Source organism: Alosa alosa, chromosome 20, assembly GCF_017589495.1.
Source record: "Alosa alosa isolate M-15738 ecotype Scorff River chromosome 20, AALO_Geno_1.1, whole genome shotgun sequence".
Lineage (NCBI taxonomy): Eukaryota > Metazoa > Chordata > Actinopteri > Clupeiformes > Clupeidae > Alosa > Alosa alosa.
Window position 1 is genome coordinate 19,159,800 of NC_063208.1, and position 72,089 is coordinate 19,231,888.

At 41.8% G+C, this 72,089-nt stretch overlaps 1 protein-coding gene and 1 long non-coding RNA gene across 6 annotated transcripts; one reads left to right on the top strand and one right to left on the bottom strand.

Annotated features, from left to right (window-relative positions):
- Positions 1 to 3,190: 3,190 nt before the first annotated feature.
- Positions 3,191 to 18,502, bottom strand: LOC125285166. 2 transcript variants are annotated; one of them, XR_007191991.1, is made up of 7 exons: positions 18,129 to 18,502; positions 15,484 to 15,652; positions 14,830 to 14,886; positions 12,930 to 13,097; positions 8,716 to 8,842; positions 3,892 to 3,974; positions 3,191 to 3,784 (listed from the first exon to the last, which is right to left on the bottom strand). It is a non-coding gene; the product is annotated as an uncharacterized LOC125285166 (long non-coding RNA). The 2 variants fall into 2 exon arrangements; XR_007191992.1 differs by lacking the exons at positions 3,191 to 3,784; positions 3,892 to 3,974 and adding an exon at positions 8,559 to 8,574.
- tshz1 (teashirt zinc finger homeobox 1) lies at positions 17,921 to 52,318 on the top strand. Of its 4 annotated transcripts, none has more exons than XM_048229457.1 (3): positions 17,921 to 17,967; positions 19,729 to 20,296; positions 47,744 to 52,318. In XM_048229457.1, the coding sequence occupies exons 2-3, from the start codon at positions 20,257 to 20,259 to the stop codon at positions 51,190 to 51,192; spliced, it is 3,489 nt and encodes a 1,162-aa protein (XP_048085414.1). In that variant the 5' UTR covers positions 17,921 to 17,967; positions 19,729 to 20,256; the 3' UTR covers positions 51,193 to 52,318. The 4 variants fall into 4 exon arrangements, with proteins under 4 accessions (XP_048085414.1, XP_048085412.1, XP_048085413.1 ...); XM_048229455.1 differs by lacking the exon at positions 17,921 to 17,967 and adding an exon at positions 19,244 to 19,547; XM_048229456.1 differs by lacking the exon at positions 17,921 to 17,967 and adding an exon at positions 19,244 to 19,541.
- Positions 52,319 to 72,089: the final 19,771 nt, after the last annotated feature.

Sequence of the window (72,089 nt, forward strand, 5' to 3'; positions counted from 1 at the left end):
AGAGAGCTGCATCCTCCTCCTGCATCCCACAAATTGTTACATCAACTCACAGGCAAACATACACACACACACACACGCACGCACACATGCACACACACACAAAACACACACACACAGACACACAAGCCCACAGACACGCGTTCACACATACCAATCTTCTCTGCTTGGCTAATATGTAATGTAAACTAGCATCCTGCTCCAGGCACTAATTTGGATGCTAAATTGCAATTTGGAGAGGGTGTTATTTGGTAAGGATTACAGTACACTGTGAACAAAGGTGATGCTTTGTTTCTTGATTGCTTTGTACTCATTCCCACATCCATTACTTTCCAATGTAGCCTGAATGGCCATTCATGACATTAACCAGGCGACATCTTGGAAACAACTCTAATTACAACACCTGCTCAGCATTGTTATCATGAATAGGGTTGTGAGGCCTTATCCCTAAACAACATGTATGAATGTGTTTGATTTGAAATAAAGCAATGAACAGTGACTTTAACTGCTCTTACATCCTGGTGGTAATCCTTTAGTAGTCATGTCTTGCAGTAGATGAGCCATGCTAGCATGCAGGGTGCAGTAAGTGGTTGCACTTGACAACATGCTTTTTATTTAGATGAGGGGTGAGTTTTGCAATAATGCCTGCTTGTGTGTCGTCATGAAAGCGGTTGAGGAAAATGTTCATTAGAAATACAAGTGGAGAAAACTCCTTGCCATTAGCCATTAAAGAACCACTCTTGACTACATATAGACTCTCATTTAGCTGTCTATCTCTCCTCTTCTCCTTCTCTTTAGTGGTGGCCATAGCTGGTCTCTGGCCTCATCTGCAGAAGACAAAGGCCTGTCTTCCATTTGCCAGCCAGCCCCCCACCACCCCTTCCAGCCCTCTCCCTCGTCTCCTTCTCTTTTAGTGGCTGTCATACGCCTCTCATTAATTCGCATCTGTCACACAGTCTCTCCCCTGTATCTCCCACAAGGTGACAGCTTTCCAATGACTGACAAAGACTCTTTAGGTGATACAGAGGATCTTCCACCAGGCAAGTTTTGTAAAGTGCCCCTCAAACGTCACTCTTTCCCCTCCCCTTTCTCTCTCTCTCTCTCTCTCTCTCTCTCTCTCTCTCTCTCTCTCTCTCTCTCTTGCACACTCCCAACTGTAACAAAGGGCGTTGGCACACCTTCACCATAAACAGACCTTCTCCCATGGGGAACTGACTGTCTACTTATATTGGATTTGGGTTGTTTTATAGTTGGGACAAAAATTTGGTCACGGTACAATCATGAATCGTGATATGTGTAACGCCATCATAAACACTTGTGGCTTTGGCTATTCAAAGAACACTGTGTTCCCATATCTAAGTTATTAAGGGGAGGAGCGGCTATGACTAGATATCAGCAAATTAATTGAAGGCTCAGTCAGTAGCTGGCAAAAAACAGGTGGTTGTAGTTTCTCTACATTCTGGCTAATCCTGACTGGAATGGCAAACCAAATGCTATTAAAAGAATGAAATGTCTATTTCATGAGTAATGAATGAAAATGTGTTTTGACCATGCCATTATAATGTAGCAGATAGCTAGCTCTCATCCATACTTAAGCAACAGAGGACAGGAGACGTGTATTGAAAATGCACTCCTAAAGATATTTGTACAAAGTGGATACAATTTTAGGTCATCAACAAGAACTGTAGACAATACTTTCAATCTTAAATCTTCATATATGGATCAATAAAGTGATAACAGCACACTTCCAAAAACCAAGACCAAAACCAGCCAAAGTTTTTGATTCTTTGTTTTAATGTACAGTACTGCAACACTATTGCCACAAAGCAGCCGGATATATAAAGATGGAACTGCAGAAATTAATAATGAAATATATCTGTCAAACACCCCCAATAAATTCTCTCTTTTTTTACAGCAGTTCATTCTCGGCAGCTGGGACAAAAGCCTCACATCACAGACTAACAGAGTTGCATGTGTACGTTTATATAATTAACGTGTGACACACTGTGAGTCAAATGAAAGTCACGGCAGGAGATCAGTAGCGAGACGGACTACAAAGCTGGCTCACGCCGTACTCACAGTTGGAATCGAGACACAGTTTGTGAACAGATTTCCTCCCTTTGTTTATGTGAAATGGTTGTTTGACTGTGAGCCATGAATGCATGGATAGACAAAGTCTTAGCTAAGAAGAGAGATGATGATATTCATGTCAGTTCAATTTCAAATGTCACCATAGTCGGAACCATGTAAAAAATTTTCCTTTTCAAAGATCTCCAGATTAATTTGTTTGTGACAATCTGTGAGAAGAGCACTGAAAGATTTGAAATGAAAAATTTGGGGGATGTTTTCTCATTACATTTATTATAATTAAGGCGACATATTTTAGGAAGAAAGACACAGCTTGATATTGATTGAGTTACAATGACTGAACAGACATACACGGAATACAGTATGGTAACAGCAAAGTTAAAGGGCACTCAACACGACGTAAAAAAAAGCCTTGCAAGTTGTAATGTCCTGAAACATGTAGGTCACCTTTGGGTCATTACTGAAAGTTATACTTTTCTCAACTCTGCTTGTCAGTGGAAATTCTGCACTTTGTAATTCATTGAGATGTGAAGTTGTTGCTTTAACATACTCAGGCTTTACTCAGTGCTTTTGAAGTGGCACAGATCATTTATCTTTACATATCAATTCATTTATTTAACCACACTGCTGTCTGTCTCTCTACGCATTTTATGTATCAGAGCTTGTTAGACTAATTAAAACACCTGGGGTATGGAAGTGTAGTACTGTTGGAGAGACTGCAGAGTGAAGAAAGGGAAGTTGGGGGGGGGGGGGCGATAAAGATAAATGGCACATCAGAAACCAATTATCACAGGAAGTCTGATTAAAACATTTTCACATTTCTTCTCCCTCTCTTTTTTTCGATTACAGACAGGCACTTCTGTAATTATACTTTCAATCCCGACATTGTATGCCACAGCTCAAATAAGCAGAGCGATGCTGCTTCTTTGTTTATCTAATTTGGTGTTCAGTTGTGGCTTCCGCTAACCTACTGTAGTGCCGCAGAAAGAAAGAGTTCTCACTTAAGCACCTTAACACTGGATGTTTTGTGTTATTATGGATCGTCACATCAAAGCAAGACAACTAAACAGCAACTCTTAACTCTTAACTATTCTGTTAACATCCTTGGGAAAAGAATGCAGAGTACCTTATTTAGTTTTTGAAGAATCAGGGGTTTAGGTTGGCTCTTATTATGCTGCTCTGATGATGGTAGAATGTCTAGTTCCAGGTTTGGTCTCCGCTAAACCCAAAAAAAGAGTCCCAAGATAAACGACTGCTCTTTTGTTGGACTGTCCTACAGCCACTAGCTTTGATGTCCACTCCAGAATGCAACACGAGGCTTCACCTCTTTGCTTTTTTGTCACAGGCAGAGTTTGTGTTTTTAGATTGAACAGCTGTGAGTTTTGGAGAGTGTTCATTCACTCTCAGAAAGTGGGAAAGCGAACACAGTGGGAGAGTGGGGTGTTTTTCCTGTTGAAGAAGTCAAAGTTGAAGTGCCAATTCATTGTCATTGCTACCAAGATGAGGACATAAAAAAGGGTTACACTTTTCTCTACTCTGCAGTGAAAATGAATAAAAGCACAGGCCCTGTATGGTTTTGTCCAAACCTGTTTTTTTATATACTGATATTTTTCCTCCTTTGAGCGTCCACACGAATATGCACAAATATCCGTGGGTGGCTGTTGAGAACATGCCAGTCAAACAGACGGCGATCAGAGACCTGAAGAAAATTCAGACAAAGGACAGAATGTCACCTTTTCAGTCCAAAACTCTGTTTTCCCTGTCTATACTCAAACACGGAAGCCAGAGTTTTCAAAAATTCTTTACCTTGGTCGGAGTTTATTATGTGTGTGTGGTGGTGGACCTGGAGACCATAACCTTTCATCCATGTTTGATTCCTGTCTTATTTACTGTTTATGGAGAAGAGGAAAGGGATAGGCACAGGTAAGACACAGATACACACACACACACAGAGAATTGTGTTTTCAGAGATGCACACACACACAGATACACACACAGGGAATAAGACATAGATACACACACACTACACACACACACACATACACACACAATTGTGTTTTCACCAAAGAAGCTTGCCTCATGTCAACACAACTAAAGCTTTGCCAGAGAAATGTGGTCTAAAATGATTACTGCACTGAACCTGTCTAAAGCTTCAGGCTCACAGCAAAACACTCAGGGTGCTGCTCATGGACCCTATCAAACCATAGTAGGCCTCAGCTTCTCAGCCTATCATTAAAAAGCAGCACATAGAAACCAGTATTCACACTGAGAAGAGAAGTCAATAATGTATATCCAGAGATTCACCTAAACCGAATACTGGCGGCGTAAAAGACCACTAGGGTTGGACAGGCTAAAATATTTTACACCAGGTTCACAGCAAGCAGGGATTAATTATGTAGCATACTTCGAAATGAAAAGAACTTTAATATACATTGGAGAAATGAATGTGTGCTACCATTCTCGCTTTTATGGTATCATAAAATATATACTGATGTGCTTAATTTTCTTTAATAAAGTGACATGAACATTTATTAAGACTGGCATAAGTTAATGATACTACAGGCCGTTCAAAGTCCTAAATACTTCGTTACAGCCATATATGGGTGTCCATGAAGGACCAGAGGAAAGGTCACTGATATTTTCATAATACTCTTTAAATAGTCTTTCCTTTCCCAGGAGACTACCTTTACAATTTCATTCAGAGCAGGGGACTGAAATTAATGCAAAGGCAGAAGAGGGAGGAAAAATACTCAAAGAGTGAAATATGACCCAGATTTTCTGACGGTATGTATATGTATGACTTACAAAACTTTTTTGAGTGAGGGGACATTCAGGAGGATCTGCATAAAGTTAATAAATGAGCCTCCTGATAGAATACTTAAACCCTCCATTTCCCGACGTGGGATGAGAGAAAGGTGTTTTTGAACTATTTGGTTTGTTTATTTATTTGTTTCCTACTTCCCACTCTTCCCACTCGCATACCCCCTTCTTGGATGACGGACAAGCTGCATCTCAAGTCATGATTAGATCACACTCTGTTTCTGACAATATACCACTCTGTTAAGGTCAAGCACAACAGAACGTCAGGTATGGCGATGAAAATCTTTCTCTCTGTCTCTTCCACTCTCTATCTTTCTCTCTCTATCTCTCTCCCTCTCCCTTTTCCTCTTTGTCTTTCATCTTGTTTGTCACAAACTGGACAGGTCAGCTCATAGTCCACACTCTGTCCAAGGACTTTGTCTGTAACTAAATACTCCCATGCTTTTTGTGTCAGATATTTTGGACAGGCTTGTCTCTGATTTACACCAAGTGTGTTAATGGGATGAGATTCTCACCACTGTCACATAAATTAGGACATTACTGTTACTTGACGCATCTAATGGTGATACAGACTTCTGTTTCGATTTTATACGGCATTAATGAAAGTGGACTCGTAAAGCCAATTTGTACGCACACAGTCAATAGCAAGGGAGACACATCATTTTTATTCTCATGATAAAATCAAGTCATGGAACAATTCAAAGATAATCATCTCCCCGTTTCTATTCTGTATCATTCTGATCTTCCAGACAGATCTGTTAAACAAAATGCAAAATGATCCTTCAGATTATGTTGATTTTTTTTTTCCTTGGCTTTATGCTGCTTCCCCCCATGGCTTTTCCCTCCCATATGTGTTTGAGAATGTGTTGATATTCCACACCAGAGCCAGGCAACCGACTGGCAAGGAGAAAAATGATATTTCTGACAAAAAACGCCTGGAAAAGCTGTAGCATAAACACAACATTGCTTTTTGACTCTAATAGTCTTCGACTGCTGCCTTAGGGTGACAAGAGACACTGTGATTCTTTTGTGCCCCAAGCTAAAAGCTAAGGGCCCTTGCTAGCTCAGTAGAGGTGTCTACATCCAGCCACAGGCAAGGGGTATCCAGCTATGTTAAAGATAAAAGGCAGATATTATTTTGTTGGCTGCAACACTCTGACTGAAGTAGAACAATGTTGTGTCAAGAAAGACAGCATGGCAGTTTGGAAATGGATGAAAAGCATGTGTCTCAAGGCAGCTGTTTGACAAACTTGTTATATGAGGAAAGGACATTTAAGGACATGTAGTTTGATGCTGTACCTGCACCCTGTTCAAAACAATAAAACATGTTTTTTCTTTAGCGAAAACAGTTTTCCACTGATATACAGTGGGTAAAGGAAACAAAAACTCAACAAACATCTAAAGAATTTTACATTACAGATACGTTGACAATGACCAGCATCTTACAGCATCTCTTAGATGTCAGAGTATGGTCTGCCATTTCACTCCTCAAATGTTTCCAAAGACATTCAATGTAGTTGAGGTCTGATGACTGCACTTTTGCTGAGCCTGACAGAGCTCAGATGCATTTTTAGAATCAATGTCCTGATTGCCCTCTTTGAGAGTGAATCCTCTTCCCCAAGACACCCAGCCCCCAAGGCACGATGTCTCTGTGGAAGACTGTGCCTTTCCCACCTATCAGCAGAACTCAGCCCCATTAAATATCTGTGGAAACATTTACAAACATTTGAAAAGGTAAAAGGCAATATACTATATATTCTCACAACTGTGTCCATGATGTTATAAGAGAGTTCAAATTACATTTTGCCAAAATGTGACAGATTTGACCATTTGAGATGACAACTTATATGAAAAATATATAAAAAAATATATGAAATGCTTTCAGTTAAGGGTATATAAGGTATTTTAAGTAATGTGAACAATATACTCTACGATATAGCTCTGATCCCATGAGCATGAATGCTGCTTGTGTGAAGAATAAAATGGGTTGCATATGACTGTATGATGAGCAAACTCAGAATCCCTTATCTCCCTGGAGATACATGTCAGAATCATGTGCTTTTCAGTCCTGAAGCATGTCAAGTAGAACACATTAATCATGGGGACCTACATCAAAATGAGATAACTGCTTGGTATAGCAGTGCTTCAAAGGGACTGCGCTAACCGACTCCCAGTGTGAATAGGCCCACCTTGACACCTTGAGTACACACTGCATGCTGTACACGTGATTAACTTATTGAACCTTGGTTCTCTATTCACATGCGAGTGCTAAAACATTGAGACTTTCTGTATTATTGACACCATTACTAAAGATAATTTGTTCTTTGTAGATACACTACCGGTCAAAAGTTTGGGGTCACTTAGACATTTCCATTCTACTCCATTATAGACAGAATACCAGCTGAGATCAGTTTTCAGATTACATTATGTGCTTACATAATTACAAAAGGGTTCTCCGATGTTTTCTCAGTTAGCCTTAAAATGATATCAGATTAGCAAACAGAATGTGCCTTTGGAACATTGGATGGATGGTTGCTGATAATGGGCAATGTAGATATTGCATTAAAAATCAGCCATTTCTTTCTACACAACAGTCGAGAACCCCTTTGCAAATATGTAAGCACATAATGTAATCTGAAAACTGCTGCCCTGATTAAAAGAACAATGCAACTGATCTCAGCTGGTATTCCGTCTATAATGGAGTGGAATGGAAATTTCTAAGTGACCCCAAACTTTTGACCGGTAATTCATATTTACTCAAATCTGTCTCGAGAGCAAAAATAATTCAATACATTTCATTTTAGACATTCGTCAGAGTTTGAACATCAGACTATGAGCTAACATTTGAATTAAATAGTCAAATTACAGTGAAGATCTAGACTCCCTCATTTGAGTTTATTGTTTGATTTCTATTTAAGCACTATGAATAAGGCATGGTTACCATTCAAAGAACTGGTAATAATTCAGTGTTAGCATAAAATGGTGCCATTTATATTTTGTACCTCCTACTACCTTTAACTGAAATTTTCTTGGGAGAACCTTGGGAGATTGTTTTCATAGGTTCTCGAAAATGATTCTAATAACTATCACAATAACAACTGTCAAGCTTTTCTGTCTGTCATTTTTTTTAAAAACTAACATGCTATTTCTCACTGCCTCTCTTCTCATTTTTCTCTGAGCAAACATCTCACTTCTCTCCTTCTTTTCATAGTGGATGCAGGGAAGGCAAATCCATTTCACTCCACTAATTGGCCAGTGTCAGCGCTGACACGCAGATAAACAAACAGAATGCAAGGAAGCTGAAACAAATGTTATCTAATTAAACAAACATACTCTCTCTCTCTCTCTTCCTCACACACACACACACACACACACACACACAGCAAAAGAGAGAAAGAGAGAGATTAAATCTTTAGATGATAATAAAAAGAGGTTGGTAAATTTGAGGTAAAAAATTAGTTGGGGTTTGACTGTTATGTCCAGATATACAGTATATTGTTCTGTAATTTCTGAATGCTTTTCCATGCTCTCTCTCTCTCTCTCGTATGCCAAGCAGGATGTTTATGGTCTGCTGTTTTTGTTGCTGGTGATCATTGTCACCAGTGTTTCCATTACAGATATGACCTGATGGATGGCACCTTTCCCCAGACGCCAGCTGATATGTGTGTCCTTGGCCAAAGCAGGAGAGAGACATTAGGGAGGGACACACCACACTGTGAAAGAAAGACAGACAGACAGACAGACAGAGAGAAACAGAAAGAGAGGCAGACATACAATATTTATATCTAGGATTAGGAACTCTAGACTGACCCAAGGAAACAAGCCGATAAGCCTTGAAGTCACGAGATGAACCAAACTGGCTGCAGTCGGACGGACCCAAACCAGCTCTCGTCTCCGAGGAGATCCATTGAATGTTTCAATCTGGACACACTCGGATCTAGAAGGCAGACGTGAGGGTCAATGTCAGTCAATGACACTGCGTGTGCAAATTGGGCCGCTGGTGAGGGGACTGGGTGGAGTTGCCAGGTGACAGCTGAGCCTTAATTGGCCTCCATGGCTGCCGTGGCAACATACTCACTATGGTGAACAGATAGGAGAATCAGCTGGTGGATAGGCTAAAAAATGCATTCTTGCTAATATATGGAGCAGCACATTGTCAATTACACTTCTTTTAAAAATGTGTTTTAAATATCTTGATATCTAGAAGATGCAGATATGATAATTCTACTGTTGCAGTTGTGCAAGAAAGAAACAGCATTTGATTTGTGTAGTTTGTTAGGTGTTACAACAGGAGGGGGAGATTTTCTATGTTACATGTGTATCTTGCCAAAGCAACATCAGTCAGTCAATCAACACATTCAAGTAAATAACAAGAGTGACTGATTGTGAGCTCACAACGTATAATTCAGATTTGTGTGTGTGTGTGTGTGTGGGTGAATGTGCACGTGTGTGTGTGTGTGTGTGCGTGCGGGCGAGTAGTTTCTCATCTTCTCCACACAGGACAGAAGCCAATGATCAGTTCTTAGGCAGATCACACACATAATTGTATTTCATAACCGTCAGGCATGGTGGACTGGTCACAGGGATGCTATTTGTGTCAGCGCAGTGTCTGCCGCCCTAGTGCAGCTCAAACCACTGGGGAGATTGTTCTGTCTTCCACCAGGACCATTACGCTGAAAGGAAATTTATGGGTGACATTTTAGGACAATTAATCAGGCTGCTTCGTTAATACAGTTATGCTACTCCTGTGATAGGCCACTGGAACTGAGTGAATAGACACACGCACGCACACACACACACACACACACACACACACACACACACACACACAGCCACAGTGCAGTGCTGCTCAAACCAAGAAAGCTGAGGGGAGGGTTTACATTTAGCCTTGCTATGCAATTATAGGCTAAATGTAATTATTCAGTACATGCATTACAATTTATTACATTTATCTATCTATTTTTAAAAAGAAAAGAGGCATATGTATTTTTCAGATTTTGTAATGATTGTTTTTCCAAAAGAGCATAGAATACAGGTCAGTCTCTAGGCCATTATGCATTTTTACTATTTATAAAGGTACTGTATGTTTTTATATAACATTCAAATTCAATTTGAAAGTATGATCAGATGAAAGAGAGCTAAGCACCTGTGATATTTCTACTAGCTGATCAGGTTTTTCATTACATGGCTATGTGATCGGGTTGAAATCCCCACAAACATGTAAGAATAGGCTTTGCCAGATACATTACAGGCATCAGTACAGCTTTTATCAGTGCCAACAGTGCTACCGGTTGTTTGTAAGGCCAGCCTCATGGCTTTTAGCTTGGTAACATGCCAGTTGTCAACAAAAACTAAAAGCCTCTTTAAACTGGGTATGAAAATAGTTATAAAAAGGTGTAGCCTTTTTGCACAAAAAAAACACTGCAAACAGTGAATACTATTACTGTGAAATTATGAAAATATGTCTTTTTACTGAAATGTGCTCACTCCACATCCCAAAGGACATTGCAATGCCATATTAATGAACTTAATGTGTATAATAACCAGAAAGCCATTTAGGAAGCATACAGTATTTTTTTTTGTATCAGTTACATTATTGTCTTATCTTTTGCTGCACCATGGAATTAGGTGAACACATATGTAAGTGAGAAGAAGAGATGGGCAAAAGAGTGAATGTGTAAGCGACTAATGGAGGGAAAGATACAGAAACAAGAATGGCGATTCTAGAGAATGTCACCTACCCAACCTTGTCACCGTGATTAGGGGACTGTGATTAATTAGTTCAGTAATACTGAGCAATTAGGTCAGTGTGTGTGTGTGTGTGTGTGTGTGTGTGTGTGTGTGTGTGTGTGTGTGTGTGTGTGTGAGTGTGTGTGCATAGAAGAGTGTAAGTGAGTTCATGTGTGTGAGGGGGGGAGGCACTACCAAGAAATGGCTTCAGCATGTGACCTCACTGTGTGGCATTTGAGACGGAGAAAAAGAGGAAAAGTTAACCCACAAGTGGCCATCTGTGCGGTGGCGGTGTGAAGCCCCTGTGGATCTGAGCTGCACAGCATCACAGGTCTGTCTGTGCTGAGCTCCCCAGACCACCTCCAGGAGCAGAGAGGTGCAGCACCAACACAGAGCAGCCACCTCAGTGCTTAACCACAGCCTGCCTTTGAAAATACTCTGACTGGGTTTTCATCTAAAACTAAAACACTAGCATTATTTGCTAGCACCACATGTTTGTGCTAATAAATGAAATATGTGGGTTTCACAATCTTGAGCAGTTTGACAATGACAATTTGAAAATCATTTAATTAGTGACTGAAGACTGATTGAATTCTTGGTTTGTTGTAGAGTAGCCATTATAAATAATACTGACTAGTTTATAGAGATACAATTATAGGCTGTGATTTATCAAGCATAACGTTGTAAAAAAGGACATGTCTACTAAGTGAGAAAAGGATTGTTTATTTCTGTAAGAACAGCAAACCGGTCACGCAAATTACTGTTAAACCTCAAATGCTGGCCTTTATTTTCATTTGTTGCTGTGGTAGCATAACATCAAACATTAGCTCATACTGTGAAGCCATATAAACACAGATATAATTAAAAAATATATCAAATTATATTTTATTATATACATATATTTCATCTCTGACATATTATGCAAGACAACAACATTCAGGCAAATGTCAAATATTTTCCAAAATGTATTTTACATGTGTAATAAATTCTGGTAATTGTATTTATTCCTGCAGTGGTCCCAAAGTGAGTCTAAGGTTAAGCATCAGCATGTCTGGACAATTCGTCTTAAATACTGTACCTTTAGTCAGAAATTGTCAAAACAAACAAAGTTTGTTTTGCGCAGAGGATCAATACAACATGCTTACCTCGATGCAAATGAATAGCAATTTTCAAAAAAATTTTTTGAAAATGTTTACATATTTAAATATATAGATGCTTTTTGGCTTGTGTCGTTACCCAATATAAAAATGGCAAGCCTTTGTGTGTTGTTTGTAGCATCTCCAGAAGAGGCTCCATTAGCCCTTAGCTACAGCTCACATTCAGCCGAGTCCTCTGATGATTGTATGGGAAAGGGTGGCATTCTCTATGCCTCCACACTATAGTATGACTTGAGGCTACAGACATTAAGCATTTACCTTCTCTAAGACATGTTTTTTTTTCTCTAACTGGAATGTAAACACTAAGTATGTATATGGCTTCTTGACTGTCTCAGTAACAACTGGCTACCACACATGTTCCTTTCATTCTTACTGTAGAAATAGAAGAAATCCTTGATAACAAAATAAAATAATTACTGTGCTATCTAAATGAGTTGGGGATCCTATTATTGCATAATGGCCCATGTGATATTTATTATATTTGTGCCTCATCTGTACGTTCCTCTCACCACAGCCTTTAAACCCATGAATACCATCATACTGAAACATACACTCTCCTGTTTGAAAAATGTAGCCAACATGAGGTACAGTATATGTATCAAAGAATGAGTAGCTGTTAATCTCAGAAGGGCTTTATACTTAACATAATAGGGTACCATGTATTTTCTACATGAATTTGACATTCCACACACTTGTATGCTGCCTTAATAGCCCCCTTGCTTTTAATTTGACACCAAACCCTTAGTCTGTGTCTCAAACCATACAATATACTTCCAGCTCAACTTTACAATACACATAAAGTACTCTGTAAGAGCCTGAGTTATTCCATGACAGTCTAATGTTTTTGGGTTATTTTATGTTCTAAACATCCATAGGTGTTTACAACAAAATATAATATGTATGTGGTAAGCTAACTTGTACTGAAGACTTAAGATAGAACTGCAAGTGGGCAATTTCTCACCATGTCTCAGTATTATGGGCATCCTTGACAATGTACTGTACCTATGTATAGCATGCCCAGAGGGGTCATGCAGACAACCCAAAATGAGATAAAGTCGAAACCGTGTCAATGAGGACACTATCCTCATACATACAGGAAGCTGGCTAAGCTGGCTACATCCCCGGCTGCATACCAACCTGTATGCAGTCTGGAGAAGTTCATTCTTGTCCTTTTTCTTGTTGTCATTTAATTGCCTGTTAAAATGGCTGACATCAATAGACCTTTAATACCATCTATGGAAATAAACGGCTTCCTTCCATGTCATTCCTCTCTACCACAGATAACTTTCTTCATCAGTCTTTTTCCTAGAAATACAAAAAGTAATGAATTACTGTATGTAAAGATCGATTATGACTATCCACTGCCAAAGAGAGGTGACATTTTAATTATGTCTCCTTATCTGATGGATTTGCTGATAGTCCCTTTCTATGACACAGTAAAATCTACTTTCTTTATTGTTTTCATCATATATTCTTATATTCTAGCTACCAATAAATTGTGGAAATTCATCTGACCCGTCACTGATTGAGGATTTCATGCGCTATGAAAATAGTTTTATCTTAAGCCTCAAGACGCGTTGGTTAGAAAAATCTGTGATACGACTGACAGAATGTGAAAAAGTGTAAGAAAGAAAAAAATTAAGATAAGATATAGATTTGTGTGCAAAGGATAAATATCTCTCAAATGGTTCATGTCCTTGAACCGTAGTAAGTCAAAGACTTTGACGAATACAGACATCATTATAATGGTATATCATTACACACTTTCTGGCATACTGCTTAATATCTCTTTAGGCGATTAGTCATGCTATTTCTTTTTAAAATATCAAAGACCGTTGACTCAAGCAGAAAATATACTTAATATTTCATTTTATCATCCAAATAACAAAAACTTAGGTATATGTGAGATATGCCCAAATCATTAAGAAAAATGCACATTTTAGGATTCTTAGCCCTTTCACTTTTTTTGTATACAAAATGTCAGGCCACTCATTAATTCTTATTAATCTGTACTTAAGACAATAATTAATGGAGTTTCTTTGTTATTTTGGTCATGAAATATGATTTTGTCCATGTAAAGCAAATGCTACTTGATTTAAATGTGAAGGCCATTACTCTGATTCCTTCAGTGATGAATGTCTGAATGAACTGATGTGAATGTTAAGTAATTGCACACAGTATCATCATTATGCAAATATAACACCACATTTTACATACTGTTACACTCACATTAGTGGTCTCATAAACACTTTTTTGTCCAAAAAACAAGATGAATAGTCTTCTCTAAAAAGTCCCAATCAATGGAAAGAAATGAACAAAAATCTGAAAGATTTTTTTTCCACCAAGTATTCTGTAAATTGTGTGATTTCAAGTCATATAATTTATTAATAACATGTAGTCTTGCCTCTGACATGAATCTTTAATTAGAAGGAGAAATGTCTGTGCTTAAGATATACACCCAATTAAGTTGAGTATTCAGGGGTAACCAAGTGGCTGTAACACACTGACTCCCTGGCTTATGACACAGACACACCTACTTATGGGCATGCAATATGGTCATTTAATTAGTAACTGTTGTGGAGACAATGTGGGACTGTGTGACAGTCCAATAAGTAGCAAAATAAGATTTCTCTCCCCAGAAATATATGCAGTTGTTCTGCAAAGTGTACATCTTATCCCTTACATTGCATGCAGTATGTATTTATATAACACAGTTGTTGGGGGAATGCAAATGGTCCAAAGTGTTACACAGTTACTATTATCATATTCACCAAATCATGGCACAAAACATATCTAAAAGTAGCATACTAAACCAATATGCAAAGCATTTTTTTCAGATACATTCAAGGGTTTGGACCGACATAGAATTGCCAGGCAAAAAATAATCCAAAAAAAGACTGACCTGTAGAATGGCTTTTACCTGCCGCCACACTACCCTGTTGCTCTTCTCTCTGTGTGACCTATAGCTGATTTACAAAGTTTAAAGTTGTGACACTTTTATCCTAAGCGACTATGAATCAAGTTTAAAATTCCTTACCTGGGTGCCTTAAGGGTGACAAATCCAACTAATAGCAAGTGATCCCAGAGACGTGTTCTGTTAGAGCAACAGAGGAATGTGTTGTGCTTCTTTGTACTCCATGTGATTGACAGTATACACATACACATGAGCATATTTTGAATCATGCAATTGTCATTCATCATCTGCGATATATAATCTTGTCAAAAGCCATTTATAATTACCCAGCCACTAAATGATCCAATTTAGTTACTGATTTGTTTATTTATTTATATAGTATAAACAAACCACACAATTGCAACCATATTGTGACCACATTTATGTGATGATCGACGGGTGTCAGATCAAATGTAACAAACATGTAAATGTAACAACAACAAAGTAATCCTCAGGGTTTTGAGCATTCTGCTAATCAGATGTGTGTGTTTACATCTTGTCTAAGTTCAAACTTTAAAAACACAAGCTGTCACCTACTTCTTTGCTTGTTTCCAGGCTGCAGCCTTCACAATTGTGTCATAAAATCTACAGAACTGTTTTCCTCCTCACTCAGATCTTAAACTTCTCACTAAGTGGTACAAATGGTAATCTGGAAACATATCCCATTTCTTTCACGTGAAATAGTTGGAGCTTTCATGAATTTTTGTGGGTTCAACAGAAACAGCCAACAACACTGACCTTTGACCTCTGTGTTTGTCTTTACTTAAGGTGACCCACCATCTGCGGAGGTGGAAATCAGAGTGTTCAGGCTCTGCATAGCTGTCTCACCTCTCCCGTATCGGCCCAGTACGACAGATGGGTCATCCGACAAGGTCATCCACTATTGAAGCCAGTCACCCTGACCAACCTAAAGGAGAAAGTCATGTAGGTTGTCAGTGACCACTGCGTATATGGGAGTATATCTAGTGTTTTTGAAATTGTCCTTTGTTTAGCGACCACTCCTCATTCTCTGCTCATACGCATGTACAGTTTTGGTATGTATCAGCCACTGTTTATATCATAAAAACACAAATAAACCGAGCATTTTCATTGTAGTTGAGGCTGTTGAAAACTCAACTATGTTTTTACATATGTCTGGGGAGAGGTATTCCATGTTGTTCAGTAATGTTTAGATCTTGACATTCTGTTGGTGGACACGTGTGCAATCCTGTCGTGAATCGTATATTTTGCCAGCAATTTGGATCATAATGTGTTGATCTAATGCGACTGCCTGTACAGAAAAAAATAAGTCTGCTTCAAAGCGTCGTGCAGCACTTCCCCCTCAGTATTTCACATTCAATCTTGTCATTGTGCCTGCAGTTGCCTTGCATGCGTTGTGCTCGACTTCTATTCTTCTGGAAAATTCCACTTGAAGTGTTAAAGTTCTGACAAAATTGCACGTTTCCATCCTTCGACCAAACAAGTGAAGTGACATAGCTTTTGCAAACCACCAGCAAGCCTCGCCACAAATGCCAGAATCTTAACATCTGTAAAGAGCATTGTTTCTCTCAACGATTAACCTTGGATTTCATGGACGGCCTAAATGTTTGCAAGGACGATGAGAGTGGAGGCGAGGACCACCATTTTGTCCTTCTCCATTTTAGTCAGAGACAGATGGAGAAATGAAGATAGAGAGAATGCACTTTGTGTATTCTGAGACATATCTGATGTGTGGGCAACATCACAAAACAAAATATGACAATAGCATTGAAATCTCTATGGACAGATGGTATTTGTATATTAGCCTCTAAACATGCAGTAGAAATGCAGCTCAGGATACAGTTTTTAGAAAGAGGGTTGAATAGTTTACAATGTGTTCATGAAATGATGTCTACAGTAAAGAATTACAATATATCTGCGACTGAATGTACTTAAATTGGGTCACTTTTTGTGCCGTCTGATCATAAATTGGTGGCTCTATACAACTGCTATTAAAAAATCAATGCAAAGCAGATTCTCTATTCAATCCAATCACAAAACAATACACTGTCATTCTGGTGGTTATATATTATGGTTATACTGTCATCCTGGTGGTTATATATATCCTATTTATGATATGGATGGATAGACTCTGGCATTTTACAAAAACAAAAAAAGAGCATATCAGAAAGTTTAACATAGGGAATTACAGAACAATTGTATACAGGGGGTTGTTTATTAAACAATTTCCATTTTACCATTTTCATTTTTAAACTATGTTGTGCTGTTGTGAGATCTCTGTAGGCTATACAAGCCTTTGTGAGATATATGGCAAAGTTCCTTGTGCATTTTTAATGATAGCCCACAACCATGGATTTAAAATCACCTTCTTCATCAACATCACCATCTTAAATTAAATGTGACGACGCACACTTTTATCTTTGGAACTATCAATTAATTAAAAAACTTTGCATCAACCCACCTCCCAACAACGACCTAATTAAAGCCTAATTAACCGTGATGTCCGAAACAAAGGGAGAGGTTTGGTATTGATCATTTGGGGTCTAATCTCCATAAACTTATATTAACAACCTCACATGGCACGGCCTTCATTAAGGGTGGAGACACACTGAGTTGTTTAAAGATACTATTCTGTTATTAATGAACCTAATTAGGATAGTTAGAAAATATTGGGCTGTGCAAATATGGTCAACCAACACGTATGACTTCCGCGGAGTCACAGAGACCATAGCCTATTTCATACCATATTTCTATTTATATATTAGTAGTATAACATATATGGTCACTGTACAATCAACTCATAAAGCCTACTTGGTGAAGTAAGTGCACTCAATGATAGAACGCATAACAGTCACATTTTAGTTTTAACCAGGAAAAGTCGAGAATTTAAAGTGACAAATGGTTAAAATGACACCCAACACAAATTGTTTTCAAGCATGCTCTTTTCAAACAGGAGTTCGAACCTAAAGCACTTGAATGGCGGGGAGGTACTGCGGAGCAGGACCCCCTTGTTTGCGCCAGTCCCGCTTCCCCGTTGAGCGCCTAACGGAGGACGAGTGACGTAAGTAACATCAAGAGCGACAGGCAGATGGAGGGGAGATGCCGGGATGGATAGATAGACAGATGTTGGGGCGGAACTTGGAAATATTTCCCCATTATTAGCTTCATCCGACAACCAGTCAGCATTAATGATCAGTGTAATAGCGACTGGCAATTCCTCAAGGATGCTCTCGCCCAGAGGAGGTAAGGTTACTTTTAGGGACACAGAGCGGCTTTCTTTAAAGTTTCTGTTGCTAAATACTCCATCGTCCATTGTCCAATACTTAAACGCATAGTCAAGTTGTTTTAGTATCATTTGAAGCAATATCACTGTAAAGCGAAACAAGTTTATGATCAACACTCACCAAAGATTTGAAAGAAATGCATCCCATGAACATGTTGGACGGAATCGGTATTTGTTGGCGATTTGGGCTGAGTCAAGACAAACCCGGAGTGTTGGCTGCCGAAGCGAAAAAGAACCTCTTTTTAAAAATCCGTTAGGTGGGGTGTTGTGGGGTGGGGGCGGTGGACACAACGATGCTATTCTCGTCCGATGAGAGATTCTGCAATGCCTTTTCTCCATTAGATATTTAAACCCACACCCACTCACTTGTAAACCCAGAGAGCAAGATCTGGACAGCATGCCCACAGCGTACGTTATTCAGGGGTTAATGAAGTTTAGGTTCAACCCGAATGCTGTACGCATATAGATTCCCTAGCCTATTCACTGTCCATAAATACAATGTGCTCACATGCTTTTATTGAAATTGTGATGTTGTAGTCGTACAAGTCTACATTTGAAGGTTTGTCATAAGCAATGCGCGTGGATGGACAGGCTTGCTTTGGCCACAGTGGACTTGATTTAACCAGTCCCTCCTCTTCCCGTGTGAAGTGCATCAGCTACTTCCTACTAAGGTGAAACGAATCAATCTGAAACTTGTAAGAACCTTTTCGGGGTCAGAGTGTGCAAAATGTTACAAATGGTTAGCCTACGTTGGACATAATTGCGGCTCCATGGCGCGTTAAGTATTTAGCCTATGCAATCTCGTTGTGAGCATTTACGATATTGACAGTGGTTTATACACTCACAATAAAATATGGGTAAACGTGATATTACCAAGATGAACAATCAAGTAATATGTTTATTCCATACTAGTAATATCATGCACATCGAGATGGTTTTCTGATTTCCAGTTATGGCGAAATAGTCATACCTTTAGTATACGTAGCCTATTTGTTACAGTAGCACACAATTCACACAACAAATATGACATGAGATCATCACGTTTAATAAGAGTTTTCCTTTAAACATTTCAACCAACACCAATACGATCATTAATTGGGCACAGAATCCTATGGGATACCAAAGACATGAAGAACCAACTTCAAACGCTTGCTTTTCTGGGGGGCGTTCTGCCTACAGTAGGCTAGAACGCATTGAGTGAGGGAAGGAACAAGAATGCTGAACAAGATTGACAGGTGGGCTTCTACTGTCAGAGTGACGCTCCTGAAGGGGTGGAGTGAGAAAAAGTGAGGCAGGGAAGCAACTCGATGTGTCTATCTATCAGTTGAGACGGTCTGAAATGCCCTTACCATATCCAGAATAAGCGACATATATTCCAACGGAAAGAAGCGGTCTCGCGTTTCTCGCTGGAGTTTTCTGAAAAAGAGTGATAAGTTGATGTACATTCTTCCGGAGCGTTGCCGATTTGGGCTTTGTTTCCCCCCTCCATGCTACGGCAGCCAACGTTAAGCGCCCTCACCGAGTCTACATGGGAGTAAGGGTGAATAATTTTGATTTTTCGGACGGGCGAGCAAATGTGGGAACAAAGATTGTGTTTCGGTCGCTTAAGGAAATAGACATCTAAAATATTCTGACCGAAATGCTTTTCGAATTGCTTGGCTAAGTGCTTGAATGACACTAACCATCTAATATCTATCTTTTTCATTTTCACTATATTTCAGAGACCGGACCACAGAGGAGCTGTTGGCAAGGAAATACATTTCAGCGTGGTTTCTTTCACTGTGGAAGTTGATATTATTGCTATTTTCTCGGTGGTTTCACTCTTGAGGAAAATCTGTTCCAACCTGTTTCCGTCGAACCGGGATACTGCTGATGGACGCGGGAGAGAAACCGTTTGTGACTGACTGTGCCGTAGTCCACATCGTTAGAGCTATATTTAAACGGAGAGTACCGCTTATCATCATGCAGTGACATACCGAATCTGTACACATCAGATGAAAAACCTACTGTGGAGAATACGGTCGTTTTTTACCGTTTAAATGTTGCCAACACATAGGTTGAACTTTTTAGGTTACGTTTGATAAGATAAAAAAACAAGTTTGACCAAAAAAAAATCGAGAAGTTGAAGACAAGAAGAAAATACAACGTATGGTGTGTCTGAACGCAACTGCTACAGAGGTTTCATCTGTGTCTATCTCCATTAATTCGCTTCTGCATGAAAAGTCAAGCGGAAAGTCCTGACCAGAAGCATGCCACGGAGAAAACAGCAAGCGCCAAGGCGGTCTTCAGGTAGGCTAAACCAATCCTATACACTGTTGAAATAGTGTCAGTTAGGTTATCCACTAGTGATAACATCTACGTTGTTTTTTTTACCTGAAAACGAAATAAAGAGGTCATAGGATCTGAAAATGTAGTGCAAAAGTTTTTAAGGGACGCTTGACCGTAAATCCCTTGCATAGCTGCTCGTCAGTGAAGTGTTGCAGGTGCTTACAGGGAAAAAAGCCCTCTGGTGTGCAGTTGCTCAATAGTAGGCTAGACACTCAGTTTAGTCTTTAACTCAAATAACAGGATACAACACATAGTCTATGATGAACCATGTCCTAACATACAGACAGTTTTAAAAGAATTGTGACAATAATGGTGCAATTAACTTTTATTGACCAAGTCGATTTCAAATGATATAACCTTTGTCTCTTGGCCTTTTACTTGAATCTTGACTTATAGTTTGTTATATAATTTAGATCTATTAATTAATTCTTTATAAACATGACCAAATAACTCACCATGGAAACACGCATGCGCCTGAAAGCTTTTACCTCTCTAAAAGCACACTTGTCCCGGTCGAAAAGAGGGAGACCATGGAAAGGCCATTTCAAGTAGGGAAATACTTCCCCCTTCAGTCTCCAGGGGGAGGAGGGCGATCATGGCTGCTGGGGTGTGACGATATCACAGAAGTAACACCCAGTAGTTGGCTGACAGAAGATGTCCCCCGTCGCCAAACATGCATACACTCACTCACACCGCGTCTCTGCATCTTCCTAGGTCTATCTAAGCTTTCTAGTTAACAACATCTGTCACCATAGTGATGGACAGATAACAACACGTTGCATACGGAAGACCTATTAGCCTACATTTTTAATCCTTTACACAATCCACAATATTCTGGTGTATCGACTTTGTCCTAGCTGATTGTGTGGTAAGATCAAGTGAGATGATCCAGCGCCGTGATAATGAGTGCAGTAGGCTACTCAAGAGTTCCCTGTAATTTGATGCAGCAAAAACGGCCATGAAATACGCAATCCTGTAGGTAAAAAAAAATACAATACACACCATTATTACAATATCATTTATTTATAATAGAGAACACCGTTTAATGTGTAAGTGGCATGCTCTTTTGAGGTAGCCACATGGAAACGTGGTAAACTTTGGTATAGACATGATGAGGTAGGGGAGCTTGTTTGTCTGCCAGTGAAACAGGAAGCAAAGGGTAAGGGATGAACAAGAGGAGATACATCTTTTCCTTTAAATGGCTTTACAGACGAACATGCATTGGCGACATGCATTGGTTCTCATGTAAGGGTAGAATATTATTAGCTGTAATTGTCAATATTAAGTTGTTGGGTACAATTTTGTATTCTCAGTGTATTCTGTCAGAACATAAGACCAGGTATACTGGGTGCATCCTGTGTCCTAAGTGTTAAATGTCAAAAAAGATAAGCACTAAAATTTCATTGCATGGTAGAATTTCATTTTTTATATAGAAAAACACACACACACACACACACACACGTTATGGCCTTCATAGCAGAGGTTCCCTAGAAGCTATTCACAGTATTTTGTTGAAAGCATTTGAGTCACCGCTCAGATTTTCACACAAGGGCAAAACTTGAGACATTCAAAAAGAGGGGGAGGAAAAGGTGATGTCCAGAAGATGTTATTTTCTTATTCAGGCGTGATGGAGTCAATATTAGAGGGGTCGTTAAGACAAGAACAAGACCAGCTTTTTCTGAGAAGTGCAAGGCTTCTTAATTATCAGGAGGAAAAGGTAAGGTTGCTCACGGCAGCTTCATCAGATGGGGGTCCCTAATTATCTCTGGAGCTGATGGATTTGTGACAGCCCCTAACGATTAATGCTGACAAATTCTGCAAGGTGTCAAGTCCGCAGCTGCCTTGATGTAATCAACCCAGTATTATACAGTCCCTGTTGCCCGTAGTGCTGCATTAACTCAATTTTCCAGCCCAGGTGACAAATGGACTTTGCTACCTGACTAATCATGTCACTGGACTGCGCCTGCTTAATGACCTCAGTAATTCTGCCTCTTAACTGCACCAGCAAGCTTAGGAGGAAAACCGAGAAAGGGCAAAACATAAAGCGTGTGTCTTCTGGCATCCTTTCCTGGTTGGCAATATGGGCAGTAGTTCCTTTTTCTTTTAACAGCAATATACTGCATGTGCTCATTTCTAACCATGTGCTGTAGTGTTAGTCATAGTCAGTACCTTCCTGTGTAATCTAGGGCATATGTGTCTATAGCACAGGTCATATGGGTATATTTAATTCATAGAGACAATTTCAAACACAGAAGTACATGGTAGCCTGCCAGCAAGTAGGGGAGAATTTTTGCATTGTGGAAAGAGCGGAACACCCTCCCATTAGTGCATGCATGTTTTTAAAAATATTGCTTTAGCTTAAAAGGTTGTTACTGCTTTTATGATGAAGTTAAGGCAGCTTAGTGGAGGCTGTCCTAATGTGTCGTGTGTTTTCCCTTTAGAAGGGAAGTCGTGGTTTTGTATTGTGCTCACAGCCCCCTCTTACGATATTCGTAGTAGAGTCCTCCTCAGGGTGTCTGTTGACCCCAGTGAGATCTGTTCAGGAAATAAAGCAATATGCCCTCCAGTAGTTCCTATCAGATCATCATCAGATTTCACCTCCTTTATGTCCTCTTTCCCCTACAAAGTGACTGATCTATGACTTGTCTTACAGAGGTAAAGATCTAAAAGAAATTTATGTTAGGATTAGCGAATGTTAGGGTGTGATAGTGAGCTGCGTATAACAAACAGGCTTTAGTCAGTTCTCAGCACAGCTGGGAGTTCATAATTTATAAATACACCGCAAGTTTTCTGTCATGGCCAACTCCTGTTCAGAGAGATCAGAGTCTTCCCTCTAGGGGTAGGCAAATGAGCCTCTTTTAATGGCTGGGAATTCTTATGTAGAGCAGATAGATACAGTTGACTCTCTTTAACTGTCGATGCTAAATGTGTGTCATTAGAGTTCTTTGGTACGGCAGTTTGGCTAAGTTTATGGAATGTTGATTGTAATTACGCAGTGGAAGTGCACTGTCAGAAAGCCCTAAACGTGATTCCGTCAGCTCATAATTGTGTGCATTAAAAAAAAAAGCATCAGTTTTCCTCTGTAAACTTTGTAGTTGATGAAGATGGGACCCAGCAAATTGGGCCTACACATGGAAAGTTGGACTGAGGATATCATGTAGGTCTAACAGGAAATCACTATCAAAGGAGTCAGGTGTGTGCTGTTAGATCAAAGTTTCATGTCTCAGCTGTTTTTTTCCCAGAGTGAGTCAGGGAGGGAGAGAAAAAAAATTCCAGTGCAAGAGAAAGAAGAAAAGGCTGGAGTCATGACTTAGCCACGGGAGGTTGGAAGCATGAGGTACTTGAGGAGGTCAAACCAGACCCATGGGAACCATTGTCTGAACTCTCTCTCTCTCTCTCTCTCTCTGTTCTTAAACCCATCTCCCAATTCCAGCTTTTCTCCTACTCTCTAATGTAATTGTTGTGTGAGGGAAAAGTTCTTATTTCCTAGATGTTTTCTGATTTCATTCCATACTTTTGGTTGCACTCACCCACGCTAGTTACCACACACATTAAGTTTTGTACAACCCTAACTCGCCCTAGAGTTCATCTGTAACTGTAGACAGCTGGATTCTGGCGTGTGGGCGTTGGAAGGTCGACAGTTTGCTCTTGTCAAGAAAGGATGAAACGAATGGTGTCCGTTATAACCCTGTCAGCTTATTCACAGTGTTTTATTAACAATATATATTTTTTAGGGCACGTATACTCATGGTCTGTAAAAAGTCTTTGAATGACACACTGTTGACTCAACTTACCACACTAACTGTGTCATCTCGGGTCTTTAACCTTTCAGTTTACGGTTAATCTGTGTGGTTTTGCTGATCCTTTGATGTCATCAAGTGAACAAAAGGGAAAAGAAATGCACGGGCATGTGGGAGTAGTGTGTCCTGGGACTTTGTTTAACTCCTCCCCACAAACCCCTTGTGCCGCATGTGCTTCCTGTTGTCCAATGGCCTGCCCATATGTCTGACACGAATGTAAAATAAGATGGCATATGAAACGCCTGGCATGGTTTTTGCCGTATGATTATTGGATTTCTTTAAACTAAGCCCTCAGCACAATCTGAGCGTCTGAGAAAGAAAGAGACAGACAAAGAAAGGAAGAATGCAAAAGAGGGAGAGTGAGAGAGAGGGGGGAGAGGCAGTAAAGGGGAAAAAAGAAAAGCCCTGCTCAGGAAAGGTATTAGATCTGACAGATGAACAGGACTAGAGAGAAATTCTCCTGCAGCAGCTGCGACTGCACCCATTATCCTGACAGGTGTCAATTAAGAATTACTGCCTGCCCGAGTCATTTTTCCGGCCCAGCTGTCTGCGTGAGAAAGAAATAACACTTTACCCTTGTCACTTTGTTAGTTCTTAGCCATAGCCTCTGAAAATGAGGCGCTAGGCGGGCTAATCGATACCCAGTGTATTAGCAATTATTTTGTACATTGATTTATGAGCGAGAACAACTCCTACTGTGCTGTTATTAGGCGTTGATTAGATCTCCCTTACCCCACCCCCGTTGCCAGGTGGATATATGTTTCCTCTGAGGCCCGGGGTCCAGAACAATCTTCCAGCAGACTCTTAGCCGGGCCCTATTGGCCCCTTCATCACCAGGGTGCTCTTAAGGTGACAGGATCCTCTTAGGCTCCCTTGCCATTTCCCCCACGGCCCCCCAACAGGGCCATGAAATACAGCCCCATCGCTGGCAGACCCTGAATGGATGCTGATAGGGTTGTTGGTGTCAGAGCCTCGTAAAAAGAGGGGAAATATTAGTGAGGCTCCATGGCGCATGTCGATCGGATGTGGTCCCCTTTGGCCCCCTGCACGAGGCCTCCGGCACGGACGCGAGGGCCGTATCATCTAGGCCCCGGCACTTTCATAGCGCAGATATGTGCGTGATGGATCATTCCCAGAAATAGCCCCTGGGTTTGTTTCATTATGGATTATTAGCTTTCCCTTTTAGGTTTTGAAATATTTTTTCATGTCGACACCAGCGCCGAGAAAGAAAGACCTGTCTGTGCCATATCCCCGGACAATGGATGACATGATCTTCTGCAGAGTTATCTACAAGCCGGAATCAGTTTTTTGTCACGTTGTAATCACGACTTGTTAAATATCACCTCAAACCACAGGACACAAGTATAGGTGGATAAAGATAACACTGAGAGATTGGACACTCATAACACAAACAGCCTTGCCAGTCCCCCTACGAAAGACTTTATGAGGCATTTTGCAGCACATTTTAAAAGGCACGCTCAAAGACCTGCAATTCTTTTTTTTGTCTCCCAGTGACACTTTCAAGGCTCATTTTTCTCTCTCACCACGGATCGAGTCATTTGCCAGCAGTTTTGGTATAAATCCAAAAACACTTAAGCATTGCATTTGCAGTTCATCATTCTCTGAGCCAAATAAAATAGTGTTTTTTTTTAACCCTTATCTTGGAAATAAGAGGTCATTTTTATTATCTTGATTGATAAAAACCACCCTCTACAGAAAGAGGAGTGCAACCATAGAGCAGCCATACCTTTTATCCACCCAGAAAATGTGTCCGTTTAACTGATAACAGGGATTTGAAATGGAGTTCACATGTTATAGTTTACATGAAGAGGGATTTGGTAGTCGATGTCCACTCATTCTTGAGGTGGACATTGGACAACATGTTTTAAGGAGCTCTCAGCTTTTCTTATTCCTCCCTTATATCTTTCCATTATCAGCAGATCTAGGGTTGAATCAGTGTTTCTGTAATGGATGCTAAATTGCTCTTGAGTAATTTGTTTCCTATTTCCCACACAATTATAACTCCATATCACTTTTTATCAACCTGCATACAGATCACCTTAGTATAACCTTTACCTTGACTGAATTTGACCAAGTGTTTTCAGATTCGGTGAAAAACAATATTTGGCTAATTTGTGTCCTCATTGTGGCGTACTAACGCTGGTGCTCAGAAACCACTCTTCTCTCTCTCAGCCACACTGGATGCCAGTGTGTTGGATCCAGGCCAGAATAAGGACCTCTTCCCTTCAAGTACCTTTTTAAGACAAGCGCCAATAAACTTTACAATGCAACCTTAGCCATACTATACATGAGCAACATCTCAGGTGTCCTCAGGTGTTCAGTCGTTTCCATGGTTTATGTTATGTTTATGTTTACAGACTGCATTGGCCCTGCTATCCTCAAAGGCCAATGAGGCCTGCCTCCTGTTTGAGCCATCAGGGTGAGGAAGTTCAACAAGCTCTTTCAAATGGCAGAAACCTATTGTGTGGTGTCTCTGTTCTTCAATAGGGAGCGCTGCTGATGATGTCCAAAGTGCTCTCCCTTTAACGAATGTATTGCATTCTTGTTTAATTGCATTATGTAATAGTAGAAGTATGAAAAGGAAGCAGAGTTAATGCACGCTTTCCTCTAGTATAGGAATGGTGCTCAGCATTACATTTCATTTTGAGATTCTCATTAAAACCTGGGAATTGTCCAGGTCAATATGAGCCATGTAATAGCAAAGCAGGTTGCATATCTATAATTGTTATAGATACATATCAGACATAGACATAATGACTGCTGACATGTCTTAAGAAGAGACAAACATGATGAGTTGTCCAAAGAACTCTGTCATCAGTGTTTGTTGTCAATATATACTGTATAAAGCACATTACTGCTTTAATAGGAAGGGTATATTCAGAATATCAACACGCATGAAGCTTAAATTCTGGTCTGAGGAAGTATCTCTTCAGATACTGAAGCCCTTCCTAACATTGCCTTGATTTTCTTCCACTGACCTTTACAGTAAAACTGTACATTTTCATTTCTTGACCTTTACAGAAAGGCCCTTTCTCTATTGTGTTCAAATCAGAAAGTCATTGCGGTTGACTCCGACATCCCAAAATGGCCGGTACAGGTTTAGGCAAGGTGAACATATTGCGACCCATCCACCAGACTTAGCAGGAATTTGCAGGGATATGGCACAATCACATTCAAATGGCAAATGCCACATGTCTGTAGTGGTGCCAAAGCTCATCCTGAGACTGCCACCGCGCAGACAGTGTCCATCGTCCGGCTAAGCTTCAACTTCTTACTCTGTCTGAGATAACCATGGGGTGCCTGTCGACCCCATCCTGTGCTACTCACAACACACACACACACACACACAAAACAAACAGACCCCTGTATCCCCACATCCGTCTAGGCTTAGTCTGACAGGACTGACCGTGTCTGTGTGGTGAGGTGTTAGTATACTGAAACCTAACCAGGCATATTTACTTAGACACTGCCTGAGACAGCTGTTGATTCTCTCAGAGCACTCCCAAGTTCCCTGACAATCTGGTAAAGCAGAAAGGGGGATAACCTAACTCTGTGTAATAGTTCAATATTTACTTTTGGGTAAGATTCTCAATACTGTTAGACTTCATTTGGTCTTGCTGTACTGTCTGTCATGTTCTGTGTTCTTGCTTGTACAGTGTGTCTGCCTAGTTCCCGGCAAAGGAAAAGGAACAGTCTGTGATTTGCCTAGCATGTTGAGTTTTCAGAAATACCCCACATGCTACATTTTTAACATTATTGCAGTAACCCCAGAGCATTTCAAACTGTATGGACTTTTTAATCCATGCTCTTTGAATCATAGTGTCATTGGGTTCCTATAATGTATTTGACCCGTGACTGCTGGTGTGCTTTGGGGAGATAGAATGCCTTCAACATGGCCTCATGTTCCATGGAAATTGGTTATGGCAGTGCAATATAGACCTGCTCACAGCCATCACCCCTGCAGATCCCCATGACTGCCCTTACTGACTCTGCCATGTAAATCTGGAGGGGCTATTGCTTTGGGTATCCTACTGTGTCAAGTACCATCAGTCAGTTACAAAAATTACCAGGTTGTGCAATCCTGTGGTTGTAAAAGGGGGTTAAAATAAATAATTGCATGGTAATACTATATTGCTTTTTCAATTTAGGAACCTAGAGATAGTAGTTATTGTAAAATGATGTGCTGACCAAGGTAGTAACTGTATGCTGTGTTACACAGATTTGCTAATATAGCCCTTGCAGAAAATGTTTGAGTCAACCAAAGAAAGCATTTGATATTGATGAACATGTCTGGATGTATCCTGTATTTCTTCATCGACGAAGTATAGAAAGCAGACTACATGATTGTGATCTAGCAACGGTTGCTGTAACACCACAGTTCCTTGGAACATTTATTTTCCATTTGCTGCGGCTCATACTAGTTTTGATAACATCAGCATATGACAAAAGTAGGCAGAGAAATGGACTTTGTTGTCCACCTCTTCTCTGTGACTTTCTCACCCACACACCCACATTGCCTCATTACTATCTGCCCCGTGTTTGTGGACCGCCGGCCATGGGCATTTGGCAAACATCAGCCAGAAAGGGTCGGAGTAGTCGGGGAGGTCCAACAGACTCTGAGGCTGCGGCTGCCCTCAGCCCTGCTGCGTTAGCATTGGTTGGCGAATATAATGAAGCCTGTCTCTCTCTCTCTCTCTCTCTCTCTCTCTCTCTCTCTCTCTCTCTCTCTGTCTCTTTCTCTTTCTCTCTGCGGTCCTCCTCTTGCACAGACGGAGCCTGGAAAGGAGAGGTCAACCGCGTCTGTCTCTCATCACTCACTTGTTAATCATTTCAGTATTTTTTTCTCCCTCTCTCTCTCCCTCTCTCTCTCTTTCGCGCAGTTCTTTCTGCGCGGTTATTTATGTTTTTTTTTCTTTCCATGGGTGGATCGGGGAGCAGAGTGTGAATGGAGTGGGGTCGTAAGCAGGCCATGACCCCCAGGTGGCAAGTCTTTCTCCACCTCCACCTCCGCCTCCCCATTTTTTTCTCCCTTCTCTTTTTTCTCTCTCTTTTCCACTCCTCCAGCAGTGGAGATGACTGACTGCTGCTCTGTGTCGCATTTTTTCTCAGTCTTTTTTTTTTTTCATTTGCTCACTCGTTTCTCCTCCTCTCTCTCTCTCGCTCTCTCTCTCTCTCCTTGTCTGGCAGTGATCTGTATCTCCTGGGTGTTGCAGATGTTTTATTTTCTTTTTTGGGGGGAGACGGGCCTTGCAGATTTACAACGCGCCTTGCTGTTGCCATTGAAAATGTTGCTCTGCTGTTGCTATCACTCAGGTATGTCTCACTAGGTTTCAGCAACAGCTTTTGCACACTGCTTAACTTTAACAAGCCAATTGGATGTTTACACGCAGTGTCATGTTCATAGGTGTGTGGGTCTTACGCATATATATATACATACATGTGTGTGTGAAAAGTGGCGAGACACGTATGTAGGTGGGGCTGCATCGAGCTGGGACAGTGCTACAGTCTTGGTGCTCACAGCTCCCATAAGCCTGTCTAGTCCATGACTGGTGTGTCCTGGTAAACGTCAAACATGTTAGGAAAAGGGGAGAAATAAAAGCTCCGGCGCTCTCTCTTTCTCTCTCCCCCCATCCTATCCCATCCCACCTCGTCACCCTCCCTCTTCCTCTCCTCACCACGAACCGGTTCTCCTCCCATACCCAAATTTGGGTCACAGCTGTAAAGGCAATGAAAATGATTTATCCCTTCTTCTGTGTTTGTGCCTCTGATGGATGTTGTGTGTTCTTTCGAGCACAGGCCTGCATCAAGCGACTGCCTCTAATCTGTCTCGCTGATGTAGTGCTGAGCGGTTCAACGTTGGCCCTTGTCACTTGGCTCCTCACAGAAAACTATTGACACTCCTTTGTAAAATTAAAATTCAACGCCCACCCTCGTGGCCAAAAAAACATACTGACAGGTAAAGACCCATCAGAGCTTGTAAATCAAATCCTTTTTGTCTTGCCTCATGTGCGCGTCCCTGTCTTCTTCTTTTGTTTTGAGTTTTTTTTTTTTTAATGATATACAGAACTAGGCATAGATGCATTTGTTGGGAGGAAAATGGTTAATCTGTTTTCAGAAGAAAGACAGGGCGAAGCAAAAAGAGAGACAGAGAGAAAGAAAAGACAAAAAAAGAACAGCATATGCCTTCATGGAGGGAGAGAGAGAGAGAGACAGAGAAAAAAAAAACCTAAAGCCGTTATATAAAGGGCATGGTCTCGGTCCATGCCAAAAAGTGCCTGATTTCCTTTTTCAGAGCGGTCATACATCACAGGGGCCTCCCTGCTGCAGCGGAGGGAGCTGACAGAATGACACGTGTCATTTATCAAAAGGGGCCAGGCCTTGGGAACCACACATGACAAAGCCTGGGAGAGTTCATTCCGCCTGTAAGCAAGCGCGGAGGCACTCACACGCACACACACACACACACACACACACACACACACACACACAGTGTCATAGACAGACCCACAAATACACACTCTTGTTGAACATAAACATACAGATGCACTCACTGAGGCATGCACATAATGCTGACACACACATACACACACACACACACACACACACACACGCACACACACACTCACACATACACATGGTCCCTCCCACTGATTCTAATGTCTATTGCCAAAAAACAGGTCTTTGATATGTCTGTTCAGCAAACAGACACCCACAAGTACACACTTTGTCTCTCTCTCCCTCTGTCAGAAGTGCTCGTCTCTGCATTGAGTCCTTATTATAGTCAGTTCACCCTAACAGTTTAGATGTGTTAAACACTGTTGTGTGTGACTGGATCAAATGCAATGCTGAGATACTGAGGGAATGATTTTTTAAATGTCTACGATCTAATTCTTCCTAAACAGACGTTTATACAGCTATTAACTGCTGGAGACGGGAACAGTGATTGGTGTGGAGGAGTGTACTTAAACCCTGTGAAAGAGAAGTGTGTAAGAGACGAATGCTGTTTTTGATCTGTTCAAGGACCCATTAAATCTAGCCTGTGCAGTGCACCATCCTCTCATGTTCTTCATCAGCATCTATCGTCGTCTCGCCTGACTCACCTGTTATTCACTTCACCTGAGATAAACAGGAATGAACAGCCGAATCATTTGTCTGCATCAAATCACTGGAAATGATCAGCAATCTTATCATATCAGTGCCAAGCTAGATTCAGTGGCACTCTCACTGCTATAGAGCTTGCTAAAAGGGGATGCACAAAACTCTTCATTGTCTGTATTTTTTTCCCTTCATTTTATTTTCTTATTTTATTCTCTCTCTCTCTCCCCTCTCGACTTACCTTGCGCCCAACCGATTGATTCACATTAACTTATTCCTCTGCCAGACACGGGTTGGCAGACAGCAGCACCACCCACCCACTCCAACAACCCCCCAGGCTCACCCTCACCTCAGCCTCTACCCCCACACACACACACACACACTCATGAGGTCGAGCCAGACAGTCCCACTTGCCCCCCCTTTAGCAGGCGAGGCAACCCCTCCCCACCTTCCTCTCCTCTCCTCTCCCCAATCAACATTATTGAAGATGGATGTGTCTTTAAAGCAGAGATTGATTGTGGATATCAGAGTTATGGTGCCATTCATCATGTCTGGGGGATTATTCAGGCTGGGGGGATTGAGCAAGGTGTGAGGTGTCAGCAGCCTGCTTTTTTGTTGAAGGGCAATTTGAAGGCGACGGAAACTTAAAATAGGCCAGGATACAGAGCAAGCAGCAGGGCCGGGAAGTGGAGGAAGACTGGTGGAAATGTTTTTGCTTTGGAAGTAGATATGTGAGGACTTTTTTTTTTTTTTGCTTGTTTGCCCTTGGCACCTTTTGTTGAACAGGAGAGCAGGGGAGCTGCCTGCTGTCTTTTCCGTCCATCTTTCTGTCGTTTGTGCTTAACTGGCTTCTAATCTGCCTGTTGTTTGTCTGCTTCTCGGTCTGCCATCTGTAGACCTGTCTGTCTAGCTGTCTTGACTGTCTCTCCGCCTGTCTTGCCGCCGTGTCTGGTTTTCCTCTTTTTCTCTCTCTCTCTCTCTCTCTCTCTCTCTCTCTTTCTTTCTCTCTCTCTCTCTCTGACTTTGCTCCCTGTCTTCCACCAAGCAGTAACGGTTTTAGCGAGGAAGCACATCAACCTGTCCACAGCAGAGCACCCCAAGCCTGAGAAACTTCTTTTTCCTCCTCTCTCTCTCTCTCTCTCTCTCTCTCTCTCTCTCTCTCTCTCTCTCTCTCTCTCTCCTCTCCCCTGCCTCCTAAAATGTTGTTATTGATTGGTTCTGGCATGCCCTCCCATTTCGAGATGGGCCTCAATGATGTAGTGCCTCGACGGGACCCTCCACAAAACCCCGGTTCCCTTGTGAGCTCCTCTCTCTATTGGCCCCTATGACCGCCCCTCCCTCCTCCATCCCCACAAACTGCCCTCTCTTCCCCTGGACTAGTGCTTCTTCTAAGGTTTCAGAATCTTGGCTTTTTTTCCAGGCCGTTTTTTTTCCGATTCTTTGTGGATGGCCCTCTGGATCTTTCCATCACTCAGCTTAAGTTTTCAGCCTGTAAGAATATGGCCTCACTTTGCTTGCACTGTTGATAAAATATGAGAGCTTTAATTTATTGGAGGGAGGTTTTGAAATTGTAAGTAAGAAGGGTTTTTGTCGTGAAAAAAGTAAAAATGTGTTTAGACTTACAAGAGTCATATAATTCCGAAGGTAGACAGATATACTGCATATTCCTGGGACACCTTGCTTTCTAGGCATTTGCTAACGTTTTAAGGCTCTTACAGATGTCAGAACACACCTTAAACAAAGACCCATGATTCATAGAATGCTAGATGTTTTTTTGACAAGAAAATGTCTTTATTTCTTTTGGATACTTGTATGTTGGTCAGGACAAATCTCTTAGTGACTAAAACATCTTGATTTTGGAGGCATCCAGTAATGTTTTCACCATAAAACTCAAAACATGTCAAACAGAGTGGATCCATTATTGATGAATCACCTTTTAAGAACGTTTTTTTTTTTTTTTTTTTTTTTTAGGGCCATGAGAATTACTCTTACAAAGTTCATTTTGTGCTATTTAATTCTTTGTCAGGGCAGTAGTTGACTTATACGATTGTCTTATGTAGAATGCTTTTAAAAGCATGAAAATATAGTCCTACTGTATTATGTGTTTGTTTACACCGGGTTTGTGTAACTACCACACAACTCTTTAGAACTCTTCTGCTGCCTCCATGTCAAAGAATGTCTTGTGTGTCCTCCTCCTTCTAAAGCTCTGTTGGGTTTTTGGGAGCAGCTTGTCATGGGATTGTTTCAGGTTATTTATGGCGGGGCCGTTATTTTTCTGCCCAGCGTGAAGGAACTCTGCAGAGGCTTCCTTCACAGTCGCTAAGGACGGCCTGACACCCAGCAGTAACTGTCAAGGTCTTGGGGTGCTGTTAACTTCTTTACTTTCAGATGACCTTTGGTGAGCCACTCTCCCGCTTTAGATGCCCCCAATGCCTCTTTCCCTGAGGCACGTAGCTACTGTCAGTATCTAGAGATAATTAATGAAAGGTCTACATTAAACATCTAGCTATAAATATGTTTTTTATTATTATTATTTCATATAAGTGGTTCATCACAGTGTGTTAAGTTAATGAGTTAGACATATTTATTGTGATTCATAAGAAATATGTACCAAGAAGTTCAGTACTTATGTGGAGGGATATTTTAGAGGAAAGACAGATTCTGGCTTTGTACACGTGTGGGTGCATTTGTGTGATTAACATGTATCTGTGTGTATCTTTTTGCATGAATTTGTCTGCATGTACATCTTCATGCCTATAGGTGTGATTCTGTGTGTGTGTGTGTGATTCTTCTGTGTGTGTGTGTGTGTGTGTGTGTGTGTGTGTGTGTGTGCGCACATTTGTGTGTGTGTGTCCCTGCATGTATCCGTGTGTTTTTCTGCGGTGCTACAAGCTGACGGCCCTGTGAGCTGCAGCGAATGCTGACGGGTCGGTGCAGAGGAGGGCTGATTGATGGGTATTGTGCAACCAGACTCAGCTAGACAGAACTGGTGAGGTCGTGGCCTGAGAGGGGAGTTTCTTTGTGTCCTCCTGCCCTCTCTCTCTTCCCCTCTCTCTTCCTCTTTCTCTTTCCCCTCTCTCTCTCTCACACACACACACACACACACACACACACACACACACACACACACACACACACACAATCTCTCTCTCTCACCACTGGCCTCTCACAACACACACACTGTTTAAATCATTTTTCAGCCACACTCCTGTTTTTCTGCTGATCATCTTTCTTTTAAAGACCCACCTCTGTGGGGTTTGGTTGTGCACTGCCACTGTCCACTTGGTCCCTCCTCTGCAGGCCTCTGGCTGGATTGTGTGCTGGCATTTTTCTTTTTCATGCATTTGCATTTTTTTCTTTTTTCTTTCCAAAAAAAGGAAAAATTATCTGATATAATAAAATATATCCTTCTAAAAATCTACATTTCTAAAAATCTACAATTTACTGTGTTATAACCATAACAAGACATTGAACAAGACATTGAAATCAAAGTAAAACTTTGTAAATTAAAAAAAAAAAGAAAATTCTGAAAAATTCTTCCACTGTGAATCACTTCCAGCCTAACAAGTAGGACCTATAAAGATCATTTCTCAGAAGTGATTACATTCTTTTTCACTCAGATGTTTCTCTTCCTTTCTTCTCTGCCCCAGTGCAAACGGGTGTTAGAGAGGGTGCTGAGGTACTCTGAAGCCAAACTGATTTTTTTTGTGTTGTTTTGCTTTGCTTTGCTTTTCTTCCCCTCCTCTCATCTCGCCTTCAGTGTGAGGGTGATTTATTGTAATTATCCATCGTCAGGGTCATCTATCAACTTGTTGTTGCTAGGCGATGGGAGCAGCTGCTGTTTGAGTGTGAGTGTGTGTGTTTGTGTGTGTGTGTGCGTGTGTTCCTGCCTGTGTGTGCATGTTTTCTGGATGACAGTATCGCAAAGGCGCAGGACACAGGTAATGTCTCTGGTGAAGAGCTCTCTTTCGTGCTTATCTTTACGTCAGTAAAAGAACTCAACCCCTATACCCACATACAGCCACACACACACACACACACACACACACACACACACACACACACAATAAAAACATGGTTGGTGTGTTTGCCTGCCTGGACGCTGCTTTGGCTTGTTTTTGCTACACTGTGCAGCTTCACAGCATGGTCATGGGACACTGACCACACAGTAAGCACTAACAGTCTGCTGTTAGTATCTGGCTAGATATAGGTTTTTGCTCTGGCTAATGTGTTCCTTTGGAACTGTAAACGGTCCTTAAAACTTGCAAGATAAGCCATGCATTTCCTGGTTTGTAAAAAAAAAATAGGAAGAGAAGGAAAAAGGGAGCGAAGGAGAAAGAGAAGATTTCCTCAGTGCGGTGTGGATGGGGTTGGGCTCTCCTGCTTATGATATAATGACCATTGTCTCATGGGCGAGCGGCCCCCACCCTGACACTTAGCAAAAGGTGATTTATTGACTGTGCTGGTCGTCATGGCGGCACATATCTGGCTCTTAGACAAACACTGAAGAAGACGGAAGGGGAGAAAAGTGAGAGGAAAAGAGAGACAGAAATAAGGTTGAAAGAAAAAGAGTTGCTGAGCTGAGAGGATAAACAAGGTAAATGTTTCAACAGCATAGAAAAGACTGCAAAGGAGAAAGATATTGTTAAAATCAAACATTTATTTAAAAATCATTTGCAGAGTTTGATGTGAATGATATTAATAGTTTCGATGTTTTTATCATCAAATGCACAACATTTTGGAATAATTCAACATACATGGGCACATACATTTGGCCTCCTTCATCATTGGAAAGATATAAGGCTTAGCTTGATCTCTGGGACATTCTTTATTTCTAACCTGAAGGTGCAAAGACAATCTCATTTCCCACACTCTCAGCGCTCACTGCTGTCTCTGATGTGTTTTGTGAAAACCATATTATGTGCCTGGTCACTTGAAATTAATGGAATTTGACAGGGGGTGCATTTCCTGAAAGTGTTGTCGAGCTACTACCATGGAGAAACAGTCTCTCTATCATTTTACTATGGGAGTTACTTCAAGAAACACATCCCTGATTATGATAGCTGCCTCTTTTTTGGACTGGCATATCTTTGGTCAACCTTTCACCTCACCTTATCCAAAAGTGAAACAGTGCAGCAATATCGCCATGTGTATTAAGGAATTCTAAACATATAGAAAGGTCAGAGTTGGTCATATTTATCATATTTATTCAATTGCATAGTGATATAACACTATGTGTGTGTGTGTGTGTGACTTTGTCACCCACCAGACCTTTAAAAATGGGTGTTCTCCAAGCAGGTGCACCACTTAAACAAAGAGTCAGATATGAATGACTGGTTCTGGAGGGGTAATCCATCACTTTAACTACGATGGTCACAGGATCAGTGAGTGAAACCTCCCCAGAATATCTCTCAGGAGAAAGTGAGAGAAGCCTGGCCCTCCGGGAGCAATGTACCATTCGAGGAGAAGTTCGTCTAATTTACATTCGACCAAAACACAGGCTTGTAGCTCCTCCGCTGCGCTGGCACAACATAAAAACAATGAGCCACCCTATTATGCTGCGTTTGTTTCCTCGGGCCCGTTTTGTGTGTTTCTTATCGAAAAGCCTGGCCTGCACTTTGCATCCCCACACAGTCATGCTCTCAACGGGTCTCGCTGTGTGTTATGTGTCTGAACGAGGGAAAGAGAAAAATGAATTGCATCGATTGTTTGCAAACGCAATCAATTGATCCCTGCGCCAGATTTCGGGAGCTACACGGCGGTTTATTTCACAGAGCCACAACCTCTATGTGTGAATTCATTTATTTAATCTATCCCTCCCGATGAAAGCAAATGTCAGGGCAGCATAAGCTATGATCGCCTTATGTAGTGTTTTCTAAATGTAATTTAACTGGCTCGCTAAATAAAACCACACACTGTAGGCTATAAACAGAACACAAATCTGCCTGTGGTATCAAACAGAAAGAGCAGAGAGAAAGCAAACAACATGGGGCTTAGTATACTGGTGTGACTGTGTGACAAATGTGTATGTTATGTCTCTGATGTAGTTTCCCTACTACTCAGCTGGGTGTGCATAGGGCTAGCAATGTGAAGGTCAAGGGTTTGATTTCCACAGGGACCAGAGTACATACACTGAAGTATGTATGCAGTCACTGCACTGTAAATCACTTAGGGGATATCTACAAAGTGACTCAAATGTAAATCATGATTAATTGAATCGGCTTGAAGGGTTGGCTCGCAAAGCAAGTCATTATTTAATACTTTTACCACCATACCCAGTCAAAGATGCTTTAAATCTGTTGATAAATGCAATTGATTTGCACAAGGCATCCGTTACAGGTGACACTAATACACTCGGGTGAAATGGTTAATGGTACTGTATGCCCTAAAATTACATCCCATGTATTTACTATGTGGAACATGGGGATGCCAGATTTACTTACGCTACCTTCTTACCATAGGTTTTTATTTTTAAAAAGAGGTTTACTAACAACAACTGGTGTGTTTTATGTGCTATAACAGTTTTCCTAAAAATAGATTCTAAAAAAAAAGATTGCAATATTGCATTGTATTGATTACGGCCTCACAAACTCCTTTATGAAGATGCGTATAGTCTTGCCATGTTATTGCCAATACAAACCCCTACACTCCACGCACATAGAGACTCATTTTTACAAAGGTTTGAAAATAGCTCCTAACTCCAGAACTCCAGTGGAGTTAATCCTGCGAGGGAGCTGAGAGTCAGGGTCATTGGTCAACAGCTTGCCTGCTACTGGGAGCAACGTGTCATCACACCGTGCGGCTTTGTCTGACTTGGCGGTGTTCTCAGCGGTGTCGGAGAGGCCCAGACAGGCTCAGATCACCCCCCCCAGAGCTTGGCCATCGCGGGCAGTTTGAACTTACAGGTTGTCAGTGGTGTCACCTGGTGTGCAGTCAGAGTTTGGAAGGCAAAACATAGATGACAGGTTCTGAAGCGAGCCCCATTTGAAATACAGACGCTTGTGGCACTCAGGGGTTGCTGGTCCAACACGTGCCCTGCCCCTCTGCGTGTAAGTGTGTGTGTCTGTGTGTACAGTATTTCTGTCAGTGTGTGTGTATGTGCATGTGTTTCACATTGTTATAAAGTTTCAGACATTTCACCCAAACTCATCCATTGTACTGTTCATTGGAGACAAACACAAAATGGTGCAGTGATTATGATTAGGCTACCACTTAATGAATCAAGTCTCCAAGTTTCCACAACTGTTCTCAAAATAGATAAACCAAACTTAGATAGATACTTTAAATGATAAATGACCCAGAGCTCAGTCACAACATTAAAACAGCCGGTATTTGAGGTATTTGTGTTTTGTAACAGCATGATTTAAAAATGAAAACATCATTAATACTGTTATCAGATGAATAATCACTCATTTGGCGTTGTGTATGTATAAAAATATATAATTTAAAATCTTGGGCATATACCTTTGTGTTTGGTTAATATTTTGTACACATGTACATGTATGCATTAAAAATCAGTTCACAGCCATCATTATTTACAGAATGGGAAAGTAATGCAAGTAAGCTAATTACATATAACCTCGCTTTTCCAAATGAAATCACAGCTTTGCAACACTAATTATCCAAAATCAAAATGATTAATCAGTGACCCTCCACAAACATTAAGTCAGTAACCAGTCCCAGTTTAACCCCCTCCAGGCTAGAATCCTCAGACCGGGTGGCATGGCATCTCCCTCTTCCTCCCATCATCCTTCCCCCATAGTCATCTCACTCTTAATAATCAGCTGAGGTCATTCATTATTCAACAATCTCAGTGATATAAGCATTTCCAAGTCGCATGTGATGATAGCTGAAGGGTGCTTTGCACGGTTTGGGATGCTAATGTCTCACAGAGGTCTGGTGTCCACGTCCTAATGCCAACTCCCCCTCACGCGACCCCCACCCCCCCTTCTGTGGCTGGTTGAATGCGGATGGGCTGGTGGTGGCGGAGGGGCGACAAGCTTTGCTTCACTCTCTGGGTAATGCTGTCACCTCTCCTTTGCGGCCGGCTCGCCATTGTTTGAAGCTAATGCAAAACGCACTGTCTATATGACCCATTTTACCCAGTCCATTAGCATAATTTGGCTGTCGCGTGGCCACCAAGTTAATGTACTTGCAAATGACAGGGAAAGTGTATTAGAAGACCTTAGGGTTTTTTAAAAATTAAATGACAAAATAGGCCACGCTTTGCATAAGTGCAACCCTCTGTCTCTCTTTCGTGTGTGTGTGTGTGTGTGTGTGTGTGTGTGTGTGTGTTTTGTCAGTGAATGGATGCCATGACTGTTATAATTGGTCTTTATTTATGTATACAGTCTTACATTTAGGTGAAAATTTTGACATAGTTACTGTATGAATGTAGTGTACTGAATATGGCTGAAAAATGTTCTCAAGCTTTATTCACCATGCAAATTAATGAGCAATGCTCTTGTTATTTTTGAGCGTTCATTAATTATAATAGGTGACAATGATTGGACATTGATAGGTAGGCTCCTGTATGGAGGTAGTTTGAAATGATTGAGTGGCTACCTCTGACGAGATATTATTTAGTAAAATATGTTTATTCATATTAACTGTATTTATTTATTTTTTGTTCAAAGACATTGTCACGTAAAGACAGTAATCCGTTTGGCTTAACTTAAGCAATGCTTTTTTGTGAAAGAAAAGGAAAGAGACATAAAACAGACAAAGAGAAGAAAAAAGAATTCAAGCAAGCACACAATATTGGGTGGAAGTAAGGTCTGGCCTGATAAACGTCCTCCAGAGAAAGAGCCTCTTCTCCAGTGCTGCATTGCCAGACCCCTCAGTTAATTGAGCGCTGAATGGGACAGAGAGGGAGTAGCTCAATGAAGCATTAGCTCTATTTAAGGGTTCAGGATGCAGAGGAAAATGTGAACTTGCAAATTTCAGGCATCTGTAGGGGATATTTGTGATTAAATAAATATTCATGAATTGTATTGTAATTTGGAAGTGCCAAAGCTGAAAAGACAACCAGTAGTTTTCAGTTTGCTTTTAGCCATTATTAGCCTATTACACACCAAACGCTACAAAGCTAGTTAAACAAGTATTTAAGTAAGTAAAATAAAACAATTGTCACACTCTTCGATAAAAGTCGAAGAGTGTGTCAGTTATCTATGCAAGGAGAGATCTGTTTGGTTTCCTGTGACAGTGCAGGTGACAGCCATTTGACTTGTACTGTGTGTTTGGATTTCCCTGTCAGACCCTGATCTCAGTCATGTCAGATTTCAAACTGCGTACAGCCTGACAAAGCACAGAATTGATACAGGAAGTGGAGAGCAATTTGTCCTCTTCTGATTCACTGGAAAATAAAGGGGTTTTCAGTGGCTTTGTTTGGGTTGGCCTCTTTCCTTCTCTTCATTTTTGTTTTGTGCGTGAACTACTGGCAACTAATTTTGTAATATCAGACATTTTTTAATGGCAGCTAAATTTGTAATACCATGTTCGTGGGGGAAAAATGTGGTGTAGTCTCAGATAACCAGTAAATCAGTAGAAGTGCATCTTTTAGCATATCATTAAAATTCTGCGGAAACTTAAATACAGATAAGCATAAATTGAATTTCCCCTTGAGGACTTGAATTTCCCCTTGAGGATCAATAAAGTATCTATCTATCTTTCTATCTATCTAAATACAGATACCCATGACGTACTATGGGTGACCACTTTTACCCAGACACACACAACAATCATTCTTTTGCATCCTCACAGCCATTTTGTCTATATGGGTGTCTGGCTGTGACGTATACTGTGGATGCTCCTGCATATGGTGCAGGCATGTTGTGTGAGCTGGCTGCGCCACAGCGGCCTTCCATGGGAGCTGCTTCAAGCCTGCTGCCTTTGGGTTTTCTGGAGCAGACAGGGGTACCACACAGTGATTCTGCCGGGGCCCTAGAGGTATCTCGCCATCTGGCCCATTATTCCAGGAGGGAGAGAAAGAGAGCCGGGGGTAGGGTGGGGGTGGGGTTGTAGCCGGGGTGTAGCTGGGTACAGTTTTACAAGCCTGGTTAAGGAGGCAAAGCAGATATTAATTTAGCGCACCCTCTCGACGGCATCCGCGCTAACACAAATCACTGTCTGCGGGTAACGAGCGGTGGGCCGGGCACATGTAAAGCAGCCGGCCCGGACATCAAAGGAGCCTTTTGTTTAGTCTGTAATAAAGTTAGATGCGTCTCGGAGCCAGAGCAGTTCAGCAGCAACAGAACAGAGGCGAAGAAAGAGTCCCCACAGTAGAGTGATTAAAAACAAAAGAGCCTACTCCAAGACGAAAAAACAAAAACACAAGAGTCTCTCTCTTTCTCTCTCTCTGTCTTTTTACTTTGTACTGGGGTGTGTAACCGGAGGGGAGGAAGTGAACCAGACTCTCACCGAGCAGTGAGAGTTTTGTTTTAAAAGTCTAATCACGAGGTGCAAAAACAGATATTTACAGTTATTCATTGGCACCTGAGCAGGTGATACCATTTCGGAGTCCTGTGAAGAAGTGCATTGCTAAGGCGTGCTAAGGCGCGCTCATGTTTTTTAAAGGGGGGTGTTTGTCTCTGCCGGGGCCTTGTCTCAGGCTGCGCTCCTCAGACTGTGAAGGCAGACAGTTAATGCAGCTGCCTGGAAGCCATCAGGGCAGACAACATTGCAACCAAAACTCCACATTAGCCAGTCAGAGCGGAGGAGAACAGACACACACACACACATTCACAGTCAGTCAGACACACATACACACACACACACACACACGCACGCTCAGAAACACTCTCACACAGACATGCACCTCCTCTGACACACACACGCATACACATGCCACAACCGCAGCCGGCGCAGAGATTGCTGTATTCCCACTGACATGCCGCGCATTATCATAATTGGCTTTTCTACATGATCGGACAGAGGAAATAATAATGTCATTTTATTTACAGCCCTTGAGAGTGTCCCCGGCAAGCCAGTGGCAGCGGCGGCGGCCGAGCCCCCTGCTCTGGCGTCCCCGGCACCCGCGCCACGCTGCCTAGGTCAAATGACATCTTTTGATCAGGCCTGTCCGATGCCATCACAGCTGAGTGGCGTGGAGTGGAGGCGCGGTGACAAAGCGAATCTAGTGGAAGGCAATGGGGCTGCCAGATTTCCCATTAAAATCCATCCACCCCCACCCCCTCCCTCTCTCTCTCTCCACCCCCTCCCTCCACACCGACTAAGCAGGGGCCTTAGCTCAGTCGCACCAAACTGCTCCCGGTCCCGCCAAATCATGGGGAAGTGGGCGCCAGCTGAATTGGGTATTAGCGCTACAAATGACCGCCATGATTGGCCAGCGCGTCTGCAAGCCCAAATAAATAAATACGGATGTGTAGTTGAGACGAGGAGGGGGAGGAGAGGAGCAAGATGGCAAGTTGCATTTGGGCCAGGGCATAGCCTATCACATTTGCTATTCTGTTTTCTCTCTTTCCCTCCCTCCCTCTCTCTCACTCTCTTTCTGTCTCTCTCCCTCCCTCTCTCTCTTTCCCCTTTTCTTCCTCTCCTGTTACGGTTTATGTAGGGTTGACACCAGCCAAATGGCTTAGCCCTACAAGTCAGACACTTTTATAGATCTAACTGGCAGATCCATTGTGGGAGGGTAAAAAGAGAGGGAAGGTGAGGAAGAAAGGGACCGGGCACAAATACAGAGCGACTGCTTCATGGGCACATTATGGAAATGGCGGCGCTTGGGAAAGTGCTACTTCTCCCTCCCCCTCCCCCTCCGCACCACCACCCCACCCCAATTTATTTGAGGCAGATGCCCTGACACAATTGTTGAGTTTCAAGAGTTCCCAGACAGCCTCACAAAGGGCTCATTTCTGTTGGTATGTGCAACAACATGCAGTGTTTGACGTAGGAGAACCATGGTCCTCAGCAGAAGACCAAACCATCCCAAGGGCTGTTTATATATTTGTATGGCAAGAAGAAATGAGTTCAATGGCATAAATTAACCATTATATAAAATCAAATGACAATCCACCTTTTATTTTGTTGCTATTTTTACATTTTCCACATTTGCATGTTGTCAGGTTTGGTGTTAAAATTCCTTATTTACATATATGTCACATTTCTCTGTTTATACATTTTTTATCACATCAAAGAAGTTTTCAATTAATGTGCACATCGTGTGGATGGATGTGTGTGTCTGTGTGTGTATGTGTATGTGAGAGAGGCAGACTGACGGAGAGGGGGGAGAACATTTTCATCCTGCCAAGAACCACGTGCAAGGTGGCTTTGTTCATGATTTTAGTGTGTGTGTGTGTGTGATTGGAGGTGTGTTTGTGTCCAGTCGATCTCACGTGCTGGTGACATTGTGACAGTGCGGCCTGCTCTCATCTCCCTGGCCGTGTCACCTGCCAGCGCCTCAGCAAGCCAACAGCATCAGCAGACCTGCGTGCAGATGGCCTGGCTGTCCTTGTGCAAGGCACACACACATTGACACACACACACTCACATGGACACACACTCACACACACACACACACACACACACACACACACACACACACTCAAGACATCAGACACCTACTCATGCACACTTTTACGCACAGAGACAGACATGCCCACATGGACATGCACACTTTCACATTCATTCACACACACACACACACACACATCCACACATACTCTTACACACACCGAAACAGATATGCACACGGAAACATGCAAACACACACATACGTTCTCAGAGAGCAAAATAAAGTAGTTGTTATGCTGGTTGCTAGGGCAAGCTTTGCTGCCTGCTGGTTGAACACTCATGCTGTTCTGCCTGCTCTCTGTTTTTTGTTTGTTTGTTTGTTTTGAAATTGTTTCAACACACTTTACAGTGGCAAGGAAAAGCCTCACAAACATTAGACATAACCCAGCTCCCATAAGTGGGATCCATCTGCTTGGGGCAGCCAGGGTAGAAAGATAGAACGGAACTTTACTGTGAGTTTAATTTTGATGACCACATTTGATGTCTCTCATTCATGGCCTCTCATTCATCCATCACTCCCTCCTCTCCACCGCCACCCTCAGCCCTAGTCATTGTTGAAATTGACGCTTAAAAGCATTGGCTCAATTCAGAATGTCAGCAGTCAAATCTTCTGATTGGGTTATTAGGGCAGAGTGCTGTTTTGATCGTTTCAGGGGGCTTTGACACAGATGGCAAAAAAATTGCCAGGCAAGGTTTTTTTTTTCTTTGTGCACGCCAATCTTTTGGACACTGACACACAGACACTGACGGCCGTCAAGAATGTCACGTCAAGGCTCCGCATGACAAGATGCACTCATTTTAGTGTCAGGTCTTTTTCTTTCAGCAGAGCCTCATCCATCCCACTCTCTCTCTTTCTCTCACTCTCTCCCTCTCTCTCATCACACACCATCCAGTAATTATAGAGAAGCATTAGTGTGTGTGTGTGGGGGGTCGTTCCCTGCCTCATTTTTCCCCTGTTGTTGTTTTAATGTGATAAGCTGTCATACGTGTGGTGGACTTGAGGGAATTATCGGTGCTTCAAAACCGCTGAACCAGACGTGACATGGACGGGTCTCCTCCCAGAAACGATATAGAGTAGAGGATTATCCCTCTGACAGTTTGTATCATTTATTTTGAGGCGCTCTCTGCATTATCGTTTGCGATTTATGGGAGAGCGTGATTGATTATGTCACTGTCCCTGAAAGTTCTCCTGCCTGAGTAGGAGAGTTAGAAGTTTATTTCCCTGAAGGATAAAAACATGAACACAAACATACATGCACACACACACAATTGAGGCATTGGATGTCAGTCATAAGGACAGTGATAAATATGGAAATTCCCAAAGCTAATTGGAGGCAACATAAGCATACATTTAATGGCATCTAAATATGTATTTACACTGACACAAACACCTAAACAGAATGGAATTACAGACATTATTGTGACGGCACACCTACTCTGAGTGAGAGCAGACACACACACACAGGCTCGGCAGTAAATGCATCCCTACAAACATCAGGTATCATGTCCAGTCAGATTAGGGTACGGTGAGCAGTGCTCTGCTTGAAGCTGACAGCACATCTGCTCCGTCAGAGGAGACTGATGCTGGCGTCTCACACAGGCGTAGCGCGGTGGCAGAGAGAAGATGAAGGGGCAGCCGTGGAGTTACTGTCTACCCCATTCTCTCTCTTTCTCTACCCCCCCCCCCGCCATCTCTCTTTTTCTGCCTACCTTCTTCCCTCCCTCTGACTCTCCTGTCTTTCTTTCTCTTCCACCTTTCCGCCTGGATTTCTCCTAATATCTCCAAACGCCCTTTCCTTTAACGACCATCCCCCCCCCCCCTTTTTTTCTTGCTCGTATGCGCTTCTCTGTTGTTTCCCATTCTCTTGATCGTCTCGTTCCATTTCCCTCATAACAAATATGTTTGCAAGATAGCAACTTAAAGAATACATGCTGTCGCTATTTGTGTGGGATCAAAATGGTGGGAAAAAAGAGCACACATAAACATCCCCAGGCAATATGAGAGCGTAGTTCTTGTGTGTGTGCATGTATGTGTGTGTGTGTGCATATGTGTGTGGTGTGTGTGTGTGTATATGTGTGCATTTTAGATTTACTGTGACTATAGCCTCAAATGTGACAGCCATTTGAAGTGCGCACTGATGAGAGTGAACATCTACTGCTCGTGCCACGAAGGGTTAAATTCTAATGTTTCATCATTAAGTACTTGGTCCCCTGGCCTCTCATTCACTTTTCATCTAAGTGCGTTAAGGGAACCAGTGTGTTCCACCTTAATGTTTTGGCAGTTTGGCTGCTGCATGAAAGTGCCCCATTCTTCCTTTGCTGGCGCCAGTACAGAGAGGCTACGAGCAGGCGCGGACTTCCTCTGGTCATTTTTCACGGCCTGTTTTTCTATTGATAAATCCTGCCATGACATTTAGAGCTTGGCAAATGTATCATTTTATCCAATTTCTTCATTTTTACAATGCCTCTACACTTGTGTTGTATTAGTGGGCTTAAATCTAATGGTTTATTATGTTTCCTCTGCAGACTTGTGGTTTTCAAGTTTGAAGGAGAATTGCTGAGCATTTTATAGGGACAGAATGAACCCTATTACTCTGAATTGGAAATGCGTTTAGACGTGGGATGGAGGAGCACTCACAGAGCATGTTAGAGTTTAGACTACACTTTGTTCGCCTATTCATATCCCTCTCGCTTTGTTCTGCCCAATGGTGACTTACAATCTGGCCAGGTCATAGTCTATTATGTCTGTTGCCCTTTCTCCCCCTCTGTCCCTGTCTTTCTCTCTGTTCCCCCCTCCCTCTCTCTCTCGCTCTCTCTCTCTTTCTCTCCCTACCTCCCTCCCTCTCTCTTTCAATCCCTCTCGGCGCTGCCAAACACTCAACTCCCCGAGATTTAGTATGGCATGGACCGTGACAACACGACATGCCATTTCCACTCGCGTCTCACTGCGACACTCGGCGCGAGCTTCCGCTCCCCGCTGCCAGCCAGCTCCACTCCAGCGGGTGCGGAGCGGGCGCATCGCTTGGCAGTGGCTCAGCCGCAGCCTCACTCGCTCTCGCTCGCTCTCCAAGGGAGCCCAGAGTGAGTGGCACTGTGGCAGGGGAAACTGGATCAAAGTCAGACACAGCCTGTGCCCTCTAACTGCAGGAGTGAGGGAGAGAGAGGGACAGAGAGAGAGAAAGAGAGGAAGTCAGAGGGTTTATAGGTACACAGAGAGCACACCGAGTGAAAGTCCTTCAAATGTGTTACGTTGATGAAGGAGCACCTACTGCTATCTATTTCAAGAAAAGGTGACATGTTTAACAGCGGAAAAGATATGGTTGTAGACAGTATGTTTGTGGTCAGTCTTTAGCATATATTCTACAATAACAATGTGTAATCATACTTTTTTATGAAATAAAGGAAGGTTTTTTATGTATAAGGATTTGTAGTAAAATATTTTTGTTTGCTGCTATTCAAGACCTTCAAGTCCGTCAAGTGTAGTTTTGCTGCTGTGACTTCTTTCTGCACCCAGGGTGGATTTTTATGTATGAATGCCTTTGCCCTTGCTGAGCAGGAAGGTTCGATAGCTTTGTTAGTCTGCGCAGTGGAGGGTACTATCTATCATAGTCAAGATATGGATGTTTGCCACTTTATAATTGCAAACCAGTGTCCTCTACCAGGACTATTGACAAAATTCCTTTAGAGTCATTACACCGCAACACATAAACACAGGCACCCATGCAAGGGCACTTACTCTCACACTTGCACACTCACACATGCACAGTGAATACAAACAAACAACAAACTCCTGTAAAAATAGTCATCAATACTCTAAAGTGTTTATTCTATTATTACTTCTGTCACTTTGGGTTCTTTGGGGTTGTAGCTGATATAAAATTGACAGATATTCAGAGATCATATTATGAGGTACTTGTTATGAAGATAATTAAACTCATTGCTCTTTTTTTTTTTTTTTTTTTAGTGTACATGCCTGAGGATGGAGTCAAGGCAGTCAACCCTGATGAGGAGCACCTGCAGGATGATGGCCTCTCCTTGGACGGACAGGACACTGACTACCCCTGCACTGAGGAGGAGGATGGCAGGGTCCAGCTGAGCTATCAAAACTCCCCTCTCAGCAACGGCACCAACCCGGATGCTGGGTATGGCTCCCCACTCAGCGATGCCAGCGAGCAGCTCGCTGACTTCAGGAGCACCTCCTCCAAAGATGGCGGCCGAGACAAAGAGGCCGCAGAAGACATGGAGGCCGAGGCAGGGCTCTCCCTGCAGGACAGTCTGGCCCAAATGAAGGCCATCTATGCCAACCTGATCTCGGACGCCTCCTGGTCCAGTATCACTCAAGACATCATGAAAAATGTGCAGATGGCAGCTGGGGACAACAGCAACAGCAACAGTGTGGCCAGCAGCCTCAAAGAAAGCAGCAGTGTGGCTAATAATGTTAGCAACAGCAGCGCTAGTGCTAGCACTAGCACCAGCACCATCAGCTGCAGTGCAACAAGCAACACAAACACTGACACCACTTACTCGACTGCGAGTGCCACCATGAACAGCAACAGTGGCAACATTACCAGCAGTGCTGCCGGAAGTATTACCTATGACTGGCACCAGGCAGCCCTGGCTAAGACCCTTCAGCAGAATCCCTATCACCTGCTGCCAGAGCCGAGCCTCTTCAGCACAGTGCAGCTCTACCGACAGAACAACAAACTCTTTGGGCCAGTGTTCACTGGCGCGAGCAAGTTCAGGTGCAAGGACTGCAGTGGGGCTTATGACACACTAGTTGGGCTCACAGTGCACATGAATGAGACTGGGCACTACCGCGACAACAACAAAGATAAAGAAGAAGACCATGGGAAGAAATGGTCCAAGCCAAGGAAGCGGTCTCTCATGGAGATGGAAGGCAAGGAGGATGCACAGAAAGTGCTCAAGTGCATGTACTGTGGCCATTCATTTGAGTCTCTGCAGGACCTGAGTGTCCACATGATCAAAACAAAACACTACCAGAAAGTGCCTCTTAAAGAACCAATGCCTGCTCTTGCAACAAAGCTGATACCCCCTACCAAAAAGCGAGCTTTTCAAGACCTGGTTTCACCCTGCTCACCTGACCCTGTTCCTAACACACCAGGCGTTCCTCTGGCAGAGAGCTCTAAAGACCAGAAGATTGCCAACCCCTATGTCACTCCCAATAATCGATATGGCTATCAGAATGGTGCCAGTTATACCTGGCAGTTTGAGGCACGAAAGGCCCAAATACTCAAATGCATGGAGTGTGGAAGCTCCCATGATACACTGCAGCAGCTAACAGCCCATATGATGGTGACTGGGCACTTCCTGAAAGTCACCAACACAGCTTCAAAGAAGGGGAAGCAGCTTGTATTCGATCCTGTTGTTGAAGAAAAAATTCAGTCTATACCCCTTCCACCCACCACCACACGTCTACCAGCTCCCAATATCAAATCACGACCTGATTCACCCAAACAGTCTCCTACCACTGAGGAAAAGAGAGTCCAGTTTGAAGAGAAGACTGACATGACAAATGAGTCAGAGAAAAAATCTGGACCAGAGAAAAAGATCAAAGAGGAGAAAGAAGACGACCCCTCAGACAAGACAGAAAAGACAGAAAAGTCAGGACATTTTAAGTATCTCAGAGAGGAAGACCTTGACGACTCCCCCAGAGAGGGCCTGGATATCCTTAAATCTCTGGAGAACACTGTATCCTGTGCCATCAATAAGGCCCAAACAGGGGCACCCACATGGGGAGGGTACCCAAGTATTCATGCTGCCTACCAACTCCAAGGTTCAATGAAGTCATCCATCCCTACAGTACAGAGTGTTCAGATTAAACCCACCTTCAATGCCAACAGTTTAAAGTCACTATCATCAGACATGAACAACCCATTACATTCTCCCTGCAGTCCATCCCCACCTCTCAACCATAAAAATAATGTGTTGGCCATGGAGGAATTGGTAGAGAAAGTTACAGGAAAAATACCCCCAAAAAAGGAAAGGGAGAACAAGCCCTCAGATCCAAAGGCAAATATAAGCTCAACAAAGTCATCTCTGCATGCAACCACAGATAAGAAACCGGTCACCCCTTCTGAAGACTTCGCCAAACCAGTAAAGAATGGAACGTCAGAGAAGAGGCAGGAACGTCCACCAAGTCGTGAGGAGAGTCGCAAGGAAACACAAGCCAGCAGCGTCATCAAGAATGGTGCAGAAGCAGCCAAACCACCAGTCAAAAATGGCTGCAATAGTATGGGGATAATCACAGATCAGTCTCCCGAACAGTCATTCATCAACCCTCTCAGTGCTCTGCAGTCCATAATGAACAGTCACTTAGGCAAGGCATCCAAAGCAGTCAGTCCCCTACTTGACCCCCTAGCTATGCTGTACAAGATCAGCAACAACATGGCGGAAAGTCCCATTTACAACCCAACACAGGCTGAGCAAGTGGACCTCAACAACCACTATTCTGACTGTGACGATCAGCCCATGGATTTGACCAAGTCCAAGAGCAGCAATGGGCACAACAGTAATGGAACTTCCACAGTGATAGCCAACAGCAACAACAATAACAACAACAACTTTAAAAGTCACAGCAACAGCATCATCAGAAACAACAGCCAGCCCATGATCACTGATCTGATCAGTGAGGTTTCTTCCCCATTGCGGGAAAATGCCCTAATGGACATCTCAGACATGGTGAAGAACCTTTCGGGCCGGATAACACCAAAGTCCTCCACACCGTCCTCCATTTCAGAGAAGTCGGATGTGGACGTCAGTGCTTTCGAAGACACTCTGGAGGAGCTGACCCCGATTCAGAAACGAAAAGGCAGACAGTCCAACTGGAACCCCCAACACCTGCTCATCCTCCAGGCCCAGTTTGCTTCCAGTCTCCGGGAGACGTCCGACGGGAAGTTCATAATCACAGACCTGGGGCCTCAGGAGCGAGTCCACATCTGTAAGTTCACAGGACTCTCCATGACTACCATCTCACACTGGCTGGCCAACGTCAAGTACCAGCTCAGGCGCTCGGGCAGCACCAAGTTCTTGAAGAACATTGACTCGGGCCATCCCTTGTTTCTGTGCAGTGACTGTGCGTCGCAGTTCAGAACTCCTTCCGCCTACATCAGCCACTTGGAGTCCCACTTAGGTTTCAGCTTGAAGGACCTTTCCAAGCTGTCTTTAGACATCATGAGGGAGGAGCAGGCAGTCGCAAAAATCATCACAGACAAGACTTTCAGTGCACTCGGTTTATCCGAGGAGGACACAAATGGCGTTTTCCAGTGCAAACTGTGCAATCGGACCTTTGTCAGCAAGCATGCAGTCAAACTGCACCTGAGCAAAACACATGGCAAATCTCCAGAGGACCATCTAATCTTTGTTACAGAACTTGAGAAGTTAGAGAAGGCTTGAATAAGCAGAAGGACTGACCATAAAGAATCATTGCACTAAAATATAATAAAGCACTGCGACTAGAGTGAGTTTTTGAATAAGTCAGGCGTGTATTCTGAAAACTGCCTAACTGGACCTCTATTTTCTTTATTTCCTTTTTTTCTATTCTATTTAAATAGTGTCTCAATGACATGCATGGTGTTTTACGTCCTCTGTGAATACCAGTTGACCCTTTTAAGTTTAATTTTAACTCCTTCTGCTGTTGCAGAACTAGGAGAAATTGTGTTTCAGTCCACAGGAATTTGGGAGGGAAAATTCAAGGAAATTTGAAAATTCACTGACACTTAGAAGTCATTTGGAAATAAGCCAAAACCCCTTGAATGAAAATGCATAGCAGAAATCTGTGGAAGAATGTCCGACCTTTTGTGAAGAAATGTGATATGGTGAAATCAGTTTGTGATCTTATATTGTTCTCGTGTGATGGAAAAAGTAACTATTGGCTTAAGAATACCTGACACAACGTATATGCATTAATTATTAATACATAAAGGAGCAAAAGTGTCAAACATTATACAGTTATCTGTAATTTGACATGGTTGCTTTTTGTCAACAATAGTGAATTCATTTTTAAAAATCTGTTTTTACTATCGTTGTTAAATATCATTTTGTAGTAATTTGAAATATATGGTACAAGTTCTATTCTTCATGCAGTGTGCCGCTTTCATTCAAAACCTCAGCATACATGTATATTTAAATGATCAACAGAAATTGTACATTTTCATCGTCATATCTTACCATTTGCAACATGGGGAGCTCCATATAATTTGTATGGTGTGAATTATTTTATATTGTCAATTTATATAAAAAATAAATTCAAATTAAATATGTACATAGATATATACAGTATATACAGAACCACATTTGTTTGTATTCTCTTGAAGTTCATCAACTGACTTGGTTTCAAAACATAAATTCTATCACTCAGAAAGTGCATCTTTTTTGATGCGTCATGATGGTTTTTAAAAAAGCAATGCACATTACAGTATCTAAACAATGTTTTACCATGGAATCATGAAAGGTCTTATTGACTGAAAAAAATCTTTGTTTGTCTTTTCAACTGTAAAATAAAACATATTGCAGGTCACAATTAATTCTGATGTGGTCATCCTGCTCCTCTGCAGTCAGTCAGTCATCAGTCAGAATAGCAATCTCTCTCCTTTCTGTTCCAAGTTTAGAATGTTGTACACCTTGTTTGTTTTGTTTCAAAGTCAATTTCATACTAATCAGATTATACTGGATCCTAGTGAGTAGTATATGCCATTGAATGTAACACAAAGCACTTAACTACCCATTTGTCTCAAACTTTGAAAGTCTAGCAAATATAGTTGCAAAATACAAACTGTTAACACTTCCACTGATGCATAGTTATTGCATAGTTATGTATTCAGAGAATAATAACAGATGATATGAGACTCATTGGGGTTCCAATGTGCACATGACTAATGTTAATTCAGTTTGACATGATATGGTGATCTCTTCAGAAAGAAACGGACAGCACAGAGTGCAGGAAAATGCTCACATATTCAAATTTGTGGTAGCCCAGACGGCAATGTCAAATCATCAACATATACTCACATTTTCATTTCCATACTGACTTTAGAGAGAAAGTGAAGTACTACAAGTAGCACTACTGAGGGTCAGTTAAATGAGCAACTCTTGCCTGAACTATAAATTGCTCCCAGACACAAATTTGACAGACTAATAACAAATATTCTACCAATATACCTGTGAGGCAGCACTGCTAATTGCACAAATAGTGGCAATGTATCTGGTGACCCACCTGGTATTGTAGGTTGTGTGGATGTAAAACTTAAACTTAAAATCAAGCATTCATAACACTACATTAATACAGAGACTTAGGGCCAATCTCAATTCTCTATTTTACCCCTTCCCCCTTCCCCTTAGTTTTGCGCGTGCACATGAGACGAAGGGCTATCTCAATTCTCCTTTCGATCTAGGGGTAGGGATAAGGGCAAGGGGCAGCAAGCAAGATCGGGAGCTTACTTGAAACCGAGGGGTAAGAGAAATACCCAACATACACCGTTCACACCGGAAAAACAAGCACACCGAGTTATTAATTGACATGAAATGTTGGCATTAATAAGGATTATAAAATTAAATGGTCATTGTTTTATGTTGCATTCAATCTTGTGACCATATATATTGAAGGTCCTGTTCTTCATGAGGAAGTTTTCAAAAATCGCTGTTTTGTTAATGTTAACAGCACATCATTATTTGCGCGAATGTCTCGCATTTTACATATTTCCATGTCTGATATACCCTGCGAATAGGCAGCATACCATGTCAGAAATGTAAAGCCAACATCAGCTAAATTCAAGTTTTTTACCGCTTGTCTGATATGAATGCTGCATATGGCCTATTGCTGCCGACTCCTCGCATAGGCTATTACAGGTAGCGATTGCTTCTGATGTCAAGTAGCCTAATGACCATTTGGATATTATGTAAAATATCGAAGGAGTTGTGGCATGTTTAGCCTACATAGCAAACTGCATGTTTATTTTGTCCCCATCCCTGTTTCATTCACACGGACCAGGAGGTAGGCTGGGCTACGAACGAACATAGGCACGTTCTGCTGTTGTTGAAATAATTCCTGAATGGTTTTATTCCGAGCTGAAAATGCAATGATAGCCTATTTGACAGAAGACATGTTGCTAGTGACAAAATATCAGCTTTCACATTCAAGTGTTTCAATCATCCCACTCTCCCTTATGGTTGGCTAGTGGTATCTCATTTCCAAGGGGAATATTCTTCACCCCTATGTCTTGCCACTCGGTTTCGAGGGACAAGGGCTAGGGGTAAGATGAAGGGATAGGGAAGGGGAAGGGGTGAAACAGAGAATTGAGATTGGCCCTTAGTCATGATCAACTATTCTCATTCAATTAAATATATGAAACCTTCAGAAAAAATACTGAGGAGAATACCTCGATGTCCTCAGTGATATGGGATTGCTGAGGACTGACACACAAAACCAAATTTAAAAGTTAGTGTGCATCACAATTGCTTGACAGATACTGAAAGTGTGGCTTGGTGAATGACTCATAGAGTTCCTCTACTTCTGCTAAAGCACATAGTAATTGGTGCCAGCATCTTTGAGCTCAATCCCTATATGCCACTTAAATTTCTACAATAGAAAGGGAATGACACTGAAGTCTATGTTTTATATGGCAGTGGCGTTGTTGTGGCTTTGTGTGACTGATCCTGCCAGTAGTAGGCCTAGAACCACCACAAAATAAGCATCAGGGATTGTACTTACTGTAAGTCAGTAGGACAGAAGTAATTGCCCAGTGTTTCTATAGTCCCGTCACTGTAGCTTGATGGCGGAAACAGAGCAAGTGATGATGACACAGACGAGACACTTGTCTCTTTCCATTTAAATATGGAGATTTCAACGTGTGATTGACTTTTCATTTTGCAATGCCACAAGCAACAAAATACTGTACCAGGTTTAAATAAGTACTTAGACAATCTCCAGCAGAGCTCATGCACATGCATTTCGAAGTCCCAATAAGTTATACGTCATTTCAAAGAAAGTTGCTCTGTCTCCATCATCCTCTTGCTTTTGATATCATATTGTTTAATTGGCAGACTGATGTGGACATCTATTGATTTATGTGTTCCATTAGCCGCATATGTTCTTCCAGCTGACACTTTTATTCTTGAGTCAGAGCAGAATGGGTTTTAGCAGTGGAACAGGAATTGTTAATGTTCAAAGTCCGGGTTCATTTCTCAACTTTCTGACTGCTGTCAAACGACATGACAAGACGACGGGTAAAATTGAGCTACACTTGAACATATTGAGGCAAAACAAAAAAGCCTGTCAGAAGTGCATAGCTGCAAACCTGAATAAATTGTGTGTGCATTTGATTGGCATACTGTCAGCAGAGCCTGCTTTTTAGAAAAATAAATACGAGAGGAAAAAAAATAAAGACAAAAAAATAAAAACCCTTAAGACTACATCTCGAGATGGACAGAAAGATCGTTCCGGGACGATTAGACACATCCTTCTGTAACTGACATCTGAGAGACTGCGGAAGTCGATGCCAGAAATGGTTGTCTGCCTGTCAGGAGTGAGCTGTGTTTGTTGAGATCGAAACGTCCCTGCTACTCGTCAGCTGTTGCTTGAAGAATGGAGATGTGACAAAGTCGTCTCTTTATAGAGTAATGACGGCTGACAACGGCTGTAATGGATGCGCTGTTTAATCTGAGTGCTGGGCCCCGCAAAGCTCTGTGATCGGCACCGCCAGGAGACCTACAGGTGTGCTCTGACAGCCCATGTGCCAGCTCATCCGTCACATTGCAGAGAAAACGCCTTGGAAAAAAGACTTTCCCCCCACTATTGCCTGCCCATTTATTCAGCTGGACTCCTGTCAAACAATTTAAGAAATACTGCCCATTTTATATGAGTTAAACAAAGTGATTCAGAATCTATTGTTTTAGATGAATAGGTTACTTGTGTCTTTTTAACAGAAACAGAAACATTTTCTCATCTGCAATGAGAGAAAACATATAAAAACATATAAATATACTGACCTGCCTAAGTCTGTCAGCAATCCTGACAGAGTGCATATATTGGCCCCACACTAGAACCTAAAACTAACATACAGTACATTGGCATACCGTCACATTCCAAGGCCTCAAATGGTTTGCTTATTTACATTTGTGTATTTCACATAGTAAGCAATTTCAGCATAATCTGTATTGACATCCCTGATGATCATGTCGGATATGTTACATATCTGTGTCTGAACTCCAGTCTTTTACTATGTTTTATGTATGTGTACATCTGCTGCGTATCTGACAGCTTTTGAACTGAAGGAGATTTGCCCAACTTGTAATTGCAGTGGGGAAACAGAGACTAGCTAGCAGCTGCTCAGGGATTCCTCAGCAATCTCATTTTTAAATTGCCAATAAAAAAGATAAATGTTTCCTCGTACATTAAAAATGACAGTTATAGCTCCTTGCGTGATTTGTGTGAAAGCACTGGAGAAAGTCAATTGCTTTAGTTCTGGAGGGTTAGGAGGAAAGAAATGCTACAGGCCTCTGTAAAAAAAAAAAAAAGTTTGGTGCCACATCCTTGAGGCCACAAAGGAATGTGTGCTGTATTTTTCACATGGATTTAAAACTTGCCAACAGAGCCAGACACTATGACTAATTGCAAACTGTACTTGGCCTTGGGTTGGGCCACCTTGATCCTCCCATTCAACAACAAGGATTTCATTGAACACCTTTCAGAAGAGCTCTGTCTGTTACATTCCAGAATGGATTGATGCACCGTTTGGAAAAAAAAATCTTTCAGGTTTGTTAATTCAGCGCCGCGCTTGAGGTCACAAACTTCAATGGTGACTTCAGACCTTGAGTGTCCTCCCTACTGGAAAAAACAGACTCCACGTTCATGCCACCGCGCATTGATAAGAAAATCTAAGCAGTGAGCAAAGTTGTTGCTTTTCTCAGTCTTGGGCAATAATGTATTCAATACGTCCGCTCTCTATGGCTGTCTTCCCGACAGCCCCATCCATCAGTCCATCCATGCATTATGCAGATCAGAGGGGGTCATATTGGCAAGTCTCTGGTAAGGGGAGTAAGGAGACATGGAGGGCACTAATCCTTATCTTAGCTCTAATAACAAGATTAAAGGGGGTAAGGGGTTTATTTGGACAGGGGAGGGAGGTTGACAGGGGCCAGGCAGGCAAATGAGACCCCCACCACTGCAGTGAACTAAGAGTCCATCGATTACCATAACATGCCCCTCGGAACAAGGCTACTGGGTGACCAGTCAGCCATGCCAAAGCTGCTTAAAGATTCGGCTGGAGGAGCTGGAAGTCCTGTTCTAATTTCAGGTATACTATATGTGGATGTAGATCCTCGGGCTATTGTGCTTGTGGGGTTGGAGGTAGCCATAGCCACCCAATCTCTCTGTGTCACATGGAATTATTCATACAGAAACAGAGACTCAGCTATGCGTTACAATACAGCAGGGAGTGCCATGTTAGTCTGCTTTTTAGACTCCCTACTTCATTTCACTTCACAAAGTGTAGCCTTTCGTGATAGCATCAACAGTAGAACAGTATCGTAACAGGCATAGACTTTGAAATCATTGGTCCAGCCTACCCAATCACATTGATCACGGATTCCTAATGTTACTTCCTACAGTTACATCATTTAGCTGATGCTTTTATCCAAAGCGACCTACAAACCACCTACAGCAACGAAAGGGGATGACACTATTGCTTCAGAATCGAAGCTATAGTGTCATGGTAAACTGTAGTAGTAACACCTGCAATTTATTAACCCTTAAAGGTGTAGGTTTTTGAACGTTCTAAGTTCCGCAACAATTGAAGGTTCTAAAATTCTATGTTGAATTCAATGAACCCAGATATTCTTTAGAACGTTCATTTCTCAACATTCCCGTGACGGTACTCCTTTAAGGGTTAACAGCGAAAGTAGGTCTAAATACATTGTTCCCTGACTGCTGATGCTGTTTATTGTCAGTTTAGGTGAAGTAGGAAGTAATGTTAGTTATCCCTGATCAATGTGATTGGTTAGGCCAAATCAATGATTTCAAAGTTAATGCTATGTCTACGTCCATCAGGTCATCACCATGTTGGGTTGGAAATGTTTCTCAATCAAAGTAAATGAGTCTGGTTTTAACCAGGATAATAGTAAAATGGTAAGTGCTAGGTTTAGCATGTCCAGTTGTTGGTAGTGCTAGGAGAGCAGGTACTCTCTGAAAAGCTGGGTTTTTTGAAGATAGAGAGAGATGCCCCTGGATAAAACTGGTAGCGCATTCTGCCAGCACGCCTACTTCACCTAATCTTTACAAACCGCAACGGCAGTCAGGAAACAATGTATTTAGCCCCAACGTTTGCTGTACATAGATTTACACATTCTTCTGACTACATTTTATTTTATGTTTGTATTCATTGCTACTATAGCTAACCACAGCACTTTCAATTTCAAAACTAGCATTATCCCCCTTCACTGATTGGCCCGGCACCCTGTGTTTCATAATGATTCATAATGATCATAGTATGATCACATCAAAATAGTAGTGCCCCTAGCACTCCCATTCAAAAGGCCATTTGACCCGAAAACAATACGGTCAATCTTAAAAGTGGCACTTCGGTCCTAATTATGCTTTTAAAAGTTTGACTCGGATACATTCACAAAAAGACCCTAGGTTGTATTTTGGTGAGAGTTACGCTTTAACACTGCTATTTGTTGACATCATACCTGAGGAAGAACACAAGTTTTCCTGACTGCTGTTACTGCAGTTCACACTGGGCCTTGATTAGTTTGCGGGTCACTACGCAATGTGTATTGAGAATGAGGAAATACGTCATGGTAGCTTGCTGTCACGTGACGATTTGGGAGGTGTCAGAGCCCGTCTACCATTTAGGGAAACTGAATATAATAGTCGATACTTTTGCCTGCATCAAATCTCGCATTCGCATTTAGTGCGCAACTACTGTAGGCTTAACATGATTTCTAAGCAACTTGTAGGCTCATATCTGACTTCACTAGACTATGAATGCATTTATTTATGTTCTAAGACATGTGAAAGAAATGAAAGACACAAGCACTATGCACAAATTCATTTAAAATTAAACCACACTTCCCTAATAACTTCTGAAGTTCTCTCACGTCAGTCACTGACAGTAGCTAGAATGCATCAAGAAAACACATAAAAAAAACTGTTCACCAAGTCATGTTAACCTGCCTTCATGTTCAATGAGTGTAATCGTAGGTAATGTTTTGTATGAAAACTAGTATTGCTAGGCAATAGGGTATGGTGTTGCACGGTTAGTATCACGATGCATGAAGGCATCGTGATACTAAAAAGGTATCACGATGCCTTCATGCAAAAAACAATACGATTTCCGACGTTTTTAGAATCGATACTTTATTAAAATAATAACGTTCTGTGATGTGTGAACTGCTGCTCTCACTGCTCCTTGCACGCATCTAGGCAAGTGGGCGTGTCAAGCAGGCAGCTCTGAGTGAGTGAGTGCGCAGCAACGTCAACATAGTTCTTTGCCGACAGTCCTCGGCCTTGTGGATAAAACAAAAGGTGATGTGAAATCTGGAACTATTTTGGATACATCGCGAATAGTGAAGGCAAGCCATCAGGTATACAGAGGCCCGTTTGTAAAATATGTTTCAAAGTCAGTTAAAAGCAGTATGCTACGCATGGAACTTGGCTAAACACCTCGCAGACATATCCCAACATTTTTAAAGAGTTCAAAGAACGACAGGTTAACGAATATGCTATAGAAAACACAACTACATGGTTAGTGCCAAGTTTTCTCTCCTGTTTTGTGAAAGTGAAACGAGTATGGTTCTCTGGGATAGAGCGAACCTTCCTTCATCAATGAATTTTGACGAGACATAACGAGCTGTAATCATTTTGACGAGACATAACGAGCTGTAATCATAGGGTGCCAACGTGATGAAAGCGCAATGTTCACGCCAGAATAACATTACCAACACTACCAAACAATCTATTTCATGTTCGGTCAGTACTACTGGTAATATTTGTCATGGCATGTAGACTGCAATTTGTTCAATAATTATTGCCCAGATGTAGGATAGGCCAATAGTACGGTGTTCATTTTAGGACATCCTCAGACTCAGGTGTCAGACTCAGAAAAACATCGGTCATCTTCAGACAAAACTGCATCAGCGTCAGAAAAACTTCTGTCATCTTCAGACAAAACTGCCTCAGCGTCAGAAAAACCAGACTCAGGTGTCAGACTCAGAAAAACATCTGTCATTTTCCGACAAAACTCCCTCAACTTCAGAAAAACTTCTGTCATCTTCAGACAAAACTGCCTCAGCGTAAGAAGAACCTCTGTCATCCTCAGATAAAACTGCTTCAAACCAAACTGCCTCAGAAAAAGTGGAGTCAGGTCTCAGAAAAAACGCTGTCAGAAAAAGTGGAGTCACGTCTCAGAAAATCAGGTCTCAGAAAAAACGCTGTCAGAAAAAACAGAGTCAGACGAAAAAGTCTCAAATGAAAAGTTATTGTGGGGACAGAAGAAGACGACGGATACAGAACGGTGAGTTTAATATTATGCTTAATACGTTATTCTGTCACTGGCAGGGTAGGAATTTCACGACGGCCGTGGTAGCCCCTTGCGTTGGCCGTGAAGCCCCTTTGAAAATCATAGGTTTACAGGCCACGGTGGCCTTGGTGCCCCCCTTTTTCAATATTCTGCTTTGTGTCCTACTAATAGCGATTTTTATTTAGCCTGCGGCCTGTCAAAATAATCTTAGCATTCACAGCGCAAAATTAATTTAGTCTTTTCGCGCCCAGTGGAGAAAGTGACATAGCCAAGAAAGTGCCCAAATTCACCCATTCTTCTCAGTTGAACTACTCATGAAGTAGCCTATTCATCACACAGACATCACAAGTGATGTCACATGAAAAAACTTTTTCTCAGCTTTTAAGCGATGTTAGCCGATAATTGCTGTGTTGAAGCGGTTCGCGAAAAGTAAATAATATAATTAAATTTAATCATACATTATACTGAAGGTTTTGCGTCCATGATCTCCCTACCCATTCATCTCGGTGGAATACTTTACGAACCCTTCTTTTAACACATGACATATCAGAATAAACAGCAGACCTTACGAACATAAAGGTGTAAAGCAGTCCCCTGTACAGTTAGCCGTTCCAGAGTAATCCAGTTTTGAATTTGCAGTAAATTTCGACATGCATTGATGTCTCCAAATTTGGGCTTTAAGTTTTACAATGTGTTTAAATTGTTCCACACGATTTCATAACGGGCCAAATACAAAATAAATGTTACAAATATCGCCTACATATTGGTAAATCAGAGGACAGCTGACTAAGAGTTTATGAAAGTAGCCTGATCACAAAATGCTAAGCATGCATCTAGGCTATTTGAGTTTCTTAAAGATGAGCTGTGCTTAAATTTAAATTGTTCAATACATGATTTCATAGCAGGCCAAATATAAAATAAATGTTATATAGCCTAGATATCTGTTTTATTAGATGATCAGATGATTTTATGAAAGTTATATGTAATATGCTATTTGATGTTTCATGTTTTGTTCAATGTTTCATACAAAATATAAAATAAATGATGCCTAGATATCTGTTTTTACAGATGATTTACAGTTATATGTAATATGTCATGTTTCATGTTTTGTTATGTTTCATACAATGATGCAGGTCTTTGAATAGGCTAAATACAACTTTGATCATTTTTATAGCCTACTACTGTATAGTTAACTTTGGCTTTGGTGCCCATGTGGCCTTTGTGCCCCCCACCAAATATGCCCAACTGAAGGCCAAGTGGCCTTGCCCCCAGAATGGTGAAATTCCAAGCCTGGTCACTGGCATGTTATATTTGGTGCTTGGTTAGATGTAGAAATTATAAGTAAAGGTAGAAAGTGATCCAATGGTATACACATTGTAGGAAATCCATGGATGTAACTTAGCTAACCTCACTTCGCTAGTAACATTAGCAGCTGCTGTAAGGCACATACCGGAGTAAGCTACGTACTACATACAGCAAAATAATTTGTTTTTCGTAGGATTACGGTACATTCAATGAGCTAGGGAAAAGTGGGTTAAACATTTTTCCACCACGAAAGTCCAGAACGACACCTGGACCATTATTTCTTACTTTTGCTAACCGTTTCCCAGTTGTACACTACCTACCAGTAAGAAACCTGCATCATTATCATCACATCATTATTCCCAAACCCCCATAATGGTGTAGGCCTATCTGACGAAGACCTGAGTGGTTGGAACGTCGTACTTGTACACTGGGCGCAAAGAAGACTATCCTTACATTTTTCCCTTTGCAACTGTCAAAGAAATCCCATGAACACGGGAAGGCCTAGGGTAGCCTATACTGTACATCAGATGGCCTAAAGATTAGGCATAGCATTCAGTGATTTGCATGCAGTAATTTCAACACTGACCTTGATCTAGCCTAGTTTGGCTATTTAAAGCTACTTTATTGCCAAAACACAACACAACAAATGAACTATAACAAACAATAAAGGACTTAATCACACAAAGTAGGCCTACTATTTAAAAATAATAATTATGTAGGAAGTTTAGAAGTTTAGAACCCAGAATTGACCTGCACACTACAAAAGTGCACCGAATTCAACACAAATGACTCAATACACTTGGAGGAGGTATGAGTCCTTTCTTTTCCAGATATCTTAGGATTTCGGCGTAGTATCGTTTCAGTATCGAGCATCGTGATATTTATGGCAGGTATCGTATCGAAGTCATAATTTTGGTATCGTGACAACACTAATAGGGTATAATGAGTTTTAAGTCCAGAGCTAGGTTTAAGTGTCAGAGGTTAGGGGTGGGCCTACAGTATGTCGTCACAAAAACACAATTTTTGCATGGTCACACGGCACGAGGAAAACAGGGTTTTCAAAAGTTCCCACCTTGGAACCAGTTTTCGAAAGTTATCGTTTTTGGTCACCTAAAACGCTGTGTTCATGTAGAAGCAAGGCCAAAATGATAACAAACTTTACAGTTTTCACAGGGTTGCCAACTCTCACGCATCTGGCGTGACACTCACGCTTTCAGCACCAATCTCACGCTCTCACGCACACTCAAGAAATGTCACGCCAAATCCATTCTTTTTTTTGCAATCCGTTCATTTTTTTGTTGATGACTAGACTAGACCACAGCATTGTTTCTAAATGACAGGATATGAGTTTAAGGCATACATATGTCTAGACCAACAGCAGGTAGGTTTAATATCTGCCTACAACTTTCTCAGCGCAGTTTTCTCTGATTGTTGATTCGCTAGGCTATTTTAATCCGGTCCGCGACACCTTCACGGAACACGCTGCTTTTAGACATGAGGCAGACCGACATAAAGTGTGGCCGCCCATTCTTCTCTAGGAACTACTCGCGAAGTAGCCTCACAGACATCACATGAAATAACTTTTTCTCATCTGGTGCTATAGCCGCTATTTGCTGCGATAAACGGTTCGCGAGAAAATTAACTTTCAAGAAATAATCATATTAGGCTACTATAGCTCTGCGCTCATTTCAATTCATATAGGAGGAATATCTCACAAACTTGTCGTTCCACGCATGACAAACCGTAAACCAGAATAAACAGCAGACCTTACTGAACACAAAGGTGTAATGCAATCCCCTGTACAATAAGCCGTTCCAGAGTAATCCGGTTTTGAAATGGTAGCAAATTTCTATATGGTCTCCAATTTTGGGCTTTAAGTGTCTTAAAACTGAGCTGTGCTTAAATACCTACATATGTGTAAATATTAAAATCAGAGGATATAGCCTACAGCTCATGGCTAAGAGTTTGTCGATGTAGCCATAATGATTTGTTTTCACAAAATGCTAAGCATGCATGTATTTAAGTGTCTTAAAAAAGTGTGCTTATATTGGTCAATGCATAACAGGCCAAATAGAAAATAAATGTTAAATATAGCCTAGACATAATATTAAAATCAGATGATTTAGGATAGTATAGAGTTAGATAAAGTTGGATGGCTCCAGAACTCACACCAGTGGATTGGGTCTTAAAGGAGCCACACCACTTTTATGACACTATAGCTTTTCTGTTGACCTTCAGATTTGTTGCTACTGGGCATGAAGGGCAGGTCAATTATGAGTTCTGTCCAACATTGATGGTAGGTTTAGAAAAAAAGTCAGCACATTTTAATCATATTGCAATAATACCAATAACCGTGATCATTTTGGTCATCATGTTTCATCAAATGTTCATACTGTATCTCTAGTGGCTGGTAGACTTTGGAATCCACCAGCCACAATGGTAGGTGGAAAAAAATATTCCATCCCTGATACATACGTACACTCATACACATATTCATCTCAATCTGTCCATTTCTTTCCACAAAACTCGCCAAAAGTCATCATTTAAGGGGTTATTTTTACATTTTTTCTACTGAGCTACTACCTTTTTAAGGTGGGCAGGGGGGGCCTTTTTATGTCTGTGCCCAGGGGCCCAGTGGCTCATGATCCTTCCATGCCACGGGGTTAAAACACTGGTCTTGTTTTCAAGTGCAATCAATAATTTAATTGTACATTTTGAAGAAACTTTTCCATTCTATTATTTTTTTTTTAAATAAAAAAATAAATCAGGGATTATACTGTACATAGCAAAAAAGTCAGGGGACAGACATTTTTAAAATTAGGGTTAGGGAAAAATGTAACGCACACGCACTATGACTTCACAAAATCTCACTCCAGCCAAACACCCAAAGTTGGCAACCCTGGTTTTCACCACTACCACTCCACAAACTACCACTACCACTCTGCTACTGGGTGGGAGTGAAGGGGGAGGGCACAGAAATGCCGGACTAGTATCTCAGTGAAATGAAAATCAACGGATACTAGACGGGCGGGGCCAAGACAACACCACACGTGCAAAGAGACAGAAAGGGAGCCGTTTAGGGTTAGAGTTAGGGTTAGGGTTCATGTGTCATCCAAGGGCGTAGGTTTGGTCTCAGCTTTGGTGGGGACACATCCCCAACTCCTGTTGTCACAATACCAACATTAGTGTTTCAATACCAATCCTAAGTGAAGAATCTCAATTTCGATACTTTTGCGATTTTTTAAAAACTTGATTTGGTTTGTGTGATTTGTGAGATCATTCACATCAGTGGCAATCATAGAATTTGATTGACCCTCCACACACACACACACACACACACACACACACACAAACACAAACACACAGACATACATAGAAAGTGATGGTTGTCATCAGTGTTGGGCAAGTTACTTCAAAATCGTATTATGTATTACTCATTACTGTCATTTCAAAATAATTTGTTACATTATAATATGTATCTGAATTGTAAGGCATTACACTACTATTGTATTACTTTTGAGTTACTTTCACCAAAATATCTAGAAATATGAATTTGACATTCTAAATGCAGTTTATTATGCTCAATGCAGCTCATTGCACTTCTAATGGAGGGTGATGTGGTATAACATAATGACTGAGCTAGGCTTAAGGCTAACAACAGTAGAATGCAATAGGCACAGTGATGGCTCATGATGCAATACAAGGAACAATCATAGCCAGAATTTTGTTAAAAGCAGACCAAAGGTCAAAGTCTGGTCAATTGTGATAGAAATGCTGTAACTTTAGGCTTAGGCCTACTCATTAAAATTAACAGAGAGCCCACTACCTGTATATTGCAACCCAAAACTTAGACATGTCAAGATTTCTGAAACATGTCATATGTATTTCAAATACAAAATAGTATTTTGTAATTTTTATTTTATTGGGTTGAAGGAAATGGCTCTGTATTTTGTATCAAAATACTTTATTCGTGTGTGTATTTTTTGTATTTTAAAAAATACTGCAAAATACTATGTGAAAAACACTAAAAAAAAAGATACTACTTGATGAATAATTGGTAATTAGGCAACAATGGTTAATGTTTATCGCAATCAGCTAATGTGAGAACAGCTGTGTTCAACGACATTCACAGCTTTTCAGTGACGGCCTTTGCATAAGCATCAGCTCTGGTCTGGAGTATAAGTATAAATACTCTTTTGATCCCATGAGGGAAATTTGGTCTCTGCATTTATCCCAATCTGTGAATTAGTGAAACACACTCAGCACACAGTGAACACACAGTGAGGTACCCACTAATCACGGCGCAGTGAGCTGCCTGCAACAACAGCGGCTCAGGGGAGCAGTGAGGGGTTAGGTGCCTTGCTCAAGGGCACTTCAGCCGTGCCTACTGATCGGGTTTGAACCGCAACCCTCCGGTCACAAGTCCGAAGCTAACCAGTAGGCCACGGCTGCCCTGAAGCACTGGTGTGAAGTCGCGACGCAAGTAAAGATGAGCAAGGTTACCTGTGCAAGTTCACATAAGGACACCGACAAAGGCAACAATGTCCTTTTGTATCCAAGCCAATTAACAGAAAAAATGTCAGATATCTCAATGAACCACAATGACATCAATAGATGGTAAAGTATTGAGTGTGTTTGAATTCCCTTCCTTGTAGCATCCTTTTCTGCATTGCACAGTGGGGAGAAGTTCACCTTGTTTAATTAAATAACAATTATATTTCCTTATTAGCTGCATACTTGAGGTTGGAGATATTAAGGCAAGTCAAGTTTCTCACATACTGGAAGTTCAAGATATACAGCCTTATGATTTTCTTATTCAGTTCTACACTGGACTTGAATTACGAAATTCGGCACAGATACACAATTATGATTTTGGCCTATTGATTATAATGTGGTTAATTGTAAAAGTATAAGTATATTTTAATCTCTGCATTTATCCCAATCCGTGAATTAGTGAAACACTCAGCACACAGTGAGGTGAAGCACACACTAATCCCGGCGCAGTGAGCTGCCTGCAACAACAGCAGCGCTTGGGTAGCAATGTGGGGTTGGGGTTCGAATCGGCAACCCTCCGGTTACAAGTCCGAAGCGCTAACCAGTATAGCCTAGGCCACGGCTGCCGAATTGAAAGCTCTGTCAGTCAAATTCAATATCAAAATGTTTTACTTTGGCCTTTTATGGGGTATGTATTGGCAGACAGCCCTGGTAACTTACCGTTGTCGTTGACACACCTACTCGCTAACCCTGACGTTTCTTGTATTGTCGTGCTGGCTGTCGGAATGATCAGCAGTACAAATAAGTTTGCTAAAATATTGGTGGGGACAATTTTGTCATCTTAAAATTTTGATTAGGACTAGTCCTTAGCGTCCCACCCTAAATCTACGCTCATGGTGTCATGACAGTGTCATGTCACTCTTACAGTATGTCGATACTGTCAAGTAAAGTGTTACCCTATGAAGATATGTACTTATACTCTATTCCGGGGTTGCCAAGTAGCCTACTGTAGGTACCTTCCTTTCGTTCCTTCGCGTTGCTTTCCTCCTTCGGCCTACAACACCTTCAGAAGATTCAACAGTGGTTCATGACTCAAATAAGATTGGATATCTTAACCTCACTGTGTTTGACTGTGAATGAGATTCAGGTTTAGCAGTGTGATGGGACATGAATCAACAGGTTCTAGGTTTAGATTCTAGTACTTCACCTGTTGCTCGGATACCAAACTGTAACTAAAGTGGTTGTAGGAATTAGTGAAAGCCATGTTGAATATACCTTTTAGCAAGCCAACCTTCAATCTCTCATTAGGCCTAATGTTGTCCCCAGGGCAGTGTTCTTTAGAGTATGCTTATGAAAGAATGCATTATGACTCACATTAAATCATACCCACTCTCCGTGAGAATTTATTGTGTTTGTCTGGCTATGACTTGCTGACTAGGCCTATGCTGTAAAGATTCTTGTCCTTGTGTGCTCCTCACACTTAGTGAAAGAATTCGATTTTTTTGCCAAAGTACACTAATTAGTGGTCGCAATTGACCCTATTGACCCCTAAATGACGGGCAAAGTACAAAGTCAGTCACTGACTACGTTTACTTGCACACCATATTCCGATTAAGGTCCACAATCTGGTTAAGGCAATATTTAGAATAAGATGTTTACATGCGCAGCAGAGTGAGATACAGTATGGGAATGTTCCCGTTTACATGTGAATCAGCATATTCTGAATAAACTAGCTACACACAGTAAGAGGTTTATTTCTGGATTTTTTAGAGTTGTAGTTAACAGAATTTTGTTTTTCCACTCTGTTTTTTGAATCAAGAGTATGTTAGGCTGAGTTGAATTACCTTAACCTCTCGAACAGCATCAACTCACTGAACACCTACTATGTGATATGTGTTGTATATGGGAAGAGATGGCACACTCACTGAAGATGACAGCTTTTGGCTTAGCTCTTCAAAGTCCATTAATTTTAATGGTGCTATTTGGAATTATCCATCCGTTAAGGGTTAAGTCCCTACCCCAGTTACTGAAGAGAGGCTTTCTTCGTCACTCACTCAGCCCTCGTGCCCCAGCGCTTCTTAGAAGTAGCACCAGACATGGAGAAGCGAAGTTTACTGGAGCTTGTCAAAGGACATCAGCAACAACAGCAACTAAAAATGCCATCCCATAAACAAAATGTCAGTCTCTTTTAGTGGCTCAGCCGTCATACGCAAGCACATTACACCTCGAAGCAGCGCATTAATAGGGGGGCAAACAATCCACTTAATGCCGAAAATGAACGGAGGGGAGTCGCTTTTACAAGCCGGGCCGAGTCCGCGTTTTTCACGGTCCGCGTCTGGCCGGGATGATTTAGTGGGCTGCAAGTCAGCTGTCACACCGTGCGAGTCGGCGCTCTGTTAGCTGCCAACGGAGAGCGAAGTTCGCCCCAGCAATAAAGTTAAATGCACTGGTGTTGCCATGGCTCATGAATATGAATGGCAATATAAATAGAACGAAGTTGAGAGTGGGGCGCGCGAGATGCCAGCCAGACACCCGTTACCTTGTCGCCACGTGCTAAGAAGCACTTGCCATAGAGCGTAACCTGTCCTAGTTCCGGACGAATATAGAACTACCTCATCAAGAGACAGACACTGATGGAGATGTCAGTCAGATGTGTAAGGGGGTAGGCCTCTCATGGACTGCATGAATTTTCAATTCACATGTATTTTAATTGATGTTTTAACACACTGTACGGGTGATTAAGTTGTCTAACAGTTTCAGCACAGCTATGATCAGACAGGTGTAATCTTATGATTGACTTAACATTCATTCAGGTTCTGCATTCTTAGCATATGATATGAAAAGTGAAAAGCAAAAGAGCAATCTTTATTTCCTCAACATCAGCCATCAAAAATCCTTTCTAGCACTACTTGGGCAACGCACTACTTCAACTGGATTAACTGAAGCATGTCTAAACACATTTATCTGTTGTCTTTAGTTTTCCAGGCCACAGTATGCCAAGCAGGTAACAGGTACTTCAGTCGCCAGTTGGTGCCTGACGTGAATTGACACAAACTGTCACAACTGGGCTGTGTTAAGTGTCACCGAGTCCTCACAACATTCACTCTCCCTCCCGGCGCCGGCTGCCACGAGAAGCTTCCAGAACGTCAGTCACAATCTCCGGCGGATTTAAGTCCTATCTAAAAAAAAAAGTCAGACTCTTGTCTACGTTTACCCCCGCGGTTCCCCAGATTGATATCCACGGCGTGGCGCCCGCCTTGAGTTCGAGCTCTCAGTTCTCGCATGCACGCCGCCTGCGAAACGCCTCAGACTCAAGCCCACGGATAGTTAATCCCTGGCGGTGTGCCTTTGTCTGTGAGGGTGTTTTGTTGTTTTTTGCTTTTTTACTCGCGCTGGCTGAGCCCACCCCAGGATGCTGTTGATTGAGCTGACAGTGAAGCAGGAGAAGAGAGAGGCGAGCGGGAGAGAGAGGTAGGGGGGAGAGGGTGGGAAAAAACAGGGGGCTCAGCACATGCCAGAGATGCCTGGCTGCCAGTCAGTGCTATTGTGTTTTGACAATCATAGCCTGTCACCACACTCTGATCAGAGCTGTCACTGGCACCACAGCAAAGCTGAGAACTTCACACTCGCCCGCATGCTCTCTCTCTCTCTCACACACACACACACGAACACACACAGACACACTCACACACACACCAGCACACATACACAATGCTCTCACCAGCACGCATACACAATTATGACACTGTTAAGAGGGCTGCAAATCACACCATCACATAGGTTGAGTACTATTTGGAAACTTATCTGTGCAATTCGCACATACTTATGCACACATATAATTCCCTTTTACCCCCATTGTGTGAAAAACAAATCAAATATGTCACACAGTGTGATGAATGTAAACACTCAGAGGTACTGCATGTATATTAACCAAAGGCGACGACCGGCATCTACCATCATGACCACTTCATTCCTGACATCCATACTGTGGTTGACATCTCCTTTGGTGCATTGTCTTTCTGCCTCTTTGCCTCTATTATCCAAATCCAACTCACCTGAAACGTCTAGTAAATCCGCCACCTGTGTAGCTCAACATCTCTGGGTGTTGGTGCTGCAGGTCTTTTAATACATTTTATGCTCTCACGCAGAGTGAAAATAAATGCCCAAATGGGCTACAGTACACTAACACATGTCGTGAAAGTAACAGAGAACAATAAAGTCAGTTGGTTCAGGTGTCACAGTGTAAATCATTTGCTAACTGACGAGCAATAAATGCTAACTGTATGGCAACTGACAGAGGCACACCATACACTGAGCCAACTTTATGAGGCTCGCTCTATGGGAAGTGTTGTTGCCACTTCATAGCTCCAACATTGACCACCCTCCAAGCGTGAGTGACTGAGTGTGAACGAGATAGACAGAAAGAAGAATGGAGAGAAAGAGAAAGAAAGAGGAGAGAGGGAGAGCATGTTTTATCTCTGGGAGGGGTTAAGCCATCCACCCACAGAGCCTGCAGGCATGCGAGGAGCTTTTTGATCTGTGTGATGGAGAAGCACTCAGTAGCGCTGGAGCATGGATCAGTAACCATGTAGGGAGATCTCGGGCCCACATCTCTACAGCTTGCCATCTTGTCCATCTTGTGATGTTTCGGCTGAGCTCGTCTGTCAAAATTCTCTCTTTCTTTCTCTCTCTCTCTCACACACACACACACACACACACACACACACACACACACACATGCAGACACACAGACACACACCATTTTTTATTTTTCAGGCCTTTGACTTTCTTGAGAGACATATTAGAAGGTAGACCTGGTGTTTTCCCCTTTCAACTTGCCAAGCAGCCATGTAGACAGGGATCACTCACCAGCCGAGGTCCTTACTTGTACCGAGGTGCATCGGAGACAGACCAAATTGAAAATAGGTTACACCCCAGAGACCAGGGACCCTGATGCTAATGTTCACAGACAGCCATGTTACACCCTGTGCCTTGAGAGAGAAATGGACCTTTCTGCCTCTGGGAGGTTGTTGATATAAGAGTTACTAACAAAATATCTATTTTAGATTATGTTGAGAACTAAACCAGTCTTTTCATCATTAAAGTTGTATTTCATCAGGTCATTGTCTTGACTGGAAAGGTTAATCCCTACTTTGCAGTGTATAGGGTTTTTTTTTAAAGTTAATATTTACACCATGTTTCATTCAGTTTATTACACCATGTGAACACACTTGTATATTTGTGGGGACATTGTTGGATTGAGTGTTTTTGTAGGGACGTGGTGACATTTGGGAACATTCACATGGCGTTGACAGATTCAGGAAGTACCCAAATGTGACCCAGCTGTGGAAAAGGAAACTCGGGGACACAGTCTCCCTGTGCTTCCCTCCACAAACAAAAATGTCAGTATACATACTGTATATATTTATTCATACATACTGTACATACATCCATACATACATACATAGATACCCCACATTACCCCCCCACACACACACACACACACACATATATATATAAACCAAATATGTTGCATGCCTATATACCAACTCCCATTCAATGTGTGCTATAGTAATAGTTAGCACTTTGCTGGTGTTGCGATAGCAATTCAACTGTTTAAGCAGCACTGGTTTAAAACATCCTTCCTATTCCCTGATGTGTGTTTCTTTTGCATGGCAGTAGAAACCAAATGTTTGTTTGATCAAACCTATGATTGGCACAGAGGTGCAAACAGCAGCCCCAGCAGTGTTCAGCATAAGCAACGTTTATTCCACAGGAATAACAGTAACTAGTGAGTTCAATTATCAGCCTGTCACATTATACTCCCAAAGTGTGAAACACGTATTGAGAGCAGAGAGGAGAAATAAGCCTCAAGGGCTGTCTTGGTTTGAACATGATAATTAAAATCAAGGGACAATTCTGTTTGGCTTTTTAATCATCCATTTAAAGAGGTATACAAAACATGCAGGCAAACAG

Coding starts and splice junctions, on each gene's coding strand:
- tshz1 (XM_048229457.1), top strand. CDS start 20,257: ATGCCACGGAGAAAACAGCAAGCGCCAAGGCGGTCTTCAG. Junction 20,297..47,743: donor AGCGCCAAGGCGGTCTTCAG/GTAGGCTAAACC, acceptor TTTTTTTTTTAG/TGTACATGCCTGAGGATGGA.